General features: G+C 39.1%; 5 protein-coding genes and 1 long non-coding RNA gene across 11 annotated transcripts; 2 read left to right on the top strand and 4 right to left on the bottom strand.

Moving 5' to 3' along the window:
- Positions 1 to 9,325: 9,325 nt before the first annotated feature.
- On the bottom strand, positions 9,326 to 12,381 carry LOC133708001 (DNA-directed RNA polymerases II and IV subunit 5A-like). 2 transcript variants are annotated; one of them, XR_009845491.1, is made up of 4 exons: positions 12,058 to 12,381; positions 11,522 to 11,853; positions 10,381 to 10,494; positions 9,326 to 9,577 (listed from the first exon to the last, which is right to left on the bottom strand). XR_009845491.1 is itself a non-coding variant. In XM_062133454.1 (3 exons), exons 1-3 carry the CDS (start codon positions 12,169 to 12,171, stop codon positions 9,527 to 9,529), a joined length of 279 nt encoding a protein of 92 aa, XP_061989438.1. In that variant the 5' UTR covers positions 12,172 to 12,376; the 3' UTR covers positions 9,326 to 9,526. The 2 variants fall into 2 exon arrangements, 1 of the variants encoding a protein (XP_061989438.1); XM_062133454.1 differs by lacking the exon at positions 11,522 to 11,853 and having other exon boundaries at positions 12,058 to 12,376.
- Positions 12,382 to 13,209: 828 nt separating this feature from the next.
- Positions 13,210 to 14,988, bottom strand: LOC133708085 (uncharacterized). Its single transcript, XR_009845560.1, has 5 exons — positions 14,707 to 14,988; positions 14,549 to 14,573; positions 14,190 to 14,297; positions 14,019 to 14,104; positions 13,210 to 13,896 (listed from the first exon to the last, which is right to left on the bottom strand). It is a non-coding gene; the product is annotated as an uncharacterized LOC133708085 (long non-coding RNA).
- Positions 14,989 to 16,297: 1,309 nt separating this feature from the next.
- On the bottom strand, positions 16,298 to 24,826 carry LOC133708179 (uncharacterized). Its single transcript, XM_062133635.1, has 15 exons — positions 24,241 to 24,826; positions 23,763 to 23,921; positions 23,519 to 23,635; positions 23,336 to 23,420; positions 22,165 to 22,273; positions 21,991 to 22,058; positions 21,786 to 21,911; positions 20,762 to 21,708; positions 20,078 to 20,281; positions 19,915 to 19,975; positions 19,270 to 19,383; positions 17,859 to 17,972; positions 17,681 to 17,767; positions 16,896 to 16,971; positions 16,298 to 16,603 (listed from the first exon to the last, which is right to left on the bottom strand). The coding sequence occupies exons 1-14, from the start codon at positions 24,327 to 24,329 to the stop codon at positions 16,945 to 16,947; spliced, it is 2,307 nt and encodes a 768-aa protein (XP_061989619.1). The 5' UTR covers positions 24,330 to 24,826; the 3' UTR covers positions 16,298 to 16,603; positions 16,896 to 16,944.
- A 6,455-nt stretch (positions 24,827 to 31,281) lies between these two features.
- LOC133709148 (beta-amylase 1, chloroplastic) lies at positions 31,282 to 35,030 on the top strand. Its single transcript, XM_062134785.1, has 4 exons — positions 31,282 to 32,108; positions 32,711 to 32,921; positions 33,678 to 33,788; positions 33,871 to 35,030. The coding sequence occupies exons 1-4, from the start codon at positions 31,504 to 31,506 to the stop codon at positions 34,675 to 34,677; spliced, it is 1,734 nt and encodes a 577-aa protein (XP_061990769.1). The 5' UTR covers positions 31,282 to 31,503; the 3' UTR covers positions 34,678 to 35,030.
- Positions 35,031 to 36,041: 1,011 nt separating this feature from the next.
- On the top strand, positions 36,042 to 46,595 carry LOC133709147 (uncharacterized). Of its 5 annotated transcripts, XM_062134781.1 has the most exons (18): positions 36,050 to 36,554; positions 36,787 to 36,845; positions 37,058 to 37,139; positions 37,311 to 37,378; positions 37,630 to 37,699; positions 38,042 to 38,123; positions 38,436 to 38,500; positions 39,513 to 40,517; positions 40,671 to 40,733; positions 40,843 to 40,889; positions 41,544 to 41,589; positions 41,681 to 41,760; positions 43,535 to 43,648; positions 43,932 to 44,013; positions 44,387 to 44,512; positions 45,263 to 45,343; positions 46,059 to 46,184; positions 46,346 to 46,595. In XM_062134781.1, exons 1-18 carry the CDS (start codon positions 36,243 to 36,245, stop codon positions 46,415 to 46,417), a joined length of 2,580 nt encoding a protein of 859 aa, XP_061990765.1. In that variant the 5' UTR covers positions 36,050 to 36,242; the 3' UTR covers positions 46,418 to 46,595. The 5 variants fall into 5 exon arrangements, 4 of the variants coding, with proteins under 4 accessions (XP_061990766.1, XP_061990765.1, XP_061990768.1 ...); XM_062134784.1 differs by lacking the exons at positions 36,050 to 36,554; positions 36,787 to 36,845 and having other exon boundaries at positions 37,058 to 37,143; XM_062134783.1 differs by lacking the exons at positions 36,050 to 36,554; positions 36,787 to 36,845 and having other exon boundaries at positions 37,085 to 37,224.
- A 731-nt stretch (positions 46,596 to 47,326) lies between these two features.
- LOC133710621 (uncharacterized) lies at positions 47,327 to 48,536 on the bottom strand. Its single transcript, XM_062136735.1, has 2 exons — positions 47,906 to 48,536; positions 47,327 to 47,628 (listed from the first exon to the last, which is right to left on the bottom strand). The coding sequence occupies exons 1-2, from the start codon at positions 48,378 to 48,380 to the stop codon at positions 47,366 to 47,368; spliced, it is 738 nt and encodes a 245-aa protein (XP_061992719.1). The 5' UTR covers positions 48,381 to 48,536; the 3' UTR covers positions 47,327 to 47,365.
- Positions 48,537 to 62,612: the final 14,076 nt, after the last annotated feature.

Below are 62,612 nucleotides of genomic sequence, written 5' to 3'. Positions count from 1 at the left end.
CACTCCATTCAGACTTTTTTATCTCGGGTTGTGAGCATTTGAAGAAGGAATGGTGAATGACGAAAATTTCTGATCTCGTTATTTCTTGTCTAGGATGATTTGGAAAGATTTTTGCGCCTTAACTGCTTAGTATTTTTTTATATAGTCTTCAATTCCACCTGATTAATCCTCTCGTCACCATATATAACCACAGCATAAATATGGAGAGAGCTGACCACCAGAATGCCAATGGAAGACTACAGAGGTCAGTACAAATTAATCTTTAATTCGATCGTTTTCAATTTTCTGTAGTCCAAGTTCAATTCATTAGTGTCTTGTTAAGCTTTCATCAAGTTAGATTCATCAAATACTCTAGACAGCCTGGTCAGATACTAATAAGGATCTCAGTTTTTGTTATTGTAGTCACTTATATTTTTTGCTGAAGCTTAAGAAATAGGGAAGAAAAATGGACTGGTTCTCGGAATCTCGGGAGATGTCAAAAAGTCTTTTTTATCAACTGTTTTTGGTATTATATTATATTTTTGGAAGCAAAGATCGTACGTAAAATCCAATATTCTCTTCTTGATGTCTCATAATCTAACAGTTATGATTGATTTTTCATCTCTTAATGATATTGAAGACCATGGGAAGTCCCATCTAGTTGGGACAGGGGGCCTCTGTTTCTAACATTATTCTTCTAACTTTCTAAGTTTCTTTTTATCGATCTTCAACTTACTGATACCCAGTCTTTAACTAGTTTAATTGATATAGTTATAAATAAAATTCTAAATTAATTTCTCTTTCATAAAACCAGCACAACGAGGGAGAGTGCTCCTCCGGGATATTCTATAGTGACATTGCTGCCATTGCATACATTCATTTTTGCTCTCATCGGAGTCCTAGGCTTCTGCCTCCAACTCAAGTTTCCAGATGCGTCTCCATTTGCGACCGCCTACGGCATTGTGATGATGAACTTCTTCATTATTGAGACATGCTTTTATATCGGCTCTTTAGTTGTGGTGGGAATCATGGCCACTCGCAATAATACAGATTTCGAAGATCTGATGAACAAAATTAGCCTCTTACTTGGAAGTCTGTCCCTGATTTTAGAGTTGCTCGTCCTTATTCCACCTTTCGGATGGATCGCACTTTTCTTCTGGAGCATCTGGCTCTTATGCTTCCTGATTAAGTATTACTCTTGACGCAGACGGATTTGATCGGATTGATAAATTAGGTTTACCAGCAATAAACCTAAGCAAAGATTCTGGAGTCCACCAGAGATAAAAAGAGAATAATCTCAAATTTATTGATAAAAGATAAAATGATAGGTTTGCCGTCGCTTAAGGCGGCTTAAATAAGAGAAAATAAACCCTAGGGCGACTAACAATGAAACCCTAAAGCCCATGGGTAAAAACGAAAACAACCCGAAAATAACTAGGAAAACCAAAACGGGTAAAAATAGAAAAACGCATTTTTGAGGCCCTAAACGACCCCGAAAGCCCGAAAAAGGTCACACGTCGTGGCATAGCGACGAGTTTGATTTCTGGCGCGATTCCCTTTCCGGAAAGGTATGGTGCGTCCCAATCGGACTCCGAGAAGCTGTTTCGCGTCTACTAGTCACTTTTCGTTTTCTTCCTTTAACACGATCTAACTGCTCTTCAAATTTAGTTGCCATCTGTTCTGCATCAGTCTCCTCCACTTCCGAAGAACTCGACCCCGAGTTCTCTTCAGGATAAAGAGCCTCATCTTCACGAAACTCATGCAGATCAGCAACATTGAAAGTGTTAGAGATGCCCATCGAATCTGGAAGTGCAACAACATAAGCATTATCATTGATCTTCTTCACCACTTTAAAAGGACCATATTTTCTGGGCTTCAGCTTGTTATAGGTACCAACAGGAAATCTCTCCTTCCTCAGAAACACCATCACGTCATCACTTTCCTGGAACACTTTAACTCGTCTATGCTTGTCAGCTGCAGCTTTATACTTTGCATTAGTTTGTTCCAGCTTGGCCTTAACTGATTCTCTAACAAACTGCACATCCTTAGCCATGCTCTCAGCAGCAACACTAACACCAGGAACTTTAGGAAGCTGTACCAAATCCACCACATGTCGAGGAACAGCAGTATAAACTAAGGAGAATGGGGACTTCCCTGTTGCACTATGCACAGCACTATTATAAGCAAACTCCACCTGTGGCAAAGCATAATCCCACTGCTTGGGTCTATCTCCACAAACACTCCGAACCATGTTACCCAAAGTTCTATTAGTGACCTCTGTCTGTCCATCAGTTTGAGGATGAGCTGTGCTGCTACGGTTTAAGGCTGTTCCAAACATCCTCCACAACGTAAGCCAAAAATGACTAAGGAATTTCGTGTCTCTATCAGAGGTGATGGACTTGGGCACTCCATGCAAACGGACCACCTCCCTGAAGAACAATTTGGCTATATTGGACGCATCAGCAGTCTTCTTACAAGCAATAAAGTGCGCCATCTTGGAGAACCTGTCAACTACCACAAACACAGAATCCACACCTCTTTGGGTACGGGGTAATCCCAGCACAAAATCCATAGCAAGATCCTGCCAAATATCATCAGGAACAGGTAAAGGAAGATAAAGTCCTGTGTTTTGGGACTGACCCTTAGAAACCTGGCAGGTGTAGCACTTCCTCACGATAGTTCCTGCATCCTTTTTCAACTGTGGCCAGAAATACCTCTCCTCAAGGCTAGCAATAGTTTTGTCTCGGCCCAAGTGTCCGCTCAATCCCCCTCCATGCAGATCTCTGATCAGTTTCTCCCTCAAAGAAGAACTAGGAATACATAGCCGATTGCCTTTGAATAAATATCCGTCGTTCACATAAAAATCTGCAACTGCATTATTGCTACTGCACTTGGTCCAGATCTCCTTAAAATCAGTATCTTCCTCATATAACTCCTTCAAGAGCTCAAACCCTACAATCTCCTGAGCTAAAGTGACCAGCAAGGAAGCCCTCCTACTGAAAGCATCTGCAACCCGGTTAAGAGTACCAGATTTATGCTGAATCACAAAAGGGAATTTCTGCAGAAAACTCACCCACCTTGCATGCATCTTATTCACAGTTTTCTGGCTATTAAGGTACTTCAAGGCTTGATGATCAGTGAACAGTACAAACTCCCTCTGAATCAGGTAGTGCTCCCATTGTCTCAATGCCCGGAACACTGCATAAAATTCTTGGTCATAAGTACTCCACTTCTGACGAGCTTCACTCAGCTTTTCACTAAAGAATGCTACTGGTTTCTTCTCCTGTGACAACACAGCACCTACTCCCACACCACTAGCATCACATTCAATCTCAAAGACCTTGTCAAAATTAGGAAGAGCAAGAACTGGTGCAGTGCAAAGTTTCTCCTTGATTAAGGCAAAACTCTTCTCTTGTTCATCTCCCCACTGGAATTTGCCTTTCTATAAACATTCAGTAATAGGGGCAGTAATAGTACTAAAATTCTTCACAAACCTCCTGTAGAAGGTAGCTAACCCATGGAAGCTCCGCACCTCAGAAACTGTTTTTGGAGCTGGCCATTCTCTTATTGCTCGCACCTTCTCTTCATCAACCTGAATGCCTTCTTCTCCAACCACAAATCCCAGAAATAGCAGTTTGTTGGTACAGAAAGTACACTTCTTCAGGTTAATGTACAGCTTATTTTCCTGTAAAGCTCTCAAAACCTGTTTCAACTGTACCAGATGTTCTTCTTTGGTCCTGCTATAGATCAATATGTCATCAAAATACACTACGACAAAGGAACCAATAAAAGGACGAAGAACCTGGTTCATAAGCCTCATAAAAGTGCTGGGTGCATTAGACAACCCGAATGGCATAACCATCCACTCGAACAAACCATCCTTGCTCTTAAAAGCTGTCTTCCACTCATCTCCTGGTTTGATTCGAATCTGGTGGTAACCACTTCGAAGATCTATCTTGGTAAACACTTTGGAACCCTCCAGCTCATCAAGCATGTCCTCCAAACGAGGAATAGGAAACATGTACTTCACAGTTATCTTATTTATGGCCCTGCTATCAACACACATCCGCCATTGATTGCCCTTCTTAGGAACAAGAAGGACTGGAACTGCACAAGGACTCATACTCTCACGAATGAACCCTTTTTTCAACAAGTCTTCAATCTGCTCCCTCAAAATCTCATTCTCCTTGGGACTCATTCGGTAATGTGGCAGATTTGGCAAACTAGCTCCAGGAACCAAATCAATCTGATGTTGAATGTCTCTCATAGGTGGTAGTTCATTGGGCAACTCATCTGAAATCAACTCTTCAAACTCTCCCAACATATTCTGCACTTCCTTAGGGATTACCACATCTTCCTTTTCTGCAGCCAACAACCCCTTTATCACCACTGGACAGAAAACTTCAGATTCTTTAAAGGCCCTCTCCATCTCAAATTCACTGCTAGACAAGGTCAGGAAACTCTCCCCTTTCTTTCCATCAGATTTCTCAAATTGACACACAGGAGCCATAGCAATTTTATGACTATTCCACATAAACATCATCACATTATCTTTGCCTTTATAAATCACATCCACATCATATTGCCAAGGTCATCCAAATAAAATATGACAAGCATCCATATCAATAATATCACATAGAACTTCATCTTTATAATGCTTACCAATGGATACCGGTACTTTGCAGGAATCAGTAACTCGAACTTGTGGACCTTTCTTGACCCAACCAAGAGAATAAGGTGCTTCATGAGGCTGCGTAGGTAACTGCAAGTATTCCACCAGCTTCTTGGCTACAAAGTTTTCACAGCTCCCATTATCCACAATTAAATTGCACACTTTGTTATTGATGGAACAAAATGACCTGAAAATATTGCGTCGCTGCCCATCTTCTTTAGGACATAATAAGACCCGCTGCAACACAATATTAACCTTTTCAGGAGACTCCTCCTCCGCAAACTCAGCCCCATCATAATCATCATCTCTCCCAACTTCTTCTTCATCCTCATCATAATCATCTATAAGGGCAGTTTGTCTCCTCTCAGGACACACATTAGATCTATGCCCAGGCTTGTTGCATCGATAACAGACATCTGTTGTAGGTCTAGCGTAAGGATTATTAAGCCTTTGGTTCGGTGCCCTGGTTTGAACACCACTAGAACTGTTAGAACTGCCAGCCCCTTTAAAAGGAGGATTGGAAGCCCTAAAAGCGTTTTCTGATCTCTGCAGTGTGGTTTTACTCTTGTCAGTTGAGGAGTTTACCAAATCTGTGCTCCTTGGTAATTATATCTCTGGAAAGAAGAAGCTCGTGAAGGCTTCTCTAACAACTCTGCCTTCAATGCTAGGTTTGAAGCTTCGGCCATAGTATGAACAGTTTGTAACCCAATTTTCTCCTGAATGGAAGGCTTCAGCCCACTGACATAACGAGCCACCTTCTGGCCTTCAGTTTCCCCTAGTTCATTACGCTCTGAATAGCGTACGAACTCAGCCGTGTAATCAGCCACTGGCCTAGTTCCCTGGACACATTCAATATACAACCTGTATAAAATCTGCTCATAATCATCTGGCAAGAATCTCTCCATCATCAGCTGCTTCATTCTTCGCCATGTTCTAACACCCTGCTTCCTCTGCTTCTTTCGAGTGTTCTGCAACTTATCCCACCATACTGCAGCAGTACTCTTCAACCTCCATGCAACATGCTTAACCTGCTTGTGTTCAGGCACTTCCATAATTTCAAAGAATCTGTCCACCTGAAGCTGCCAATCCAGGTAATCTTCTACACCCAAGTTGCCCGAAAAGAAAGGAATTTCGGCCTTGACTTTGTAATCCTGGTCAGCTTGCACCTGTTGTTCATGTTGCACAATTTCTTCTTCAGACTCCTCATCTGAAGTATTAACAACAACTTCGCCACGCGGAGCCCTAACTCGCTGGCCTCCTTCCCCGCCTCTATGCCGATTATTGTTGTTGTTGTTGTTCCTCTCACCCAACAATCCACGAATATCTCCGATCTGGTTATTCAAGGAATTGATGGCAGCGGTAAACGCTGTTGTAAGAGCTTCGATATCTGCTTTTGTAACTTCCCCCATTGCTACCAAGGTAAATAGGAGAGACAGGGAAGACCTGCTCTGATACCACCTGACGCAGACGGATTTGATCGGATTGATAAATTAGGTTTACCAGCAATAAACCTAAGCAAAGATTCTGGAGTCCACCAGAGATAAAAAGAGAATAATCTCAAATTTATTGATAAAAGATAAAATGATAGGTTTGTCGTCGCTTAAGGCGGCTTAAATAAGAGAAAATAAACCCTAGGGCGACTAACAATGAAACCCTAAAGCCCATGGGTAAAAACGAAAACAACCCGAAAATAACTAGGAAAACCAAAACGGGTAAAAATAGAAAAACGCATTTTTGAGGCCCTAAACGACCCCGAAAGCCCGAAAAAGGTCACACGTCGTGGCATAGCGACGAGTTTGATTTCTGGCACGATTCCCTTTCCGGAAAGGTATGGTGCGTCCCAATCGGACTCCGAGAAGCTGTTTTGCGTCTACTAGTCACTTTTCGTTTTCCTCCTTTAACACGATCTAACTGCTCTTCAAATTTAGTTGCCATCTGTTCTGCATCAACTCTTCTCTGAACACACTCTACCAAAGTGCAGTTGCACTTCTTGTTGAAGACTATGGAGAATTGAAACAGAAGCTGGTTGATTTGAATCGTCGCTTGATGGACAGTGATGCAGTTGCACCACTTGGTCGTGCCTATCAGACATTGAAGGACCTGATCATCAGGAATGACGGGCGCATGACAGGGCATGAAGCCCAGAACCACACCACTGAGCTACGGCCACCTGTTTAATTTCTATAGCTGCCACGTTCTCTTGATACAGAAAAAGGAAATTGGACGTCTTATTCTGCGATTGAAGGCTGTTGTTGTAATAATTTTGACAAATTTTCAAGCTTAATCTGCTGGATTGAGTTTGTAGTACATTAATTTTGATTTGGGATTTGTGGTTTTAAAACAGAGACATCACTTTCGCAGAAAATAGCGCGAGCAATACTATTTGACTCTGTTAATTGTCGTATTATGATTACAATAGCTCAAGGGATGACGGTAATTTTCGATTCAGAACAGTTCTATAGGGGCTTTGATACAACTGATTTTAGTAGACCTCAGAGCGCATATCGAAATTTAAGCCCAAGTTCTAGGTGTGAGTTTCCCTTGAAGCCTATAGATATATAGCTATTGTTGTAGCAGCCACTAGGTGATAGCTCCTGCTAAATCATCTCAGATCCCAAAAGCTCAAACCCAACTATATAGCTTGTAAACCTGAATCTTTTCGCTCGCTCGTGATGATGAGGGAAATCAACTATTGATATTAGCTTGTATGAACTAATAAAGAATAAATTCTACCCCTTTAGCTCTTCATCGGTAGCTCTTGGATTGATTGCCCTCCTCTTCTTCGGTAGCATCTGTTTTCTGAGAGTTGTGATTAAATCGTACAAGTAGTTTGAGGAGAGTCATCAACGGCCGGTTGAAGCACTTCTTGAAAACAGAGACGTGAGTTGGCGGGAAATAGCGGGAGAAGGATGACAATCTGCATCAAAACCGGTGAGTTTTTCAACTGGACCGAGCCGACCTGGCCCAATCAAGCATTAACTGCCTGAATCGGCCCACTACCAAAATTCATGCCAATCCTTAAATAATAATAATAAAAAAGAAAAAATAAAAACTTCATTAGTTTCATTCTTTTTTATCTCCAACCCTACTCATTCCATCATAAATCGGCCTACCCATTATCCCAATGAAATTTAAGCCCCTGATCTCCACGGTATCAGTTATTTCAAATAACCAATTGACCACAATTTATCAATGAATCCATGTCAATCATGTTTAATTAGCAATTACTAGCTAGCTAGTTGCTACCGAAAAATATCTCATGCAGGAGAAATTTTGTAACAACATACGGATGTCTGCTGTTTTCTATTTTTTTATTTTATTTTATTTGTGGTTCACTAATACTCAATAGTGGACTGGTTACTAATGGGTAATTGCTAATTAATTGACTGAGGTCCTATGCATAAAATTTTAATTAACTTTCCCATCAATCTAACAGCAGCAGAATGGAGGAGGATACACCTGGCAGAATTCTAGAGTGGCATTACACATGCAAAAGCACTGTTTCTCTAATCACCATTTTAGGTTTTTGCCTCCGACTGAAGTTTGCAAATTCGCCTCTAGACAGCAGCAGCACACTACTGATCGATGAGGCTGTTTGCTATTGACATATTGGCTTACTTCAGTTCAATAGGTGTCATGATTCTCCAAACTGATCATAGTAATACAAAATTTGATGAATTCATGAATAGGATTAGCATCTTGTTTGAGAACTTTTGCTTTCATTAATTTTAGAAATGCTCATCTTCATTCCGCCTTTTGAATGGATGCGGGAGTTTGCCGGAGGTTGCCGGAGACCTCGCCGGAAAGGAGAGAGAGAGAATGATTGTTGACTTTTTACTCTAGTGGCATCACGTAAACATATTGGTTTTTATATCCAAAATTTAACACAATTTTTAATTTAATGACCTTATGAAGAAAAAAATATTAATTAGTGGCCCTATAGCTAAAAAAAATCAAAAATGACCTTATATATAATTGGCCCATCTTTATACTCGAGGTGTTAGTGAGCTTTCAACAATTTAATCTTCCTACAGGAGTTTGCTTAATTAAGAAAGACTAGTGTCATACCCTTGAGGATTGTTCAAAAGAGGACAACGCACTATGCCAAAAAATGAATCAGACGACAGTTTTTCACTGTCGTCTGATAAGGCACGTTGCTGTTGTCTATCTCAATGCCGTCTGATGGGTGAATCAGACAATAGGACGTAACTGTCGTCTGAGGAAATTTTGCACAACAGCAACGACTTACATGACTATTGTCTGAACACCAGAAAGAACAACAGCGACGAGTATCTTAACTCTTGTGCAAATCAATTTCAGACAACAGCTGCTAGAAGAGAGAAACTTGTGAAGAACAATCAGAAAACATTGGTTTGTAAATAAACTGTTGTCTGAATGAAGGTTGTACATCATCTGACTAGTTGTTTTCTATGGACTGGATTTAAACAAGACAACAGAAAATTGAAGAAAGCATTGTCTGTTTGTATTTGATACTGCATGTTTCTGAAAAAAAACTGTTGTTTGAGTTTTTATTAGACAATGGTTTCGATGTAGAGTCTTATTGTGCTGTAATGGCTCCAACAACAGTTTATGCTATCCATTTAGTTGTGTTAGCTCCCTTGGACAATTGTTTTTACTTAATTGAGAGTGATATGAAAGTGACTCTAGCTAATATTTTACTAAAAGCAACTTTCATAATAAATTCCAATAGATCCAACAAAGGCAATTTCATAAAGCATTAATCCATTTCATTAGCTTAACAAGCTTTCTAATTTCATAAGGTTTACATGATGATAAATAATAATACAACTTGCTGGTGTTCCAAGCTTGATCTCCCAATGACTGCACATTGCCTTTCATTTCCATCATCTCAGTTCAAAGCCTTGAGCAGTTTGATACAAAATTTCTCATAAGTGGTTGCTCGATCTGCAAACGATAGCAAAGATGTTGCAATTAAAGACTAACGATAAAGGAGAATCCATATACCAGCTGCAAGTATTTCCAACATTTTGTCAGCAATATGACCATGCATGCTTTCTCTGTAAGCTTTTTTAACTGGCTTTTTCTTGCTTTTAGTACACCATGACATGAAAAAATTAAGAACAGAGATTTTGATCATCAACGAATCTCACAGAAAAATTTGCAAAAAGTATGAGAATTTTCGTAGGTTTACTAGTGACCAGTACCTAAAGTTGCTTTAGGATTGGATGGACTTCCAAAAGAGAAATAAACTTTTCCATGCTACAAACATAGTCTGTGAGAAAAAAGAGATCATCTAATTGAATTCTATACTCCTAACAAATAGAGTAAAGCACTTCTAAAGAAACAACAATCAAGGATGAAGATGTCACATGAACTCACTTGCCTCCTTTTGTTTTACTCATTCAAGACTAAACATTAATAGATTATGGCATAGAAGTTTGAAACACTGAGATTCTGAGAATATATGGCAAGCCTAAAATATCCCTTGCTGCCCCACCATCAGTTGAAGTAGTGACTGCCCCCTCATATGACATGGAATTTTAGATTTGTTCGACCTTTTAGGTTAGGAAAATATTTCCATTCCCCATTAAATATCATTCTTTATGGGCCAGAAGGAAAGACAGTCCACATTTTCGTACCAAACATGTGCATTAGTGTCCAAGAGACCTCCATACTCAATCAAGACAAACTTAACAATTTAAAGATTATCCTTGAACTTAGAAATGATAATATCAGCAAATAGTTACCTTCTTGTCTTCCAACTTGTACTTCCTTAGCAGATGTTTCTTTTCTTCAGCCGTAAGTATCTCATACTTTGGCTGTAAAACATGCTTTGTAACATTGACCAGCAGTTCAGAAATCTGAAACAAATTCACAAGTGTTGCGGTTAAATGGAAACTCTTCATCTAAACAAACAAAAAGAACGACAATAGAGGAAAGAAATCATAGACAGCTGCATTGCTTGTATAAGTTCAAACACTAAACTTCCATCTAAATTGAAACACCATGAAACTCACGTTGAAGACAATCAATTTAAATAAAACTTTAACTCTTGAAATCTTTATAATTTTCCACGAGAGGAGGAAAAAAAAAAACTTACTAGCTAAAACAGTATATTAATCTTCTTTATTTTCAAGTCATATTTCTAAGTAACTAATGATGTTCTGGTAGTTAACCTATCTAGCTAGTAATGTATCTGCATAGTGCTGACATGAAAAGGGATTCAATGAAAGATAGAGAAAAGGGAAAACAAAAAATGAAAGATAGTTTGGTATGTGGGTATTAAATTGGTTTCATTCAATTATTGATTACTTGTACTGTGCTGACATGAGGGATAGGCCGCAGCTTTATCAATTCATGGTGAACAACAACAATATATGAAAATCTCTCTCTCTCTCTCTCTCACTCTCAAAGAGGCTCTTCTTCTCCCACAGAAACTACTTTCTATTCCCACTCTTTCAATTTCTTCACAAACAGAGGACTACTTGCACACTTTCTCACCCATACTCAAAACAGAGAGAGATTGTGATGGATATGATAAGGGGGTGGCAGTGAGATTAACACCAGTACAAAAACCTCATTATCAAATCAGTATATCTCTGAGAGGAGAGTGAGAGTAACAAAAACTAAGACCCTGCTATCGGTACATACCATTAAAAATATGCCAACCCATTTCTAAATCATAGTCAAACTATTTAAATTATACCAACTATCAATCTAATCAACAATCACAAACTAAATCCCTGAAAACCCAATCACCAAACACCAATGTTTTCAACTCAAACAACCAAAGACCCAGAAATCTGAAGACTTGAAGACATAAAACTGAATACCCAGAAACCAAGATACTTGAATGATTGATGAATCAAAACAGAAATCTAGACTTACCAATGCGGCCGTGTCGGAGAAAGAGAGAACAGAGAACAGGGATAATTGTATGCATTCCTTTGTTTTAGGAAGTAGTGATTCAATTAACAAGAAATACCAAATGAGACAAATTAAATTGTTAAAATAATGGTCCTATGGGATGCAAATCATGCAATCCGAACCAAGCTTGAAGAAAGCCGAACCAAGCAAGTTACCCAGAAATTCGAAATCGAACCCAGCTTGAAGAATCTGAAATCAAAAACTGGAATCGAAGTATCGAATCCAGAAATCTACTTGAGCTTTAAGGACATCTGCTTTGCTACTTGAGTTTGAGGCGATTGAAGAATTGAAGACTGAAAATTGAAAGTCCAGAAAGTATTCAAAGTAAGAAACCGATCGATTGATGGATTGAAGAGTGAAAAACAAAAACCCATAAACTCAAACTTTTCCATTGAAGACCCACAGGACCTCCAAATTCAGAAAAAAATGCAAATCAGAATTCATAATCTGTAGAACTGAAGCTTCGATTTTGACAAAAAGGAGAGTTCAAAGCTTACTGAATCAAAGCGGTGGTGGAGGTGTTGCGAGATGGCGGCCAAAAATCGACGAAGGTAAGGGAGCAGCAGCATCGTGGATTGGAGGGTCGCGTGCAGAGGCAAGAGTCGGTGCATGGCGATGCTGGGCTTGGGTTTTGATCGTATTGAGGTGCTGGTTCGATTGGTGGTGGCGGTGTCGTGAATTGATAGCCAGAAATGGTGGCCTCCAGCGATGGCAGGGAGAAATGGAAGGGAGAGATAACAAAGAATTGGGCGTGCGGCTAAGAAAGAGAGAGAGTGTGTGTGTTGTGTTTCTAGGGTTAGTCGACATCAAAGTAAAATTTTGTCGAACTAATGGAGGGAAAGAATGAAAATTAAAATTTTGGCCAAGTGTTTAGTGTAACTAGGGCGCGCAAATCATTTGAGCCCTAAAACTCACACAACATCAATTTCAGTACATTGTCTGAAAGAGAGTGGCACAATAGACAACTAAAAAACTGTTGTCTGAATCAAAACAATCAGACGACATCTTTTTCAACCATTGTATTAATGGTAATTGCACAACAGAAAAGTAATAACTGTTGGGTGATTAAAAACAATCAGACAACATCTTTTATCAACCATTGTATATATGAACCTTGGACAACATCACATAATAACTGTTGTCTGAATTAACTCATTCAGACAACATCAAAAAAATCAGCCATTGTCTAAAAAGCTATTGCACAAGAGCTAAGAAAAAACTGTTGTCCCATTTGAAAACTTAGACGACAGAATATTTCTTGCTGTCGTCTGATTATTTCAGACGACAGTTAAAATGTTTGCTGTCGTCTGATATGTGTTGTCTGATTCCGAAATTGGTGTAGTGACGTGAAAGTTTTATTCTCAGTTTCTCACACACTTTCTCAATTTTATGTTTTTTGTGTTTTATTTTGTTTACTATAATAACATTTTTAGATAATTTCATTATGAGTTTTATTTATAATAAATGGTATTTTGAACATTCTAAATTTGGCTTCCATTTATAGTAGTAGAGATATGCAATAACAATATGATTTTATTTATCCTCCAAAACTAGAATAACTACAAATACGTACAACACACATATTTTTTTCAATCAATAGGTTTATGTAACCTGCCGTAATAACTAATTGGTTAAGGTCACAAATTTAAATTTTTATTGCCATCGTAAAATTTGTCAAGTACATAGGAGTGGAGATATGAAAAAAGACATAAATACAAATAAATAAACAAACAAGTTTCTGTAACTAGTTTTGAGTTGCAAATCATGGCAGCAAAAAAGACCAAAGGCCTCCAAAAGCTGGAACTACTGAAGATGACAAATGAAACCAGACTCCAGGTTAATTATCTTCTTGAAGATTACAAATGACAAAAACTGGAATTAATGACACAATTTTCCCATGTCAAGATGGTCCGAATTACGTACCAAAGGAACTCTGTCAACTAATCCTATCAACATCCACCCTCAAAAGCATCATGCTATTTAAAGCAGTTAATCCCTCTTGGTCTGCTGCAGTTGATGAAATTACCAAGTCACCATCTTTCACTTCGCTACCCGAAACAATGTGGCTCGTTCTTCCCCGAGATCTGAACAACGAGGAGGCAATTGATGGGTCTAGGTTTTACAGTCTTGAAGGTTGTAGCTCGAACATCAACATGCCCGAGGAGTCAAGAGATGCAAGTTGGATCCTCTCACGGTTGGCTAGTTTGGTCGAACAACCGGCTCGAGTTTATGCTCTCAACTGCATTCTTATCTGGCCATCTGGGATTCAGCTTCCCCTCCCACCACTCAAGACCTCTTCCAGATATACTTGGCATTACATATCAGACAGGTACTACCTATGCATACAATATTGTTATCACTTCAGATTGATATGCAAAACAGTTGACGAGACTAAAAAGCCTTCGAGTGATAAAAGAAGAAACATTATTGTATTTCACTTCTGTGAAAGATATAATACCTACTGAAGATCTCAACATGCTACAGCTGCAGTAGTTGAACTCACTGGAACTCTGGAAGAGCTGAAGATCAAAGTGGCTGAGGAGGCTATAATACAAAAGAATATTGCAGATCAAGAAGATGCAGAACGCTTTATCTTGCATAAATTGCAGCCAAGGGAAAATGTCCATACCTCGCCGTTTATTGTTGGCTGTTCCTCTGACCAGTGAGGAGTGCAGATTATATCTCCTCCTCCTACTACTACTGGTGCTTCCCATCACCCACCAGGACTCTCTTTGAGCTATACAATTAAGAGTTGATGTCAGAGAAAGAAACCAAATATATCAGCTGTTCAAAGATACAAAAGATAATTTTCTTGTTCAATACTGGGATCATTCCAAAAACAAATACCAAATAAAGATAAAAAAATATTATAATCCTCCAAAAAACATCAAAGGTCATTGACGAGGTGTTTAATTTTTGAAGAAAATTCGATTTCAATTAATAAATCAAGCCATAACTCAGATCGTGTGAAATAGATCGATAGAGTACCTTGTCATGCTCTTGGTTTCCTCTTCTGATATAAACCAAGCCAGAGTAACAAGAAAACGAGGAATTGTTAGTTACAGTACTATCAGATCGATCCAGTAACAAAATTAATGGTGATGAATAAAACCCTAACGACACCGAGTAAAGAAATGGTTAGAGACCTGGTACATCATGGATTCGATGAAGATTGCTTGAAAGCCCTAGCCTCCTCCCAGATCTTGGTCTTCGTCGTCCTCTTCACCCTGGGATTCTGTTGGTAACCAGGTATTCACTCTCTCACCGGTAACCATCAATCTTCTTGGTTTGTTTTGTAAAACTTGTTCTCCGTGGCTCTATTTAAACACGATGGGAAGGTTCGAGAAAAAGCGGTTTTGAAAAAAACCTGTGGGCAATTTATAGAAGGAATGTTCTGTGTGTCCCTGTTTTTTCTTTTTTCCTCTCTTGTGATTTGTGTGTCTTATTAATCAGCTAATTCTCAGATTTTTTGCTTTAGGGTTGGCATTTCGTTCATGAGTAAACCATATTTCCGTTCTCAATACGGACTGTACAGTGCATATTGTGGTGAAAATTGATGAGAAAACTTAGGATTGTTCGCCAAGTATTAATATATTGAGTTATTATTATGCTAGATTGCATACACGGTTTTTCCTATTTAAACAATAATACACGATTACGTGCATTAAAAAAAAATTTGTCAACAAGCAAGTTAACTTATTATTTTTACTTAAATGTAATTTTTATTACGATATAATTTTGTATCTCACATTTATTAATAAATGCTTCTTAAAAGGAAAATAACAAAAACTCTAAAACATTTATGTAGATATGGTAAGTGAAATTTTTCATGTTTGTGCTCAATATACTACTAGAAAAACCCCTTTTAGAGACGAAATCTTAGGAGACTAGATATATGGTTGTTTTGGTGGGATTATTGTATGGATTGTGCGTTGGTTTGTAATCTTAGGGACACTCCCTCTTCGTAAGGGTTCCTATAGCAACATAAATAAATTAATGTTAGTTTTTGAGTTTGCTCGGAGCCTTCCATAATAGTGTCAGGTTACTAGTTACTTTGACCTCAAACTTATGGTAAGGTTATGTGCCTTCCATAATAGTGTCAGGTTACTAGTTACTTTGACCTCAAATGTTATATCTCTCTAGTGTTTTTCTAGTAATGGCTCAATCTTGTCGTAGCCCGCTTGTGGGCAAGTCATTGTGTAACGTCATCTACACTTGCTTCTTAATGGTAAGACACCCACATTTGACTCAATCTTGTCGTAGCCCGCTTGTGGGTGAGTCATTATGTAACGTCATCTACACTTGCTTCTTAATGGTAAGACACCCACATCCTTTCCAAAAGAAGGAACATATCTATATATAGTTATATCATTGATATTTAAAACCCGAGCATTTTCCACCAATCTTTAGTTCTTGATGAACGGGCATTTTGTGACTGATTGTTAAGCTGAAATAAAGCAAAAGACTGGAAAATCGAAACATTGCCACATGGCCACAATCAAAGTTACAGTTTAGCTCGAACAACTATAATTGACAAGTCCAAAGTAAAACTGTTAAACATATAATTTCTCTAAAGCAGAAATACAAATTGGTAATCTTCTCATTTGATATGCTGTGGCGCTGTAGTTAGTAACAAGTGTTTCTTTAAGGAGAGAGTAACAGGAAACATGAAAAAGCAAATATCTTTACAATGAAGGCATTGGGCCAGGAAAAAACAAAAACAAAAAACATAATGCCTTGTTCAAGATAGAAAAAATCAATTACATTTCTAACAATAATGTTCAATGGAACATGAACCAGCATATACAAACATCGTCCTTGACGTGTTTAGCTTCATCTAACTTATCAGTTTACTCGTCAAATTAAATATCCTAGTGTGTAGACAACAATATACTCTAAAAGAAAAAAAGAAACAATAAAGAAAAATTACAGTTGTATTTTGATGCCGAATTGGGGACTTCAAATAGTACAGGGGTTAACTTCTATAGGTATAAATACGATGTAATTCTGCGACAAGCTTCATGAGTACACCATGATTTGATCCTGAAATATAACAGATGGAGCAACATAAGTTTTTCTACCTAACCCAAGAACAGAGCCATGAAAATGTAAACTTAGATGAATTCGAATTATCTTTTATGTTTCTGTACATTCTTTATTCTATCAAAAGGCAGAAGGCAGTACAGGTAAGCATAATTTCTGGATGCCACCATCTGTTGTCCTCCACAACATGAATACTTAAGCCAAGCTAACCAAGTTTGAAATGGAGAGAATTGTAGAAAGGTGAAGCATTAACAAAATCTAAAATAATAGATATTTAAAAAGAGAAACAAACCAGCTAAGCTGAGCGGTACATCCCACAAGTGGATAACGGCAGCCAGTCCCTAGCATTCTAAAGCATAAGTTGGGACCTACAATAAAAAGATCAGTACAATCATAACCAAAGCATTACTACAAAATTAAATTATCACAAGAGATGTAACAATGACAAGCATCCACTTATTTTGACACATCAGATAAAACTTATTTGATGCAACAAATGCATACCATGCAAATGTAGCACTCAAATTCACTTTGATTTTCTTTCTCCTTTTGTTTTTTGAAATGATCCAAAGACATTGTTTATTCAAACAACTGGGCCTTAGTTTGCTTTTGCTTCATTGAAAATAATCAAAATATTATGTTTTCCAGGTAATATTTTCCGGGTATACATTCTCCTCGGAAAAGACTTCAGTGACAAATGTTTCCTATATTTCAATTTGTTACTACTTGGACTTGCAGAATATAATGGAGACAACCGATTTTGAAAAACAGATCAGGTACTTTGAAAGTTTTTGCTTCCAAATATAAAGGTAAACACCAAGAGATTATCCCGTATACAGATATCTACCAAAAAATTACAAGAATAGACAGCAAGCATTAAAATTGAAATAATAAAATATAGAACCACCCTTCAAAAATCAGGAGACTGTGTAGTTAGGCAAACTAATTGAAGGTGTAAAAAGGAAATACTTTACTTTGATGTGTGTTGAGCAAATTTTGCAGAGAAAATAAGAGTGAAGCCATAATTTTATCACATTAACAGAAACAAACAAATGAACTACTAGGGCCTTGTTGTACCTCTAGCATGTTTTCATCAAGAAAACTGGAAGTTGTATGACCCACGGCATGAGAACTATCATATTGGAGGATCCTTAACTTCCCTTCCTACATCACATAACAGGAACCATTGTAAGTTCAGAAAACTGGCCGAGGAACAGAAAACCAAAAGAGGATGATACCAAATCCAGTTGCTTACCTTAGTTCCATAAACAAGGCCACCTCCGACAGAAGGATGAAAACAAGCTACGTTGACCTCATCTTCTGCACTAGGGAGAATTCTCACAAGTTCCATATCAGAAACTCTATATACCTGAATAATAACTATAAGTCAATAAAATTATACCAAAATTCACCTGGTACCTACTTATACAGCTGTTCAACCATAGTAGAGGTAAATAGAAACAACTAACATATTATTAGTATCTAACTAGTGTATACCATATATAAATCCCATTTAGTACACATAAAATTATTCGAGTCCGAATGACTTCTACTTTAATGTACTTTATCCCACTTTATAACTAATGTTCTTAGGTTACATATAGAGTGGTTCTATTCATACCTCCTAATATAGTATTTAGACCTCTAATCACAAGTTTTTGCCATAAACTTCCTATTTTATCCCTTAATCATCCATTTACACCTGTTTTTCTCTTTCATTTTTTCCTAGGCTCCTCCATTTCCCATCTCCATAGTATGAGCTTTCAGCAGAAAGTGTTGGGCTCACCTTCATGTTTTCCCAGTTCTAGTCTCATATTTATTTTATTTTATTTTATTTTTTTGGTAACATGAACTTACTGTTGAGAGTATGAATCCCACATGGGAAATTGGGGACCTTGCATATGGATTTATAAGGGTTTGAGCCACTCCATCCATTGCCAATTGGTTTTGGATGTGAACCCCAGATTACTTTATCATGGTATCAGAGCGGGTTATCTCACGTGTGCATGTCTCACGGCCACACGAGCTCCACGTCACCCAATATAAGTTGTCCACGTGTATGGCTTGAAAATTCGCCACACGTGCGAGGGCGTGTTGAGAGTATGAATCCCACATAGGAAATTGGGGACCTTGCATATGGATTTATAAGGGTTTGGGCCACTCCATCCATTGCCAATTGGTTTTGGATGTGAACCCCAGATTACTTTATCACTTACCACCGAGAAAGATAAAAAAAATTAAAGGAAAAGAGTAATGGGGGTCCTAAGTGAGAAAAGACGAACACAGAAACGTATGAAATTGAGATGAGTGACTGGTTTTTTTTTTTTTGTTGGGAGGGTATAACAGGGTTTAAAAGTGTGCATTAATTTGAGGAGGTCCAATTCCAAAATTAGGAGGTATGAATAGAACCACCCTTACATAAAATTAACCTCAAACATATTCAATGATTATCCCATCTCCCATCTCCCTGCCATTACTCATTATTTAATAATTGTAGATTATTTCAAATTCGTAAGAGTTTCTACATGTCCTGATTCCATATTGACAGAAGCAACCTGAATCTAGTCAATTTCCAGCATATATTGATCATCTGAAGTGTAGTAAATCCAAGAGCAAAGATGATAAAAATCATATTGATCTATATTAAAAGAAGTACAACATCTTACCTCCAGAATGGTGTAAATAGGCACTGTTGTCTCTCCGTCAATGACAACACTCTTAAGAAGTGAACTGTGACGCCGGCCATACGCAAGTAATATGTGTTCTGACGTAGGAGAGAACTGCCATGGTAAAGTACAACACTTTGTTCGATTAACAAAAGATTTATTGTTACAGAGTTCATGAATCTTTTAAATATACATAAGACAACTCTTAGAGTTCTATCGTATGTTGAGCCCAACATATAGGCTCTATAGAAATGACGTATGAAAAAATTGTGGGAAAATAGGAGATTGATGGCAGGTCATTCAAAGCCTAGAGAATATGAAATGAGACTATTTTGCAGACTTATGCAACAGAGGCAAATTTTAATTGAGAGTTCATGCTCATCATTCACGATCAAAATGACGTGAGTCATGACTAATAGCAAAAGTTATATAGACAATGGAGCTGATGCCAGATTAACAATGGGTACCAAACTACATCGATAACTTGGTAAATGTCCATATAAGAAATTAAAAGATCGGCTATAATGTCATTATCGTTTGTTCAAAAGAAATGTAGTAATAATTTATAAATTAAATCTTATGTATACTACACGCAAGATAGTTAAGAGGGAGGGAACCAAAACAGCGTCTTCAAATGTAGCTGACCTGAATAGATGTCAAGCAATGGGCAGCTCGTATTGCCCGGGATGCAAGAACCATGCCAAACCTAGATAGATTAAAATAACATCAAACCGTATAAAGAAAAACTTCACACTGAACTAACGAGGTAAGAAAGTAAGAACACAGTTATAGGGAGCTTATGCCTTACGTTGCCTCCTCGAGGGAATATATCCGGAGCTCATACACAACATGGTGAGCTGAAATTGGGTGACGAGTTGGGGAGGTTGCTGCCCCTGTGATATCATGGTTGGCCTGGCCCTGTAATCCAGGATCACCTTCCAAATGAGGCAACATACATGCAACACAGGCTGCTAAAAACCTTCCACAAGGTGAAAAATGGGCTCCCATTTCACTGCAACAAATTCTCGAGTGAAGATCCAGAAAGTATATAGCCATTAATAATATTGAATTCTAAACTATCATGTAATGCTGAAAAAAAAATAGCCATATAGTTTTATTTTCTTTAATACCCAGAAATCCCCCAAAATCAATTTGCAATAGAAACTGAGCCACCTGTCTAACCCTACAGTCTTTAGGAGACCGGAAACTCCAGCACATATCTAGGTAGACACCTTGAGGATGATCAAACCTCAGACCACATGGGAGCAAACCATGGGCCTGACGGTTCCTACTAGCCACTTGCTGAAAAAGGTATTCAGATACCTCATACGGATCAACTAATCAAGCTGCTAAATATGTTGGCATAAAGATATAAATCCAGCACAACAAGCAACCAACTCACAACTGATTTCATAAAATGGTATTTATTATTTTATTTAAAGGAACTGAGAATAAGATAAAAGCAGTGTCCAGGTCAATCACAGGAAATTACCTACAAAGTACGGCATGCGGAATAGTTAAGTAACATCTTTCAGCATCAAGGGGAGCACACGGATTTTTCACATCATGTGGCCAAACTCTGAGCTTCACAGTACAAGGTAACTCTGCCGCCGCTGCTGCAGCAAGGGAGTTAGCAAGCTCAGATTGGATTCTGCTGACAACAGGTTGAGGCTCACTTTCACCATGAGCGATATTATTGAATCCAGCACCCTCATTAGACCCAATTGCTGACAACATATGAGAACGTGAAGTACGGTGCCGGGAACTAGATCTTCCAGTAACCCTAGGTTGGTTTACACCGGTCGGTATTACTGAGGAAGTGATAGGAGCTGGGCTGTCCATCTCACCATTTGTAGATGGATTGTCATGGGCAGAATCACTTACCAGCCGCATATTCCGTTGGCTAGCTTGGGTCTGACCAATTAGCCACCCTTGCAAGAAAGGAAGTTCCCAATATGTTGAGTCACCAAAAGGGAAAATATGATTACTTCTGCTTTCTGGTTGCACTTCCATAGGCTCTAAAGTACCCATAGCAGATTGAGAAACTTCAGTTTCCATTTCACTCAAAAACGGACTATTTCCCGTGTCTTCTGGCGCTGGAGAAGAGCTATTTGGTTCAATATGGGACAACAGAAGTTCATACTGCCCTGATGGAGTTGAATATGTAAGGAGCCGCACAGAAGCAGAAGGATCAACTCTCTGTTGTGCACTACTTGAACCAATATCCACATCACTACGCTGCATAGATATTCTCCCACTATCTCTAGCAAATGAAGGCCATATCAGGAATGGTAAAGACATAAGAGGTAGTCCATCTGCCAAACTAGTACGATCACTGGAATGAGCATCTGCCAAATACACAGTAGGTGGGGGATAGCGCAAGTAACCCGGAGAAGTTGCGAGTGTCATCGAGGAATCTGACGAGTCAAGGTCATTGACCTATAAAACAGCAAAATGCTAGAATTAAAAGACAATTAATCAATGAAGCATGATAATGTGACTACACAGATATTCACCTCAGCAGTTAAAAGGAAAGGAGCAGCATGAGGATGAAAATGCACAGCCCGAAGCGAACGTCGTGTCTTCAGTACTATTGTTGGTGAGGATGACTCTCCTCTTCTATTGTAGTGCCATATGTATAACTGACAGAAAAATTCAAGGTTAATGCTGCTAATGAAGAATGCAAACTGATTGTGTAAATACCCAACTATAATATAGTACCTTGTGACCTGATGCAACAGCAAGAAGATCGCCTTGGGCATGGAAAGCTATGGAAGCAATGGGGCGTACTGTTTGGAGGAAAAGAACACTATAAATCACATACACTACAAAAATTTCATCTTCTAAGAATTAATTGCTTGCAAAGATTATGTATGATAATCCACAAATGATTACAGAAATCACGCGATCCTATACACTCTGCCGTGTTTGAATCCCACAACCTCACTTCATGATCCAGACTTCCACTAGCCAGTATATCTGGATGCAAAGGATGAAACCTGACCTGCAAAAGCACAATCAGCTAATGAGATGAATCCAGTAGCTATGCAGTGTCAGATCTGCCAACCACTAAATTGGCTGACAAATTAAACGACTACATTTAAGTCTACACACTCAAAACTGATTCCAACAATAGCACATTGAGATAACCCGCTCAGAAAGATTCGATTTTCTAGTGCCTCGTGATAGAGAACTATAGCATGCCTCTTAGATACTTGTGACCCAGTGAGGTCTTGTTAGATCCAAATGATGGGTCAGAGATCAAGAAGAACATGACCAGGTGTAAGGAAGCAGGTAACACTTTAGGGGAAATCTGGAGTCTCAGGTTGAAATAGGTAACACTTTTCTGGTCTACTAAGTGTCACTTGTCTCAGGCTGTGATCTAAAGAAAGTATTTAGGGGAAAGTGAAATCAATAAAAATAGGGTAGACTGAGGATATCTTATTCCAAACCTTGTCCCCTTTGTTATCCTGAAATGAGCCCTATTTGTGGCAATTTATAACTAGAAGTATTTATATGTAGATATTGGAAATTTGGAATGCACAAGTTACAATAAATACACAATAATAACGATGGGGTATTCTTCTTCATCCTCTACGATGAGTACGTATGTCATCTACTTATTTTGATATTAAAACTGGCTTTGTCATGCATGATGCATCTCAGCTTAGAAGCACTTTAGGAAAATAAAATAAAAGATTTTAACAGAAGCATGAATTACACTAACTTCCCACTTGACTTCTGCTCTGATCATTAGTCATGTCTGGCATAAAATGTTCAGGACTTTGTTACTACCAATAAAGCAGAATTCCCAAATACCCAGCCCACTTTTAAAAACAAAGTAGAATCTGGCAACTGCTCACATCAAGCCTTATTTACAGGTTACAAGTCATAAGATCCGGAATTATGCATAACAAGAAAGTGCTTTACTATGTTTTACAGTGAAATTACTCCCTGCAATCAAGTAAGAGTTAGCAATCATTCAATCTCCACCTAATCAAAACAATAGTGCACACATCTTGCAGGAGCTAACAACAAATCAAAGTGTGAAGAGTTTTAGGCTTACCACCCAAGGTGTCCTGCGGTGACCACTCAACACCTTTAAGCATCTTCCAGTTCGGCAATCAATGATCTTTACAGTATGATCTCCACTGCAGTTACAGTAGCATACACAAATTAGAAAAAATTGACTCGACACTAAGCATTGGCCTAACGCCAAGAGATATATATCATACAAAGCAGAACTTACTGAGTGGAAGCAAGTGTCTTTCCATCAGGGCTGAAGGCTGCTGCAATAGTTGACCGTGGAGGAGGCACAAGCGGGCAATATTTTGCAGATAAATGCTGGAGCGACTCTGCCTCCACCCTGAATCAGTCCAGTTTCAAGACAAACCGACAACAGAAAAGATTAAACTAGTGCAAACCAACCAGACAACAAAAAGAAAGTATGCTTTTGAAAACTAGAAAGAGAAACTACAAGATTGAGGCATTACCATGACACAAGGCCATTTCTAGCATCTCTAGCTGCTTCACACCTTGGGCCAATGTTATCAGATTGACTCTTGGAAGCTTTCCCCCATAACTTCTTTGCCGAATGTTTTGTTTGAGGAGAGACCTCTCTCCGTGCTAACAAGCTAAACACATTGCTAACACTGCCAGTAACATCAAAGACACTGCAAATCAGTTCATACTCCAGATTGCCTTAAAAGCATCACTACCTATTTAATATTCGAACCACCATATCCACCAAAACCAGCACGAAATCTACTTCGACAAACAGTGCCTCAATTTCGAACAATTTTCGCTTCACTAACTAATTTGGCATCAAAAGCTAATTAATTGAAATACACAATTTAGATTGGAGCACATTTAATAACTATAATTGAGATGCCCTCGACAATCTCTTTCACCTAATTCTGCAATTGAATTATACGAAACGATCAAAGTCGAAAACAAAAGTCCGACTCTGACCTGTGCTTGGAGGGATTAGGCTGGGGAACGCGGGGCACGGAGGTAGAAGGAGAATTGGGCTCGTCGGCCCACAACGAACCTGCCCTCATAATTTCCCCTGAAAAATGTCATAATCTCAGCTTTTCCGGCATTCTATCGGAAAATTCCGAATGCTTTACGACACAGAGCGATGAACTACGCATGCAAAATCAAAAGGTCGCGAGATCGAGTGAAAATTGAAGAGGGGGAGGGCGGTGATTCTGTGAGCGCGAGTATTTGATTGCGGTTGGAGAATCGGAGATCTTCGTGGACGAGAATGGAAAATTGGGTGGCCGTTGGAATTTGGATTTGGAAAGAAGGGTTGGCCGAGGAGGTTAGGGAAATTCTTCTTCCTTCTTGGGTTTCAGTGATGGGCGTTGCAGGGAGGGACCTAAGCGTCTAGGGCCCCCGTGGAGGGAGGTTGACTATAATGCCCTTGACCTTTGGGTTGGGGAGAGGGGCTTTGTGTAATTGTGTGGGTTTTGTTGTCCGGCTAGTCGCCTTGTATATATGAAGAGGAAAAATGCTATTTGTTCTCTGTTGTGTTGGGAGTTGTTTTGACTTTCAAGATGTGATACTCTTTGAGTACCTTTTATATGTCATTCTCAGACACATACACGTTTGAGAAATCTCTCGAGATTTGTTTTTGGATCTAGAGATAACTAGATAAGAGATGTTAAATTTGTGATCTCACTATTTAAATTGTTTGAATTGTAATTTCGTTTTCTTAAAAAGAGTTTAGTTAATCAATAACGATTACATTCATTTAAAATGACATATTGAAATGTTCTAGAAACAAATACAAGTTTAGTATGGTTTAAAACAAACACTGAATAAGGTAAATTAAAATGTGTATTGTGCACCAACCCGTTTTCAAAAAATAAGAATAAAAAAGTTATAAAAAAAAAGTGTACTACTCCAATAGTATATGTTTTAACAACAATGCGCAGTGGTTAAACTTGAAAAAACAATATTGATCTGGAGGATTGGGTATATTCTGAATTGAGGAAATTGATATGCAGGTATGAATCTTAAAATCTTTTCTACACACCATATTGGTTTGGAGATAGGAGGTGCGCCAAGGGATCCGCGCTAGAGACTAACAGGTTTTTACAGGTATGCTCGTACCCCTAATAGAGATCATTCTTGGCAACTGTTGAGAGAAGTACATGATCTTGATGTGCTGCCATGGATCATTATCGGGCATTTTAACGAAATCCTTAATAATGGAGAAAATATCAATGGTCATGTCAAGGCAGAGAGACAAATGTGTGATTTTCGTGAAGCCATAGGATAGTTTGTACACCTTTCTTAGTTTGACATCTTTGGATCATGTTCCGATATTACTGCATGCTAGCTCTGCTCCCCTGCCAAAGAGGTCGCACCACCATTGCTTCAAATTCAAAGCCTTCTGGCTACAACATGAGGAATGTGACAGTATAATGAAAGAGGCATGAGCTACTAATGTTACCGGACAACCTATGTATCGTGTTGCTAAAAAGATTGAACTTGTTATACTGAAACTAGATAACTAGCAGAAATAGACTTTCAAAGTTAGGCAGCAGCATATGATGAGAGTCAGAACTCATCTTGAAGAGCTCCTGGATTCTTCTATTTCAGATCAGTTCAAATTGAGAAGAAAAGCTTGATGGACCGGCTTCAATCACTCTCATCTCAAGATGAGTCATTTTGGAGACAACGGTCTAAATACTTGGTTGAAGGAGAGAGACAAAAATACATGTATTTTCTTTAAATAGGCAGCAAACGGGAAGAGGAAGAATTTGACTCAGGGTCTTTATGATGAAAATGGGGTTTGGCATCGCGTGAGGAGGACAAGGAATTGGAAAAGGTTGTCTCTTCTTAATTTAAGAACATGTTTACAGCTTCTGACATTGACTCTGAGGCAGTGGAGACCCCTCTTGCAGCCATACAACCTAGTGTAGCGCAAAAGATGAATATGAACAGTTTTGTGCACAATATGTTCATGAAGAAGTTCAGATTGGTTGTTTCAGATGTATCCTCCGAAGTACCCTGGGCCTGATGACATGCCTCCACTTTTTTTCCAACATTATTGGGAAACTATTAGAGGTAGTACATAACTTTTTCCATTCAGGTCAGCTATTCGACAAATCAGCTTTACTCACATTTCTCTTATCCCTAAGGTGAGTAATCCATAACGTATGTCTGAGTTATGACCTATTGCATTATTTAATGTGATTTACAAGATTTTTTGCAAAGTTATTGCCAATAGATTGAAGCTTCTATCGCCTTCATTGATTTTCCCTTTCCAAAGTGCTTTCGTGCCAGAACGATTGATCATTGATAATTTCCTTGTTGCTAATGAGATTGCTCACTTTGTTTACAACAAAACAGACGGAGGTGAAGGTTTTATGGCGCTAAAAATTGACCTCAGTAAAGCATATGACTGTACGGAGTGGCTTTTTCTTAGGAAAGTTCTAGACATATTTGGTTATACATGTGTTTGGAGTGATATGGTGATGTAGTGTATGAGTTTAGTGAGATACTCATTTCTCGTACGTGGGAAACCTCAGGGTTTTGTTGTGCCTAGTAGAGGTTTGAAACAAGGGGACTCTTTGTCCCCCTATCTGTTCTTGCTTGGAGCTGTAGGTTCCCATGCCTTGATGCGTAAAAAACAAGTCTCCTGGCATTGAGGTATGTTCTGGAGCCCCTTTTGTGAACCATCTCTTATTTGCAGATGATAGCATGCTCTATGCTAATGCCTTATTGGAAGAATGTTACCAAATTCATAACGTAATTGAGACTTATGGGAAAGCTTCTGGACAATTGGTCCATTTTAATAAGAGCTAAGTTTTTTTTATAGCAAAAATGCTTCGATTCTTATGCAAGATGAGGTTTCTAGCTTGTTGGGAGTTGAGACAGTTGAATCCCATGAGCGCCACTTAGGGATGCCAAGTTATGTGGGGAGGAAGAAAACGGTCACCTTTCAGTATATTAAAAAAAAAAATTAACCAAGAAGCTAACTTACACTCCTCAGAGGTTCATGGAAGGACATTTTTATTAGAGTTGTTGCTCAAACTTTACCTACTTATGCCATGAGTGTGTTTTAGTTGACAAATAATTTTTTGTGAGGAGTTGCAACATATGTGCACGCTTTTGGTGATGGAGTACGCTTGATAAAAGAAAAATACATTGGAAAATTTTGAATGTTTTATGTAATCTGAAGGAGAAAGATAGCAGCATGGCCCAAATTAACTCTTTGAAAAATTTGGAAAATTTTGCATGTTTTATGTTGTAGATCTAACTGAGGTATGTGATTTACTGCATGATCGAAGACTTAAGATAGCAACATGGCCCAAATTAACTCTTTGATTTAGATGCATTTTAGGAATTTGGGTAAAAGGTTTATAACATTTATATGGTTTGTTGACTTTGCTGGTTGGAGATTGATGGAAAGGTAGGAATAGATGGAGATAGATTGTTTACATGGAGAGGTGAATAATAATTTAGGAATTGAATAATTATTTCATCTTCACATTTTGAATATGTAAATTATTTAACTTCTCTAATTCATGATTGCAGCTTTATGGATTGAATAAAAATAATCATTTTTCATGTTGATGTTTCTTTAAGCATATACAAATATAGCAGGAGGTTTATGACCGTGAGTTTCATGTGTTGCAAAGTTGATGTTGGGAAGACAAATACAAAGATATACATAAAGAAGAGATAGCGTAATTCAATTGAAATTTTTTTCTTCTAAGATTCTAATATAGATGTCTCTTTTAGTTATTTTATCTACCCATGAAATTTGATTTGAACTGTTAAAAATAAGGATGTGTATTAAGTAGTTAGGAATGTGTATATAAAATTGGGTGTTTCTATTTGTACCCATCAAATTTCTAAATATACCCAGCAATTTTCTATTTGCCAATATTAGTCTTGTTAAAAAAAAAACTGCACATTAATCTTCATTCGGCTTCCTCAGATTTCGCCACCGTACAATTCACCCATTCTCCTTAGATCATCCGTCCTCATCAACTAAATAATCCAAGGTAAGAACTTTTATCTTCTCCAAAACGGTAGAGAAGTACTTGAACTCTGGTTCTTTCTCTTAAATAATGGAAACATCTAATAAAATACCATATCATTCACGAATGATTGTGGAGATCATGATAAAATGCAGAATTAAAAAATATATATTTTATACGATATGAATCAACATATGGAAGGGAAGGTGAAGGTAGATTTAGATTACTCAAGGTGCTTCGGCTAAGAGATTATATTGCTAGTTCAAAATCTTGGAATTTTTCTTTTTTTATTTGGGTAACCTCCAAAGGAAGACCAAAAAGAAAGAGAGGAAGCCAAGATATGGAAGAGAGATCAACAGTTATCAATGGCAGAGTGAAGAAGCCCATAAAACCATTGTCACAAAGAAAGGAAATTTTTTATTATTTAAAAAAAAAAAGATTGTTTCTTGTGTTTTTCAATTTATTAAAACAAGGGTAACATCGAAAATTATAGTCAAAATTTATTTTGTTGGGTCTATTTAGATGTTTGCTGAGTACAAATAGTTAGAACCTAAAAAATTTCTCTTTGGGTAAAAGGTTTATAACATTTGTATGGTTTGTTAACTTTCCTGGTTGGAGATTGATGGAAAGGTAGGATTAGATTGAAGGAGATAGATATTTTTTTTTTGTTTAGGGCAACGGAAGACTAATCCATTGATAGAAATCATGACGACCTCTCTCGGTCAAGCATGAAGGGTACAAGCACCCCTCATATTACAATGCAAGCTCAAAGAGTACTGAAATCCAAAACAGAAAATCTAAAAAACTAAAATCCTAAAGGAACTACTGAAAACAAATACAGAATTGAAAAAACTCCCTAACCCTACACTGTCCTAGGATGGAACCACTGGTCTGAACATCTTGACGCCTAAGACCCTCTTGGTGTACGTCGCAACACTCAACCCAGCCATAGCAACATCGTAGGAACAAGTACGGGGTAAAAGAGCAAGACATGCTACCTCCCAAAAAGTCCAACCCCGAGCCCAACCCAAGTGTAAAAGAAAAGGGGAACTGAACCACAGGCCCAGTTTTCCAGACTGCATAGTAGCCCAGATCGGCAGAGGCCCAAAAGCCCACTGCCCAACCTATCGTCTCCCACACCCAAGTTGACCGGGAGTTGACCTGTCCGAGCGGCAGCCTCCGCCCATCACCGCTCAGGCGGCCGCCAGCGACCCTCCCCCATCATGAGAGTTGGAAAAGACCTTGCCTTTGGTCTAAGCTGGAGAAAGAGACACCGCTGCTAAAACACGACCCTCTTCAAAGTTCGAAGCCGGACGACCCGCTTCAAAGTCTGAAGCCGGATGCCAGCGGCCCAAAGATCGGCGCCGATTCACTCCGAGTGGAAAACCGATTATGCAGGAAGAGCCTCCCCCGCAAGAATGATGCCGACCACGGCCATCGACCACAACTCAGCCCGAAAGAACCAAAACCGGACTCGACCACAACTCAACCCGAGATCGAAGTCTCGTCCTCCTTTGTTTGGAAAACGACGCCGGAGCGCCCTGCTGCAGATCGGAGCCAAGGGACGCGGCCGCACTGCTCACGAAACCTAGGTTTAGGTTTCGGAATCGCTCCGACTTTTTTGGAACTCCCTTTGAAACTACTCGTCTAGTCAATCTGGTGATTGAAGGAGATAGATTGTTTACATGGTAGAGGTGAATAATAATTTAGGAATTGAATAATTATTTCATCTTCACATTTTGAACATGTAAATTATTTAACTTTTCTAATTCATGATTGCAGCTTTATGAATTGAATAAAAATAATCATTTCATGTTGATCTTTTCTTTAGGCATAGGTTTATGACGGTGAGGTTCATGTGTTGCAAAGTTAATGTTGGGAAGACAAATGCAAAGATATACATAAAAAAGAGATGGCATAATTCAATTGATTAATTGATTTTTTTCTAACTTTCTAACATAAATGTCTCTTTTAGTCATTTTATCTACCCATGAAATTTGATTTGAACTGTATCTACCCATGAAATTTGATTTGAACTGTTAAAAAGAAGAATGTATATTAAGCAGTTAGGGATGTGTATATAAAATTTCTCTAATGAAGTTCTCTTTTAATAAAAAAAAAAAAAATACATTTGTGATTGAGAGATTTTGCGATGACACATCCAATAATTTTCTATTATGGTAATCTATTTGGTTGGCGGATAATTATCCAATTTTGTTGTCGTAAGATCTAATGACACATCAAACCTTTCGATTTCGATCGAGAATGTTCAAAAAATGTCGTAGGTCGTAATCGGAAATTTTGAGCCTTAAATGAAACCTAGACCCAACTTATCCCTAAGTAGGCCTCGTGTTCGGATTTGATCTGTCGCAGTCCTAACCACATAGCTGCTGTTCGTCCTGTATTACTGTATAGACTGCAATTGTTTTGTAATCTGTTATGTCGACAGAAATCAGAGTCCAATAAACAATCCCAAACACATATATCAATATCATACGCCACCATGTGCCACCTTCCCACATCTTTTCCAGCTCGCCAACCGTCCCAGCCATCACCACCTGGCCATGCATTATATTCCTCCATTATTGGCTGCCTGAATTCTGAAATCCATTCTCAAATTTTCAATGGAGGGAATGCATGGCCCACCACCCCAATCCAGCCTTATCCCACGGCCGACACTTACCGGAAACCTTACGTGTCACTTCCCTCCGTGGACGCCGAAGCTGCCTCAGAAAGCAAACAAACAAAAACCATCACGAGCCGGACGTCCCCCACCTTTTACATGTCTTTGAGCCGAAAGACAGGACTACAAAACCCAGTCCCTCCCCTCCACGTGCCGGCCAAACGCGCTCTCCCGGGACTTCCAGATCCCACCGTCCGCCGGTCACGTGCGTCGAGCAATCGTAGCCGTCGCATGATCATCCGCATTGAGCGACGCCACGTGGATCGACACGTGTCGTGAAAGTATCGGTGTGAAAAGGATTATTTAATCCTTATCGCGGACCCAGGTTCAAACCCAAGCTTCGTATTGTTCTCTCTATAAATCCAGGAGCTTCACAAGCCTCTCTTTTCCCACACAATCTTCAAAGCTCTATACTCAACTGTCAATCTGAGAATCTCCAGAAAGAGCGAAAGAGACTAGAGGAAAAGGCAGGAGGCTACCAGAACTTTTTTTTGTTTTTCTCATTTTCGAGTTTTCTCTCTTCAGTTTGTTCTTGATTTCGGAATTCGGAAAATGGCGTTCAGCATCACACACCAGATCGGAGCACTGGCGGGCACGCCGATATCGGTGACGGAGCCGACCACGGCCTCCGGCGAATCGACGGCGAGCGTGAGCGCGTCCGCGGTGAGGAAGTCACCGGCGACGACGAGCCTGACGTGCAAAATTCAGAAGCCGGAGGTGAAGGACGGGATGCTAACCCCGCCGTTGAGCCCGTGCCGGTCGCCGGTTCTCGGGGCGACCCGGCCGGATCTGTCGGTGGCGTGCCAGGCGTACGCGGCGGAGGCGGAGGCTCCGGTTTTGGAGCACGAGGCGAGGGCCGCCGGGGAGAGGATAAACGGCGTGCCGGTTTTTGTAATGATGCCGTTGGACAGCGTGACGATGAACCACACGGTGAATCGGAAGAAGGCGATGAACGCGAGTCTTCAGGCGTTGAAGAGCGCAGGGGTGGAGGGGATCATGATGGACGTGTGGTGGGGGTTGGTGGAGAGGGACGCGCCCGGCGCGTACAATTGGGGCGGTTACGCCGAGCTCTTGGAGATGGCCAAGAAACACGGCCTCAAAGTTCAGGCCGTCATGTCGTACCACCAGTGTGGCGGTAACGTCGGGGACTCTTGCACGTGAGTCTTGTTTTCTCATCTCCACTATTTTTTTATGAAAGAATTATCTCCACTATTTATGATCTTCACGTCTTTCTTGATTTGTTTTTTTTATTTGCGACTCTCACGCGCGATATTGACACGCTCCCGCCCCCTATGACTTTAAAAACAAACTGCTTCTGCTGGGGAGCCTGGGACTGACAGTTACCCATATTTTTTAATTAAAGCTGTTTTTTTATTTTTTATTTTTTTACCGACCATCTTAAAACCTAAAGCAAAGCAATTCCAAACTAGGCTTTCATGTTGTAGCAGTACATCTTTGGAAAAAAAATGGGATGCTAAAAAGATCAGTGATTTGCGTCATTGCTTGTAGTGTAGTCTTTGCATATTAAATTCTGCCTACCAGTACCTGTCACTTTCAGATATTCTCATGATTAGGTACTAATTCTGGAAAAGAAAAGAGACAAATTTGGGAAGTTTTTGATTTGAATTGATGCATAGTTTTAGTTACCGATGAATTGTAATGCATTAATTGGATGTGGATACATTTTTTTTTTTTTTTTTTTGAATATTGGGTGTTAATACGGTATTTTAATTTTTTTTTTTTTGGTTCTTGAATGCAGTATTCCTTTACCCAGTTGGGTTGTGGAGGAGGTTAACAACGATCCAGACCTTACATACACTGATCAATGGGGAAATAGGAACCACGAGTATCTTTCACTTGGCGCTGATACACTTCCGGTCCTTAAAGGCCGCACGCCAGTGCAATGTTACGCTGACTTCATGCGTGCCTTCAGAGATAACTTCAAACACCTTCTTGGTGACACCATTGTGGTAATACTTCAGTCCTTTACCTTACTAATTGAATTTTGCATTGGTACTTGTTGCTATTTTCTCAGAAAGGGTCTTCTTTGTGATTAAAAGTCTTAATCAGTGCAACGTTAGTGGTCCTTGAACTCAATTCACTCGAACGATGTTGTTGATAGAAACTGACTAGATTTTGAAGTATTTCTCTTTGTCCTTATTGGCTTTGTTGCAATTTGAACTCTGAAGAGCTCGTTATGGATTAGGTTTTGCATTAACAATTTCTTTTTTGAGGTCATTTAATTTCAAATGCCTGAATAATTTGTTTCTTTCTAGAAGATGGTACCTACTATTTTGTTGGTAACATGGTCTACTCATTATTGAGCCAGCCTGACTCGTTAGTCCTTACATGATCCACCCTAAAAAATAATGCTAAAGACATTGATAATTTAGGATCTCTGTGATTGATGAGTGTCTGTTCTTTCAATATGATTATAGCATGTTTTCTGCAATCTCAGATTTCAAATGCCTGAATAATTTGTTTCTTTCTAGAAGATGGTACCTACTATTTTGTTGGTAACATGGTCTACTCATTATTGAGCCAGCCTGACTCGTTAGTCCTTACATGATCCACCCTAAAAAATAATGCTAAAGACATTGATAATTTAGGATCTCTGTGATTGATGAGTGTCTGTTCTTTCAATATGATTATAGCATGTTTTCTGCAATCTCAGATTATAACTAATATATCACTGACTTTGAGCTAATCGTTCCATTTTCCATCAGGAAATCCAAGTTGGAATGGGTCCAGCAGGTGAGCTCCGTTACCCTTCATATCCAGAGGGGGATGGGAGATGGTCATTTCCTGGAATTGGTGGCTTCCAATGTTTTGACAAGGTATCCATCTACTCCCTCTCTTTCCCTGCCAGCAGGTTTTATTTTCTTGAATTTGACTAATATATTATGTAAAATCATGCAGTATATGCTGAGTAGCTTAAAAGCTTATTGTGAATCTAAGGGTAAGCCAGAATGGGGTAGCACAGGCCCCACTGATGCCGGTCACTACAATAACTGGCCGGAAGATACCCCCTTCTTCAGAAGAGAAGGTGGAGGCTGGAATAGTAGTTACGGTGAATTCTTCCTCGGCTGGTACTCCCAGTTGCTCATGGACCATGGTGAGAGGATCCTTTCCTCAGCCAAGTCTATCTATGAGAATGAGGGCGTGAAAATCTCAGTAAAGATTGCAGGCATCCATTGGCATTATGGAACCCGGTCCCACGCCCCCGAGCTCACAGCAGGGTACTACAACACACGATTCCGGGATGGTTACCTACCCATTGCTCAGATGTTAGCTCGCCATGGTGCCATTTTCAATTTCACTTGCATCGAGATGCACGACCACGAGCAGCCACAGGACGCCCAATGTTCCCCTGAAAAGCTTGTTAGGCAAGTGGCCTTGGCCACTCAGAAGGCAGGGGTACCACTTGCAGGTGAAAATGCATTGCCAAGGTATGATGACTATGCACACGAGCAGATCTTGCAAGCATCAGCGTTGAACATTGAGGGCAACACTGAAGGCAAGCAGATGTGCGCGTTCACATACTTGAGGATGAACCCGCAACTATTCCAGGCCGACAACTGGAGGCGTTTTGTGTCATTTGTGAAGAAAATGAAGGAAGGAAAGAACACTCAAAAGTGTAGGGAACAGGTGGAGAGGGAAGCCGAGCATTTCTTGCACATTACAACACCTTTGGTGCAGGAGGCTGCTGTTGCTCTGACCCACTGAAAATGCAGGATTAGGGTAGCTAGTTTGCTTGTACGGTTCTACCACTTCAAAACTAGTGTCTTATATTGCATATTCATATTCATATACGAGGTCACATAATGACAGTGACAGTGGCTCCATGCCCTGGTCCTTTCTCCACAGCCCTTTTATTTATTCGGAGGCTGTGGAAATCGGGTAATGGAGTGTAGTAGTGTGTTCCATAAGATGGGCAGATACAAATCCAGGGAGGGTTGTGTCAATAGACTCAAAATACTTTATTGTCATTTCTTTTCTCTTGATAAGATACATGATTGTAATCTTCACATGTAATCTCCTGTACAATGCGATCAATGAAATAATTTGTTCAGTTAGTATTTGTGTTGTCTTGGTTAAATGACATGTAGTAATCCAGGCTCATTGAATGGGTTCATGTGACAAACATTTGGTAGCATAGTTCTGTTTCTTTTCCTCTTGTATTGATCCTTGCCCATTTGTAAATTTTTATTGACCGAGCAATGAGGACTAGAATTAACGCAAATGTCTTTCGAACATGGGATCCCTCTCTAGCTTCTGATCCTGACCGGAAGATGAAATAAATGTCTCCCCAGCTATTCAAGTTGCAGCCTTTGGTGGTAGTGTTGCCTTGCGTTGTCTGGAAAAGACAGACCCTATTTTTTCTGGCATTGCAATTGACAAATCTTATGCATTGGTAGCTAAAATTGAAAATGAGACACACATGGTACACACACCTGCGAATTGTTCTTACCCTTCTCAACGTTGGGCCAGCTTGGTTCACTGTGGGTCATACCTTCTAGTGGCTTCTACTTGGTTTAACATTGTGGAGTAAACCACTGCAAATGGTCTAGTGGTTCTTGCTTAGTTGGGTGTGCTCCCCAACCTAGGTTCGAATTCCGAAACTGTCAAAGTTGCCAGGCACTGTGCTGCAATGCACAGTTGGAGCATTTCACATGCGCCGAAGGGGTTTATCTTGGGTCTAGGAAGCCTTTGGGTTCCCCTTGACAAAGTAAAAAAAAAACATTGTGGAGTAGGGGTGGGTTTCCATTTTTTGGTTTGGTTTTTTAGCCTCAACCGAGAATTGAACCGAACTTCAACTCCGATTCGGTCTGGTTCGGCTTGATTTTTGACACACCAAAATCAAACACCAAACCAAATCGGTTATTTTCGATATTTTTTCTAGTTCGGCTTTTGGGTCCATTTTTTTTCGGTTTGCTTTTAGTACGTTTTTTTTTTTTTTTTAATCTGGACCTTTTAGTACGTTTAATTATTTGTAATTAATGCAGGTGTTTTCTCTGAAAAGGAAAAAGAAAAAGGGGCTATTGTAGATGAGAAAATCAATTCACATATAGCCGGGAAAAAAAAAAAAATTAGAAGAGTGCGCAGTATTTCTACGAATATCGAAGTAGAATCCTTAGTATTGTTGGTTAGTCCATGACGGCATGACAGGACAGCGTAACGACACAAACGGCTAAGCCTTACTACTTTCTTGTGGAACTCTCCAGCTTTCTCCTTTCCTTTCCTTTCCTGTCCACAAAAATTACACAAACTGCCACTCCGCAACTCCACCCATGGCGGCTTCTCTCCACACCCACCACTACCATCTTCATCTCCGCCGCTCTACCGCCTCCAAACTCCACACCCATCAAGCCCCCATATTCTCACGGCGCTTCCCGACCGGAAAACAAAGGGCTCTTACTCGTAGACAGAACCGCAAGGGTGGTAGAGATGGAACAACTGACTCATTCTGCTGGGTGTGCAGAGCTGGTTTGGAGATTGATAAGGTCTCGCCTGATGATGAACGAAGTGAAAGGCCTCCTTTCGATATCAATTTGGCCGTCATTCTCGCCGGTTTTGCATTCGAGGCCTATTCTAGCCCACCTGTAAGTCTCTCCTCCTTTTTAGACCCGTGCTGGTGAGAGTGTTAGTTAGGCACGCTAACCAAGGATACAGCTTTGCTTTAGTTGTTACTTTGCATTAGTGAAAGTTATTCTATTTTTTTTTTTTTGTTGGAGTAGTCCATTGCTTGTGCCAGTGAGATTTGAACTCGTAACCTCCACGGTGTTAGTTAGGCAAGCTAACCAAGTAAGAAGTGACTGAATTTAATGTTTTCAGGCTAATGTTGGAAGGCGTGAAATTGATGCTGCAGATTGTAAGACAGTGTACCTTTCAGAGTATGCAATCGTTCCCTTATCTAAAGACTTATTCCTACATTGTTCTATCAGTTGTACACATTGATCTCGAATCACACACTTTTATGTTAAATGCGAATGAGGTAATTCGTGCCCGAGTCAGACTGCATCATGTTTCGAGGAGCAAATTCCGAAATAGGTGATGGAGTTAGAACTTCTATGACTTGCTTACAGTGTGCTTTTTGTGAATGCAGGTCATTTGTGCGTGAGATATACGATGGCCAACTATCTGTGAAATTGAAAAAAGGCGTCAATCTTCCTGCCATGGATCCATGGGTTGGTTGTCCTTTTCAACCCCTGCTGCATTAGGGATTACAATGATTAATTACTGTCATGAGTTGTTCTATGCGTACTTATTCTTGTATGCCTATACTGTATGGTTTCTAATATCTTTCTCCTTTCCTTTTAGCTTTTGCTGATCTGTTTTAAAATTTGGTGTGCTTTTAGGGAACAAGTGATCCATATGTGATCATGCAATTAGATGGTCAAGTTAATAAAAGCAAGATTAAATGGGGGTAAGCTTTCTAAGATATGATGATATAACTTCACATACTCTTTGCTGATTGTGAAAATTTTTGTTTTTGGATGCTACTTTATTTGGGAAAAGTATCATAGAATCTTGGAAATGTGAGACTTTTCAGTTGCATTTCATGTTTTGCTGCATAACTATCATCGGTCACAAATTTTTTGAATCCATAACTTCATGGACGTGTTCCTCAATTCAACATAAGTAATTTTTTGTTTACTAATAGTTAATTGCTGGCAGGACAAAAGAACCAACTTGGAACGAGGACTTCAATTTTAATATCAAGCAGCCTCCAACCAAAAATCTTCAGGTTAACATGTACTAAATGTATACTAGTTTATTTCCTTACAAAATGCTCTTGCATACTATATTCGTTTTTCTGTTTGTAATCTTGAAAGTTGAGGACCATGTTTATGTGTGAAAAGACTCCTTCCTGAAAATTGCTTTGTTCACTGCACATCACAAGTTTGAAGGCATATGGATATTTTGTTACAGTAAAGAGTATTATTATTGTTTCTAGGATTCTATGAATGAAACCGTACTTTAGATTTCAACTTCAAATTTTGTAAAATGATGTGTTATTCCATAGTTGTTGGAGTAATTTTTAACTGGTCATACAGCTCCTAATTTGCTAATATCCTTCACATTTTAGGTTGCTGCTTGGGATGCAAACCTTGTAACTCCACATAAGCGCATGGGGAATGCAGGCATCAATCTAGAATGCCTTTGTGATGGTAAAAATTGAGTCACTTACTTGTATCTCTGCATGTTTTGAAATAATAGATCATTACCTTGCCAGACTTGTTGAAGTGGGTTGATTTTATTAGTAAATTATGCTTGTTATACTACTAGAATAAATCCTTTATGTGATTTTGTTGTTACTGACCAGTTGCCACTAGTACGGAATTATACATCTTGTTGTAGTAAAAGTCATGGTTGTAGGATCTGCAGTAGCAACAATATTAGTAATGTTAGCAGATCTAGTCTTGGAGTGATGCTTTTCAAAATTTTCTTTTCCAGCTAATAACATATATGTGCTTTTATAGGGAATTTGCATGAAATACTGGTGGAATTGGAAGGTATGGGAGGTGGTGGGAAATTACTTATAGAGGTGAGTTTCCTAGTGAAATGAAATTTTGATTAAGGTGGACGGTGCACCATAGAAGTCAAGCTTGAAATTGTACCTCTGGTAACCATGAACCTTTTCAGATTTAAGATCTCGTAGAAAAATAATGTAGTTGATGATATTTCGATATATGCGCCATTTGCCAATACAAGTCTAAAACATGAACTAAGTGCCATTGATACCCCTAAAATTTTATTGCCGAATCATCTTAGATGTGTACTGGGGTTTCTGGGAAGGAAAAAGATTGTTCCTTAAAAAAAAAAAAAATTGTTCCTCATCTTGAAATGCCTTCATTTGGAACCTAGTCCCTTTATTCCTCGTCTTATTTTGACTCTCGCGAAATATAAGCTTAAGTAACCTCTTCCCTTTTGAGAGCAAATGAAAAGCTGAAAGAAATAAAAAATCTCCATAGATTTGGTCTGTTATACTCTCCCTATTCAATGCAGTTGCCACAATTTGTAGGTGTGTACTGGGGTTTCTGGGAAGGAAAAAGATTGTTCCTTAAAAAAAAAAAAAATTGTTCCTCATCTTGAAATGCCTTCATTTGGAACCTAGTCCCTTTATTCCTCGTCTTATTTTGACTCTCGCGAAATATAAGCTTAAGTAACCTCTTCCCTTTTGAGAGCAAATGAAAAGCTGAAAGAAATAAAAAATCTCCATAGATTTGGTCTGTTATACTCTCCCTATTCAATGCAGTTGCCACAATTTGTAGGTTTTTATACTCTCCCCATTCTTTTATGCTGTATGGTTCTTTTTTGTTTAACTGCTTATGCTGCCCTGCTTGTGATGCAAATCTTTGTACATTTATTTATGTTTAGTTCACTGGGAAACTTCTTTGATATGAAAATTTTGTTGTTTTAACTACTGATCTATTGTTTAAACATTTTAGTCTTTACATATCTACCGTTGTGGTCTTTCTATTCTATATTTTCACCGAGATTTTTTCTTTTGGCTTAGTGTTCCATTTGAGTTATAATTGCTGGTGTTGAACTTTCAGGTCAGATATGAAACTTTTGAAGAAATTGATGAGGGGAAAAAGTGGTGGATGAGGGTCCCCATTGTTTCTGAATTTCTCCGTAATAAGGGTTTTGAACCTGCTCTGAAAAAGTTTGTTGGCTCTGACACTGTGCAAGCACGTCAGTTTGCAGAATATGCTTTTGGGCAGTTAAAGTCATTCAATAATAATGCTTACCTTTGGAAGAATCTGATTTCAAGTAATGATGAAAGTGATAGGAAGGGCCCTGGGAAACCTAATAATTCTGCTGTTGTGTCAGGCGTGCCTTCCCAGATGGAGGGTATTGCAGAGGGTTCTTTAGATAATGCAGACTGCAATGAAGTGAGCAATTTAGAGGAGTCTAACAGAGATAATGGTGGTGTGGAGAATGGAAATGCCTCTCAGCCAGTGAAAAAACTCGATGATGAAATGCAGTCAGATAAGAACTTTTGGAAGAACTTTGCTAATGAGATCAATCAAAATGTTGTAGAGAAATTTGGATTGCCAGTGCCAGGAAAATTAAAGTGGGATGGGTTTGATTTATTAGACAGAGTTGGTTTGCAGTCACAAAAGATAGCAGAAGCAACTTATGTTGAATCAGGGCTTGCAACTCCAGAAGTGTTAGATGTTGATAACGATAAAACAACAGCCCCACTTCCCATTAGCATTATGCAGTCTTCATTTCCAGATATAAAGGAAGCAACAAGGGAACTATTAAAGCAAACCGATTCTGTTTTAGGAATATTAATGGTTCTAACTGCAACAGTATCTCAAGCAAAGAAGGAAGAAAATATTGTAGGAGGGAGTGCAACTAAGGAAGAGGATGATGTCGTAACTGAGAAGCTTGCTAACTCACAGGGAGCTGAGGAGATGAAAGCACTGTTCTCAACTGCAGAAACTGCCATGGAGGCTTGGGCGATGCTCGCTACTTCTTTAGGACATCCAAGTTTTATAAAGTCTGAATTTGAGAAACTATGTTTCTTAGATAATGAGACGACAGACACACAGGTAATTAGTTCTCCTTTCAGAGGACTAAGGAGCTTCATTTCCATTTTCCAGTTAGGAACCATCTCCAAGATAAAATTAAAAAAAAACCTATGTATCACAAAATGATGTCAATTAATACTGAGATATAGTAGTTGGCCTAAAATGGAGCTGCAGGTTGCAATTTGGCGTGATTCTGCACGGAAAAGATTAGTGATCGCTTTCAGGGGAACAGAGCAGGTATTGTATATAGTAATTAATACACACACACACACACATAAATATTGTTTTTTTCTCTATGGAGGATTGGGTTCTGTAACTTTTGGTTCAAAAATCTACACTTTTGCAGGCAAGATGGAAGGACTTGCGAACGGATTTGATGCTAGCTCCTGCTGGGTAATAGCTATTTACATATTATTAATTATTAAGTTATAGCCTATAAAGTGGTCATAGTGGTGTGATCATTTTCCTAATTTAGCTTTCAATCATAATGCAACTTCCCAGTGTTCTAAACCGAACTGGATGACCCAGATGGACCATGAATTATCAGGTTTCCTGTCCGGATTAGTCAGGAAACCATTTTTACGATTAACCTTCAACCTGCTGGTTTGAGCAGCGAACCTTTTAACTGGTCATGTATGAGGAAAATGGTTTACTTGTGAACTAAGAAAAAAGTATGTTTTAAAAGTTAAATCCTGGATTTGAAGTACAGTTCTTAAGATTAAAGAACAATGAATTAATGGTTTGGCTTGCAACTCTCTCTGTTTCTTTTATAATAGCCTTAACAGTTAAACTTCAAAACAATCTTGTGTTACTAGTAGTTAAATGTTTAATTGCAATCATGTTATGGTCCGACCAATTATGCCTATGGCCTAGACACTTTTCTAGATAGCCAAAAATTTCAGGTTTTAAATAATTTTCTATGCGATGAGTTTGTGAGCAGTGTTTGATTAATTCGTCTCAGCTAATCTCCCTCATATTGAGACATGTAATATCTATTAAAAGTCCATACATTAAATATTATATTAATGTTAATTTTTGTCCCTTTAGGCTGAATCCAGAAAGGATAGGAGGAGACTTTAAGCAAGAAATTCAAGTAAGTAACTTATTTATGGATCAGATGGAGAGATTATATGATAAAAGCCAATCTCACTTTTATATGTAATGATGGTGACTAATTATTTCAGGTTCATAGTGGCTTCTTAGGTGCATATGATTCTGTCAGAATAAGGATCATCTCTCTAATTAAATTGGCAATCGGTTATATGTAAGTTTTGCTTATTCTTACAATTTTTATCTTACTTCTAGTGTGTACCAGTGTCTGGATTACAAATGTGACGAGTGACAACTGTCATAGGACGGCAATACTGAATCTAAAAGAATCTTGCTGAAGTGGGTTGTTGTTCATTTACGTAGCCTGGATCCGTTTTATAGGCATCGAAGTCATTTTGACGATAACCCTGGAAATTTTTTGAATAAATTAGATGCTAATTCCGTGTTGGCTTATTGGCATGGGTTTTTCCTATATGCTTTATGTTCCTCATTGGCATAAGCCATGCTGATTCTACCATTTGATCAACTTATAATATCATAGTAGTAAATGCATGTCTTAACAGTTAATATTTGGTATTACATCCCGTTAAAGACCTTTTAGTTTAATTGGTTATTATATACTTTATGTTCCTCAGTGGCATATGCTATCAATTGATTAACGTATAATATCATAGTAGCGCCTTAACAGTTAATATTCAGTCTGACATCTCATTAGATTAGGGCTTTTAGTTTAAGGGCAATGCTATTTTCAGACATACCCTTTGTCTGAACAAACTCAGACTCACTCCTTTATCTGACACGTGGTTTGGAATTTCATGGAAATCTCAAAATATTTTCTTAAAATATTGATTCCCCCTGTGCCTTCTCGATAACCCAATAACACTTCACATTGTTTTCTCTTTCATCTGCAAAAACTGATTGCAGAGACATTTCCTCTCTCTCTCTCTCCAGGCCATTTCTCTCTTTATTCCTCTGTCAATTAAAAAATTTCTACTAACCATCTAGGAAAATTTCTAAATCAAACATCATAATTTATATTCTCCAGAATTCCTCTAGTTTCTGTTTATTTTTCTTTTTTTGAAGGCAACTTCATAAAAGCTCAAATTTACCGATAAAAGAAGCAAGGGAGGGATGGTATCAGAACCAACTAATCCAATGACATTGGGGAAAAAAGTCTAAACTTCCTCTTAATTTTGGAATTAATTCTATCTTTTTCTAGATTTTTCTAAGGAGAAAGGGTTGAAAAGAGAGGGAAGAGGATGAAGTAAGAAATAAAATTGGGTCCAACGGTGGTGGGGGGTTAGAATTTGCAACGCATATTGAAGTGACATGGTGGTCTGGAAAGAAAGAGAAAGATCTGTGAGTTTATAGCTATGAGAGTCTCTGCATTATATGCAGATGAGAGAGAAAACATGAAGATGGTGTTAGTGGTGTCATTGAGAAGGGATAAGGGCAAATGTGGAAATTAATATTTTAATAAAAATTCGGATTCCTTGAAGTTCAAAGCCACGATAGAGGTTGAGAACTGAGTTTGAGTTTGTTCAGACGCAGGGCTAGCTGCCCATAGTTTAATTGTCTGTTGAATCTTGTTCCAATTATTGGTTGCTAATGATTATCCCTATATCTATAGTTATCTTCCTTGTAGTGGGAAAAAGGTCAGAAGAAGGGTTATCTTGTAGGGTGTATAAGTTGAAATCACCAACAATTTTATTATTTTTATGTAAAGTATCTAATAATTGGTTTTCATTGATCAATAACACTGAGAATAATTGCATTATCTCAGTACGACTCTTGTTATCTTCTCCCTCTAAAAGGTTCTCGTGCAAGCATAGTATTAGCTCTAGTCTTATTGGGATTAAAGGAAGTATTTTTTTGCATAACTAGGACATTCCATTCGAGTAGCTTAACCTTTTGGTGCAAATATTGCGTTTGCATCATGGAATTTGATTAATCATATCTTCAAGATGAAAATTGTTTCTTTGTGACAGTGATGATCTTGCTGAGCCGCTGCACAGATGGCATGTTTATGTAACTGGTCATAGTCTTGGTGGTGCATTAGCTACTCTCCTAGCTCTCGAACTTGCATCAAGTCAATTAGCAAAGTAAGTTCTTGTATTCTAGTCAATGAACATATTATTCTTTTTATTGGATTATAACAAATGTGGACTAAGATGTATTTGTCTGAGTACACATGCTCATTCTTAATATCAAGTTCCTTGAAAGTTGGTAAAACTGTAAAAACCAGTTGCTGAATGTGACATTATTTATTAACAACCAGATATTCTTGAAAATCTTAACATCGCACTAACAGAAAACCTAATGTCCTTGAGGGTTTAAACATCTGTTCATATTGTAAATTGAAAATTCTGTTTTTCTCTGTACTAGGCATGGAGTGATCAGTATAAGCATGTATAATTTTGGATCTCCTAGGGTTGGGAACAAAAGATTTGCTGATGTTTATAATGAGGTAAAAGTTCTATAGTTGTTGCTCTTCAATCTGCTTCTAATTTGTGGTTGAAGCATTGGCTCCATTTATATGTTCTTCAGTCATCTCAATTTGGAACAACTCGTCTTTTATGAATAAACTGATACAACAGGCTAATTTTGGTTACATGATCATCTTGTTTGAGACTTGCAGAAAATAATTTCTAAATCTAGGATTGTGCTACAATACAGAAATAAGTTTAAAATATCTAGAGGACTCTCTCTCTCTCTCTCTCTCTACACACACACACACACACACACACACACATGTATATATCAGATCACTATGATATTCAAACTTTTGGAAAAGTTTCTTTGTTGGAAGCTACATATTTATTTTGGGAATATTTTTGCAGAAAGTCAAAGATAGTTGGAGAGTTGTAAATCACAGAGACATTATACCAACTGTTCCCCGCTTGATGGGTTACTGCCATGTAGCTCAACCTGTTTATCTAGCAACAAGAGACCTAACAAATGCCTTGGTGAGTAGTTCATTGGGTTAATATCTTTTTAATTTCAGCGTGCAGGAACTTACTCCTGGCTTACTTATTTATATTCATATCATTTGTATGCCATATACTTTTTAATTTTTTTTTCTTAAGACATAGATAGCGTCTCACCAGATCTATAATTACACTGCCAGTAGAGCTAAATTTTCCCAGCTAATTAATATGATCGGTATTGGCCAGATTTTTGGATGTTGAATTGTCTTCTTTGCTTGAAATTATAATCTCCTTGCCATTGTCACTTATCTTGAAAGCTGTTTAAACTTCTTTTGCTGTACTTGTTTTATGGTCAAAAGGCACCCTCTTTGCAGGTAGACGGTAAACGTCTTCCCTCAGTAATATCCACTGTGAAAAATTCCTTCTCACCTATACCCTGTATTCAGAATTTAGGCTATGCGAAAGAGTCATTTATAGGAGTTTGCAACCAATTGTCAAATAAATTCAATTTCAGTTGACCTCTTTGATAACCATATGTTTGAATACCATCTCCCGAGTATTTTTGTCTACTTCATTGAACTCACTGATTAATTATTTAATGAGCTTTCAGCAATTTGGAATCCTACCCAAATTCTCAGCACTTGAGATGCATTTCTGGAAAGAGATTGATTAATATGACTTGCAACAAATTGTAATTTCAAGTTGAATATTCTAGAGGATGATTTAAAGTATAGTACATAGTACTCTGTACATACAGCTGACCTAGTGAATGCCGTACCATCTATCCAGGAAAATATGGAGCTCTCTGGAGATGGTTACCAAGCTGATATGATCGGGGAGTCCACACCCGATGTTCTCGTCAGTGAATTCGTACGTATTTCATTTATTCTTCTTCATTTGGTAGCGTGTTTACTTATGGATGTCAACATAATATTTAGATATGCTGATATCAATACAAGTGGCATTCACTTTCCAGTATGGATGTTAACATGTTTCACTTAGTTGGGAGGGAGATACAGCATATATCTAGTTGACAGAACATCAGTTCTTGTGCCTTTTCCAATTATAATGTAGCATCATCATTTTGGGATGCAACTGTTGTTGAGTGCAGTGATGCTAATTATAAACTGAAGCTATACAGTTACTGCTCGTAAAAGATAGTTTGACAAGATCGGAAAAGAATCTTTCATTTAGTCCCAAGCAACTAAAATGAACTGGGCTCGGTCCCTTCGCTATGTTCATGATGTAACACTCCAGTTGCATCTAGCGAATTTCTCATTCCGGATAAAATCAATTAAATAATCGGAAAATTGTTCTGCTGTATGCATTTTCACCATATCTTACCAGGAGTCTATTGCTTTGTTGGCCATATTTCTTATTCAAGATTTCAATCTCTATAGTAACTTCAAGGGTCAAATAGGGTTACTGCTGTCATAATTGCAGTCTTGTAACTTATCCAGCATAACTATTTGCATTTAGATATCATGATTGTGCACTACTTACTGCTTAGCACATGAGGTGTGAGTCCAGACGAAGCTTTTCTGAATTTTTGCGAGTAAGTTTAACCAAGTTGTTTTTCCTGCAGATGAAGGGTGAGAAGGAACTTATACAGAAAATTTTACAGACTGAAATAAATATATTCCGTTCAATCAGAGATGGAACTGCACTTATGCAACATATGGAAGATTTTTACTACATCACGTTGCTAGAGGTACTTATATCTAGTTGAATTCATCGCTACCTTTGTTGACTTCTTAAATTTGGTGGTCTTGTTCGATATTTAAGTCTAGTAGCAAACAGGGACTTAGATAACTATTTGTTTTAATAACTGTTAGCCTCGTTGTGATGGTTAATCTCATTTTTCCTTTCCAGAATGTGAGATCAAATTACCAACCTGTTGCCAAGTCGTTATCCGACGAACAAGAAAACAAAACAATCAGCTGAGGATGGCATGTGTACATGTATTCATAATTAGTTAATAGCAATTCTTTCAAGGATTATACCTGCAACACGTCACCATTAGGAAGGTGCCATATATTTTCCCAAATTGTACATATGTAACTAATTTCAGTAATTTGTATTAGTTTTCTTTGAATATTACTAGTTCATAATCATTATTTTACTGTTGTCACTCACTTTCTATTGCCTTACCATCTCTGTATATATTACTGTTTGCCTTTTATAAAGCGACTTCAATCCTTTGGAGCGACTGGCCGTAAGGCTATGGCGATAACGGCCAGTCTTGGACAGTTCATTGGGCTCTGAACTTGAGGTGATCGCTGTGGTCGTTCCAAATTCCAATGACTAGTCGCAGTTCCAATTGGAGAAATTCTAAAGAGAGCAAGACTCCAATGCTACCCCTTAAAGGGTTGTCTTTTAGTTACAAGTCCTCACAAAAGTAAAACCTCCCTGTACAGTTGTAGATGACATAATTTGGAGCCTAGTAAGAAGTTGCTAATAATTTGGAGCCTAGTAAAGAAGTTGCTAGTTACTGAGATCCCTCTAGGCCATAGTTAAGGGATTCGAGGACGATAAGACGCTGGTAAGGTTGTGGACAAAAATCACAGCAATATTCTCTGCGGTGCCTCATCATTTGTCCATCACATTTTAGTTTAACCAGGTTGTGGTCCAGCTATCTATCATTGCTTCTCGTTAGGATCTATAATACATCAGAATATCACATGCATTAGAATGAACAGGTTATTCCTGTTGATGTTCTCCTAAAAGTAAAACCTTTCTCCAAATTTGAGTATTTCGTAACCTTTTTGTTCCGCCCGAGATTTCTGTTATTGTTGAGCTAATTTCCACAAAACTATTTGCACTTCTTAATATGTAACATTAATGCGCTTGATACATCAGAAGACTAAAGATTGATTGTACTGAAAATATCTATTACAATTTCCTAGCGTGCTTTTTCACAAGCTGTGAATCCTTGGAGACATTCTTGGCGACCTGCACTACTGTCTTCTTGGAGCTCATGATTCTCAAGCTCTGCCTCAATATGTCAATCTCTCGCTCCATCTTGTATTGCTCTTTCTCCATTGCAACTATCTTAGAGTTTAGGCCTGTAATGATCTCTTCTTTGGCTTTCAGTTGTCTCTTTAGCTCTTCCACAATAATGTCTTCTTCTTCTGCCCTCCAATACAGTCCAGTTCCTGTAGCAATTGCCATTGCTCAATTATATTGAATTTACATGAACATTTTACTCGAAACATAATCTTTCGTGCAAGAAAAACAGATCAGATCAAACATTTAACAATTGGATCTGGTAATCATAGTTCCAAGTAATTGAGAACAGAGAGATATGCCTCAGATGCAGAACTAAATGAGAATGAAAGATTGCATCATAGTAGATACGATAATATATACTTGTGTGGATTATAACAATGCATGTTAGAGAGTGAGTGAGAGAGAGAGAGAGGGAGCTATTACCACAATGAGTCCTCTGGATGAGATCATCAAGCTCCATCTTGATAGCCAGATAAAGCTGCTTCCACTTCTCCACAGTCTCATCTCTCCTTGCTCTCTCCTCCTTCATTTGCTCAACCAACAAATTAGCAGCAGCACTACTCTCCAACACCACTTCCCAGTCTTCAGCATTCTCATGACCACTACTCTTCTTACTACCTTCAATTACCCTAATCCTCTCCTCTTTTTGTTCCACCATGTTCCTCAGCATCTTCACCTCCTCCCTCATCTTCTTCTTCTCTTGCTTCCATTCAGCCTCCTTGAACGCAAACACCATCATGTCCCTCTCATATGCTGCACTCTCTTTCTTTCTCTCACACACCATCTCACTCATTTCCTCTTGGATTTGCCTCACCTTGCCTCTCAATACTATCCCTCTTCCACAATCTCTCTCTCTTGAACTACTCCTCTTCTTATTCTTGCTTTCAGTTCCACCCATCTTAGAAATTCAATACCCTGAAATGAAGAGCCTATATGACATAAATTCTAGCTTCTTCACTGACTTAATGAAGAGCTGGATGTGATATATGGTCTATTTTATAGAGGAGCCCTGGTAGCTAGGCTCTCTCTCTCTCTTTCTCTGTCCCCAAATTAATAATTAATGGAAGCTATAAATGAGGCTCGTGAAGAAGACCAATGTCTATAGGATTTTTGTTTTGCATAAATATTATTGGGCACACATGACCTGTGTGCTTATAGAATTGGTGTAATTCCAAGTCACAATATCACATGCAATTTTGTTAATTAGGAGGAGCGTCGTGAGGTTCCAATCACCAACTTAATTTCAGACCTGCTTCTAATGCAATGACATTAGATTATTACCCCGTAAACATCGGCAATAGTTGTAGCCATTTTTACCGTCTAAACAGTAAAAACATGAAATGAGTAATTTTTTACTTTTACTTTTACTAAATTTGTATCACGAATGAGGTGGTGTCAGCCTCTTTATCTAATCGTAAGTTTAAGGGATTTAAGCATTTCAATTATTGATTCCAACACATAGTCTGAGGTACAAATTGAGACTGAGAAATTATCGAGACACTTGATAATCCAAAAGCACTCTATTATTGGACAATATCCGTATTAGCAATGGGTCCTAATACAGTCTGCACTTCAAAACATCAATAGATGGGACTGCTGCTGATTCCTTGGGCAAATGATTGCAACCACATAATGTTGAGTATAAACATATAACAGTAAATTTTTCTGTACACCTATCCCTTCAATGTGTCAAGTCCTAAATTATTTTAACTTTTTCTGAAATAATGCACTTGATAGTCCTTTATGGGAAAAATTCACCAACGGTGTCTGGACACTTAGGGGACTTTCAGAATGATACCTGAACTTACAAAGTTATCAATGTGATACCTGAACTCAATTTTTCGTATCAACATCGTACCTATGATCAATTTCCGTCACGGAGCAGTTACGGAAATTGGTCACAGGTACGATGTTGATACGAAAAAATGAGTCCAGGTATCACATTGATAACTTTGTAAGTTCAGGTATCATTCTGAAAGTCCCCTAAGTGTCCAGACACCGTTGGTGAATTTTTCCCTTTATATTACTTGTTCTCCTTTTGGATTACTCACATATAACCTAATGCATGTTTATTGAAGAATTCTACCATCATTTCTATTTTTGTTTTTGAATCCCAGACTATAAATGTATGATTCAAACAGATAATTTCCTATGTAAGATTGTAAAGACCATATTTGCAAGATGCAGTGAAATTTTTTAAGTCAAGTCTTCTAATTTGTTTTTGGATCGATTTCACACTGTAAATATATGATTCAACCTGGTAATTTTATAAAGACCGTATTTGTTATCAACTAATTAATCGTTACTTCATCATGGAATGTGATTTTTACCGAACTTTGTCTATTTATATAGCAGTAATCATTTGTCATCGATCTAATGCTTTTTCCATCTAAGCATCTACTCAATGAATCATGACATTTTGTGACCAAAAGTTTCCGAAAGAACAGATAATAATTCACGTACCCAGTTTGTAGATATGAGTTACTATTACAACCAAGCAAAACGTTAATATAGCTGATATGTGAATATGCTCACACCCTCTATGAACAAAGTACATTTATTATCCTCTCTTTGGATTCCCTGCAAGAAAGGGACCCTGCAAGAAAGGGACTTCAGAATTCTAGTTGTGTGGGATTTATGAGCCCTTGTACACTATTGTGTGCCTTTACCAATTACCATACTGATGTTGATGGTAGTGGTAATGCCGTAATGGTGATGTTGGTGTGCATGAGCACGAGGATGAGCATAACTTTCTTTCTAGTGTTTTAGAGCATCAACATTCCTCTTGCTACCGGTCTAAAGACTCGAGTCGAATCACTTGGTATTATAGGACATTGTCATTGGATCATTTGTCTAGCTCAAGCCACATGTGGTGATTTTATGCAACCCAGCAATTAAGGAATTCAAGTTAGCTTCTTCCTTTCCTCTCCCTACCCTTCAGGTTTCAATTGGTGGCAATTCAAATACACTTTCATACATGGTTTGAGATTTGGATATGATCCAAATTTGAATGAATCGATCATACAAAGTTGTTAACCTTGGTTTCAATGCTCGAGACTATTTGGATGATGAACATAAAATCTATTTTCCTCCCAAAGCAGCAGTCTACACCTTGGCTAGCTAGTGATACATGGAGAGTGATTAAAACTGATTCTTTAGAAACAGAAACGACTACACTACTAGAAAATTGGCTAGCTACTAGCCACCCTCTTATTAGACACACTTGTAACAATATCGTTTGATAGAGCAAATGACACCCTCTGTTATTTTCTGTTTCATTTTTTAATAGATACATGTAACCGTGACAAATCCAAATATTGGGACTTATTAGATACCAATATCAGTATGTATCTAAGAAAATATAATAGTAAATAAAATATTAAAATAAGAATATATAAAATTGATAAATTACACCCGTATCCATGTGTTTTGTTTGCACACTGTTATTATAACCGTGACTTTCAATTTCTTCCACTGAAATCCGTATCAATATTTTTGTCTAATATACTTTCTTTTATATAGAAACATATTTAATATGCTGGCAGAAGTCTAATATAAATGGATGTTATCTCAACCAAACTATACTAGTAAGTACTTACTTCCAGTTGTAACACAAGTCTAATATATGGCCTTCTGGTCAAGTACATTTCTCTATGAAACATATGGATTTTCTACTCTCTCATAATTCCATTACATAATAGAATATTCACTAACCTTAGAGTTTTCACTAGCGGTAAAGGCAATATCAGAAAGACCTTTCTGAGTATTAGACCCAAGGATGGCAGGATGGGGTTTTGTTCTTAGAACCTGAATCAAAAAGTGAGGAAAAATTATCAACATATACAATGAGAATTCATACAAATATATACCTACTATATGACATAGAATATTGACCCAATGTGTAGCAAACTTACTAGTCAAAGAGGACAAAAAATGGTAAGATAAATTTGAAAAGTTCTAACTTGACTAGAACTGCAAATCCGGGAATTGGGTTCCCTCATTCAAATCTTGTATAATTTTTGTGTATGTTGGCCCATGTGTCTGGAGTGCATGTGTGGGTTATACAGTCAAGTTCCTGTAAGTACAATGAATGCCTAAGAAAGCATCATTGTGTTGTTAGAAAAGTTGACTCAATGGCGTAATGAATGCCCAGTGGAGGTAATTACTGCATAAATTTTAATAAAGTGCAACAGTACTAAAGCCTTGTTTGTTTCGCGGATTTGAGGACTTGGGAAAGGAAAGTTATTCATTTCCTTTGTTTGGTAACCACAAAGTCCGGAAATGCTTTCCTGACATAGGGGAAAGTTGGGGGTAAACTCATTCCACTCCAACTTCATGGGATTGAGTTTCCCATCCCATTTCCCAGCATTAATTGCAATAATTTTGGACAATAATACCCCAGCATTAATTGCTTGAGTACTCTTGGTAGTGTTGAAAATTCATTCTAGGTTGTTTTTATTTTAAAATAGAAGGGTATTATTGAAACATTGATATATTTTTACTTTCCTTTCCTGCACCAACCAAACATCGGAAGGGAAATCAAATGGTCTTTCCTGGATGTTTTCCCTGCTTTACCAAACACAGGAAAGGAAATCTGACAGGAACTTTAGTTTCCCTTCCCCACGGGAAAGACAAGGGAATTGATTTCCCTTCCGTGAACCAAACGAGGCCTAAAAGAACACACATGATAACAGAAGAGAAACTTACTTCGAAGAACAGATATAACTAATGTCAAATATAAGTACTTCATTCCTTTTCATAGATGTGCAAACAACCTAATTTGAACAAATAAGACAAATTGGTGTTAGACATCAGATAAAAAGAGAGCTAAACCAAATATACAGACTAATATTAACAATACTGAATTAACCAACACGATTTTAAAGGGTTTCTACAATTTAAACTAGAAGAAAACAAAATTACAAGAGCACTCTTTTGTGGTCAAAATAGCTTTTTCCAATCAAGAATGTAAACAGATATACAGTGGTATTAAGTATTAACCACATTGATCATTAATTAAGTTAATTGATAGCATGAAAGTTATGCATGCTTAAGCATGAGAACACAAATTATAGAAATAGGAGTAGCAAAAAAGAATATTCAGCCGGGTTTTATATCTGTACATTTCACAATTGCCAATAATTAAGCACACTTCAGCAGCCCTGCGTATTACATCAACTATATCTGTAACAAACGGAAAAACTTGTATTGAACACAGACCTCATCTTGTTGGCACGATTCCACCTGACAAAGTCTAGTTGTTGATGTAAAGAAAGGTGCAGCACATGTTTTGCTTCATCTTCTTCCAAGCCTAACAGGATATGTAGGGCAAAACGAAGATATAAAAGATGTTTCAATGAGCAAATGCAATATGGACTTGCATCTACCAGAAATCAAATGGTAACCAAATACGCTATTAGAGGAAATCCAAGCACCATTCTATTTCACAAATCAAAATGGAACTGTTTTCCTTCCTTTGTTGAACAACATATGTAAGCTTCAAGTTTGGTTTGAGTAAGTTATTAGAGAAAGTTAATGAACAACCCGCAAAACACAAATCCGCGTGTTATGCATTTAAATTGCAAACCTTAGTTTTTGTGTTGTACAATGTTTAGCAGACTAAATCCACATCATCCTAGTAATAGGCTCTGAACATGTAGCAAGGCCTAAATGACGTTATATAGGACTGTCTTTACAAAGGTATATGCCAAAAGAAAATATAATTTGTAATGAAGGAACTTACGTAGCAACGGTTCATTAGTCTGGCAATAAAGAGTTTCAAAATCATGCACTGTTAAGCACCCCGATTTTGTCATAGATGACAGGTATATCACCTAGTGTGAAGTTTATAAAGGAGAAAAAGACAAAATGTTGAAGTTAGAATACAAGATAAAAAAATGAAGAGTACAAAACGCAGAGAATAGTAATAGTAGAATGAGTGCTATAAAGGCTGTTCTCTCTAAGTTTCATTTGGATCACAGGAAATTAAGGTTTTAGAAAGGATATAAATTGCTTCTCAGTTAAGGGTGAATTAACCATCTTTCTCAAAACAGCCCAAATAACAACAGAGTAACAGTAATTTTTTGACCGTATGTCAATGTTAAAGAAGTCATGAAAATCAGTGGCACTTTATAATAGAATGCTCGACGTTTGGAGGTAAAGATAGGCTGGAAATTATGAGTAACTAATACTACAATCTATAATCCCTCGAAATGAATAGTACAAGCTCCGGTTGTAAGGGACACCATGCACTTTCAAATGCATAACTATTTCTAAGAAAGCTAAAGGGAAAAAGTCAGGAATGGTCACTGAGTTTTGACATATTCGACACTTAACTCACTGTATTTTCAACAATATCACATAACTCACTCAATTTTAAAACCGTCTATCATATAACTCACTACCGTCTACATGGTCATATTTTAAAGGGTATTTTCGTCTCTTCACTATCTTAAACCTTTATCTTATTTTTTTCTTTAAACATTTTTTTCTTTTCTCTCTCTTTTCTTTCTTATCTTCTTCTTCCCTCTCTCTCCTCCCACCTTTTCTCTCTCTAAAACTCATCCTCACTCTCCGGAAGGTTCTACACCTCCCACTCCTCCTCCACCGACTTCGCCTCCTCCACTTCCAGCTTCTCCACCCCCTCCGCCGACGATTTCTTCACACGCGTCGCCTCTCCCCCGCACGTGAGCCTCGCCAGATCCTCCCCGTCGGCTCAGTCCGTCCGGCTCTCTCTCCACGACCGCCCTACCTCCCCCAGCCGCTCCATCTCCGTCTTGCCCCACACCCACAACAATACTTGTCTAATGAATCTGTTGTAATTTGGTGCACAACAACCAAACCCAGAAAGCATGAATAAGGGAGGGGGAAAGAAAGAAGCCAAAGGAAAAAAAAAAACCAAATAGTGATTTAACGGAAAATTAACCCCCAAAAAAAAAAAAAAACTGAGAACACAACACCCAAACAGTGATTTAACGGATAATAAACGTTGTTAGACGATAGTGAGTTATGTGATAGACGGTTTCAAAATTGAGTGAGTTACGTGATATTGTTGAAAATACAGTGAGTTAAGTGTCGAATATGTCAAAACTCAGTGACCATTCTTGATATTTTCCCAAAGCTAAAACCAGCAGGGACAAGATCGATATAAACTATTTCTCATGTTATGTCACCTGAATCCGCTGGCTTTGGAAACACATTTGGGTCACAATACTATTCTGACAGATGGACAATCACACACAAATCTAACAATCAAACTTGTTGGTTTTGATTCTTAAACTTAGGTTGTTAAGTGGGAGATTCTAATGGACAAGAAAGAGAGTATATAAGCAATGATTCCAATGCTTGGACAGTAAGTACACTACATTTATAAGGAACTAGAAGAACAATGAATAGTTACAAAAGAAAACTACAGATGGAATGAATTCAAAGCAAGCCTAAGAAATAAACCAGCCATCCTTGTAATGACCAAATGGGGAAATGCAAGAGTAAGTACAAGCAGCCTGAGGATGTAATAAGCGACGCTGCTGAAGACAAGAGGGGGAAGTTGCAAAGCAAAAACAAGCGCTCGGATGCCTTAAGTAGTAGTAGTAAAGACAGGAAGGGGAACTTGAGAAACCAAAACAAGCCAGAGGATGAAATAAGTAGCACTAGCAAAGACCAGAGGGGGAACTTGAGAGCACAGAATGTAAATAGGAGTGCCCAGGAGGTGACAACCCAAATGGAGTCGAGTGGCGGGGGTTTAGAGCAGCTTTCTAGCAGTGCTTGGTGGTCGCCGAAAGTTTGGTCTGCTCTGTGTTGTTCCAATAAGGCATGCTTGGCCAGAAACACATCCTCACACCATTGCCCAACAGCATCATCTTCATTAGGTAAATCGATTATGTCGTGCCGCTTAATGTGCATATGCACAACATAAGATGGTCGTTTCCTCAGGAGTAGTCTTGCCAATGAGGGTGGTTGATCCGAATTACAAGCTATTGTTACATCATATACGGCTGGAGTAAAAGGCCGCATGCGTTTCACGGCAGAGACAAAAACCTCAGTTGACATCTTTTCCTCACCTATTCCTGATGGAAAAAGAGTCAACCAAATGGGGAGAGGGAAGTCCTTGAGGCCACAAAGAGCCGATGTATCTTGGTCTGGACCCAAACCATTGATTCTCTCCAGGAATATATTATCAGAAAACCACAGCCACCAACCAATGGTAGGAACGAATTTCACCAATTTACTGCTCACCACCTTGCCGACGGAACCAGAGCGGTGAGCGAGAACAGACATAAGAATTTGATCGATAATGTTGGTTGTGTAATTGGATATGACAATAGCATTTTCTTTACCCATGAAGCGGGTCATCGCTTCTGGGTCGTCTGTGTGTACTTGGATCTTAACACCTGCCCACCAATCGACTAGCCACACCACCTCCAGCCATAACAATTTTGCCACCACTTGGTTGATCCGTCTGTGTATATTCTTGGATAGAGGCCGAATCAGAACGAAACAAATCGCTTGAACTAGATTCACTATAAAACCCGAGATGACGAACAAGATGCCAAACGAGAAACTAACCGCCTCTGCCAATGTAGTATTAGCCATCTCTCTCTCGATCGATTCAGAGGTAATCAAAATACTCAACTTTGTTTTCCTTTGGCACGTTTACTTACTTGGAAGGAAAGGGAATGATTACGGAGTAAAAACATTCCTGCGTTTACTAACACATAAAGGAATCGGAATGATTCCGGGTAAAAGAATTCATGCGTTTACTAACACATGAATGAATCAGAATGGATGTAGGTCCCACCTCCTTATCAGGAATCGATTCCTGAATACTCAGGAATTCGATTACGAAGGGGGGAGATGAGTTTAGGAATCATTCCTCCGGAATCAATACCGATTCTTTTCTTCTCCCATTCCACTTGTCTCCGATTCATGATTATTTTCCATTCCAAGTAAGTAAACGTGCCATAAGTTTGAGAATCGGGAAGGGTCCTTTTATAATCTATTCCTATTCCTAAAAGGACCTGAATTCCTATTTCAAACTGAAACAGGTTTACCCGGTCCTACAAGGACTTGGATACGTGACTTGACCAGAAACAAAATAAAAAACTAATAAAAGAAAGGGACTAGTTTTAACCTAAAAGGAGTATTTAGTTATTGTTTTAGGGAATCAGAAACAGAGAGAAATTCGCTGTGTATTCTCATTGATAATAGGGGCCTCTTTATATAGAGGATTACAATGCATAGAGTTAGAATCATACAAGGAAAGATAATCTCTAGATTCTTCTAATTAAACCCTATTACCACTAGGTCAAGTAACCTAGAGTTTGGGCCAAACACAAATAGAGATATCCTTAAACACTCCCCCTTGTGTTGTCCAAACGCGGTGCTTCTCTCGTTGCCTCGTTAAAAACCTTGCCGAGTAACAAAAACCCAGTGGGACAAAAATAACCTCGGTCGAAGGGGAAAAAGAGCACAACACACCCTTCACGTTTCGAGGTGAACATGTAGACATCTCCCCCTGATGACTACGATCATGGGAGTTCAGATAATTTCCACAAGCCAATTCTTGCCACATGTTTCTCGAACGTGGGTTTGGGCAATGACTTAGTAAACAAGTCTGCCTCACTATCCTCAGATTGAACCTAGTTCACTTTGATCTCGAGGAGAGTCTGTTGTTGCTGATTATGCTTGGTGTTATCACTTTTGATGTAGCTTTGCCTCATTTGTTCAAAATAAGCAGCATTATCCTAAATGCTCGTAGGTTCATCTGTGGTAGACTTCAAACCACAATTGTTCGAACATGCGTAATTATGGATCCAATCCATATACATTCACGAACCACTTCGTGAAGAGCAATGATCTCTGCATTGTTCGAAGATATAGCGACTAGGGTCTATTCTGTAGACCTCCAAGATGTCACGGCCTTTTCCCATGGTGAACACTTAACCGGATTGGGAATGACCTTTGTGTGGGTCAGAGAGATACCCAATATCAGCAAAACCTTCCAAAACACTTATGTCGTTTTGGGGAGGGGATAGAGAACGCAGGCCAGCGTTGGCGGCGTTTCTGGTGCGTGATGGGTCTGAATCCATCATCTTTCTGTAGGGATAGACCAAGCCCATATCAATCATACATCTCAAGTATCGAAAGATATCTTTTACACCAATCCAATGGTGTCGCGTTGGCGCAGAGCTATATCTAGCTAACAAGTTCATTGTAAACGAGATGTCCGGTCTTGTGCATTTAGCTAAGTACAATAATGCGCCTATTGTACTCAAGTAAGGCACTCTTGCCTCTAGCACATCTTCATTATCATCCTTCGAACGAAGAGGATCCTTTTCAGGATCAAGACTACGAACGATCATGGGGGTGCTTGAAGGTTTGACTTTGTCAAAATGCCTAAGCATCTATCAACATGATGCTCAAGTTCCAAACCGAGACATAATCGTGTTCTCCTAAAATCCTTCATCTCAAACTCGGATTTCAAGTGTTCAGTGGTTTCCCTTAACTCCTTAAGGGCTTCCAATGAAGATCATGTCCAACATGAACCGCAATAGAATCCGAAACTTGTTATAGAAACGCGTGGGCATATCCCTTCCCAATCAAGTAGTCACTTTAGTGAGTGTTTCAATCTTATTGTAAACGCGCTCCATGGTCTAGAGCCTCTTGACTTGGGTAAATGAAGTTCACCATGAACCTTCATGTATATTCCGTATCTAGATCCCCATAGAGATACGTAGTGACCACCTTTATAAGCTGCATGTTCAGTTATTCGGAAACTACCAAACTGACAAGGTAGTGGGGTACAATGACATCCATTACGAGAGAATATGTCTCATCGTAGTCGATTCCAGGGCGTTTTGTGAGAAGCCTTGCGCCATAAGGCGAGATTGCCATCTCTTTTTCTCATCACGCTTTCTAACGAAGACCCATTAGTCAATAGGTTTTATGTTAGGAGGTGTTGGCATCACTAGCTCGAAAACCTTCCTCTTCGTTAGAGAATCCATCTTAACCTGGATCGCATCTTTCCATTTAGGCCAAATTTCTCTACGTTGGCATTCATTCATCAACGGAGCGTGGTTCGATATCATTAGACTCAACAAACTCATGCGCAACGAAATGCGCAACTACATCATCAATTATGATGGAGTTTCTATCCCACGTTTCATGTACACTAGTGTAAGTTTCATAGAGCTCTATATTCTCAGGAATAGGTTCTGACGTTGAGGCGTCCCCCAACGATAACCGTAACCCGGAAGATACTCATGAGACGGATTTTGAGTGTCGATGATCCAAGGATTGGTTTGTGCCAAGGTATCCTTCGAACCCACGGGCCTCCCACGCATCCTAGCTGGGGCCATGGCCTGTAACGCCAGAGTGCCACTCTGTTTGGCGTTGGCGCCATGCCTACCTCCGTGTAGGGTGGCGCTACGTCCTCTCGTAGGGACGTCCTTCCTTGCGTGCATGTTTGCAGCATATTTGTGTGATCTCGTCACTTTAATAGGGATCAAGATGAAACATAGTGGGGACAGACCAGGACAATTCCTGTCGTTCCTGCTGAACATCTGTGTTCTTATCTCCCCCCAACGACGGGAAGACTGTTTCATCAAAGTGACATCCGCAAATCTAGCGGTAAGGAGATCGCCTTGCAAGGGCATTAAGTGGCGGGCGATTGTTGGAGTCTCAAATCCAACTGAGTTGCCCATTCGTCTGTGAGGACCCATCATAGAGCGCTGTGGCGGCGTAATTGGCACATAAATGGTTTACTCAAATGTGCGTAAGTACAAAATACTTGTACCCAGTCACTAGCTGTAACGCAGATGTACATTGAGTGGCGGTAGGTCGTAGACGAATTAGCATAGCTGCATGCGATATTGCATCACCTCAAGCGGATATAAGGAGAGTGGTGCGCATTACCAATGTCCGGACTATCATCGTAGTCGTTTCCGCGAGACCAATTGGGTGTGTACATGGGAATGTGATGTCCAACATCAGTCCCAATGCAATAACCATCGAAAGTCTTCGATGTAAACTCTCCAGCATAGTCAAATCCAATTGACTGAAGATGATGATTCGGGGAGTGAGCCCGTTGTCATATGATATGTGGTAGGAGTGTAGCATAAGCAGCATTACACGTGGACAATGGCACAACACGTGACCAGCGTGTTTGCGTGTCAACCAACATCATGAGATATTTAAACGTCCGCAAGTTGGTTGAATCAGTCCATAGAATCCCCATGGATTTGATGTAAGAACAAAATGAGTATTTTCATATCCTTTGCGTAGGACTGTCTCAGTCCTAATTTCCCGAAGGAACTAGCTTTGCAAATTGAGCGAGGGGCCTTAGAAGCAACCAATGAGGATTTTGGTTGGGCCTGAGCGTCTGTAGCGCTATTAGAAGCAAAATGTGTGACTACATCTCCCATCATGGCGTCATGGCCACTAGGAGGAACAACCATGGCGTTATGCTCATGGTTGGCGCCATTTATGGCGTCATCAGATTCTTGCTTCGTTTTGCTCAAAAGGATGGATGTCTGTGTGAAGTCTTTAGTAGACGGATCATCATATCATGACCAGGATGACCTATTCTGTCGTGACAAAGCCAATATGTGTCAAAATCCAAGAGATCTTTTCTCATAACTTTATTGGATTTAATAGCTCAAATAGTGACATAGAGTCCACTAGAGAGACACATAAACCTCTCTAAGATGCGCCTTTGTTCGCAATCGTTAGAGGTATTGCAAAGGAATTCATCTCCGTTCTCTACATGCGTTTTCGCATGGAATCCATTGGCTATTCATAGGGCAATTTGCCCTAGGAGCGTAGAGAGTTTTGCGACAGTAATCAAGGTGCCTTTTGACAAGGGGAACTTGAGCTATTCCATGTCCTTGAATTAATACTGATGGCCCAGCCATCGTAGTCACAAAGTAATATGCTCGGAATCAAAATTGAGTCATAATGAAAAGAACTCGAAATTTTATTCATAAGCCAACGGAGTACATCATTGTTTCTTTGATCAAAGAAAAACTAATCCAATAAACTAGTTAATGCAAAACAATGGTAGTCGTCTAACTCCTTTCGGTAATTCCAATGGGAATGTGACCAGGTGAGTAGAGAGATGTCGGTGGAGCAAAGCTCGCTTAAGTACCACTTATCTCAAAACCTTCCTAGACATCACACTTACATTGAGTACGCCTACTTTGAAGAAAGACTAATATCATTGGCATCTACTACAAAAGTAATATGGCAATTGCCTACATCTCTTGGAAAATAAAAAGACTTAATCAAAATCGCCAGTTTCTGGGTCTTGATCCTGGTAGTCTTCCACCCTTAGATCGAGATCGCCATCTTGATCTTCTTGTTCCATGTAATTTGCTTCCCTTGCTTCATGATACGTCTTGTATGCGTTTGCAACATTCTGGGGTGCTGTACATGTTTTGGCCCAATGTTCAGTTGATCCACATCAAAAACAAACATCTTTATGGTCAGGCTCCCTTGATCGAGATGCTTTTGGTGCATGATTTGGACGACTATTACTCTTGGTGGCATCACCACCATAGCCGGAGGCTCCGCCTCTCTCTCTCTCTTCACACGTTGACCTCCACGGTTCCATGCACACCTCTCTTGGCGATTTCCTTCCTCTTTAGGGTGAGAATATGGACCAGAACGTCCAGAATTGTCCCTACTCTTAGGGTTTCGCTCCTTGCGTCCTCCCTTGGGGGCGCGGCTATAGTTAGACTCCGGAATAGACTTGGTTCCCACGGGTCTAGCGTTATAGTTCTTCACAAGAATGTTGTCGTACTTTTCAGCTACGTTCATGGCGCCAATGAGCTCATGAAATCTTGTGATACGTCCTGCTTTCACATCAATCCAATAATTCTTTGAAATCATCAGGGCAGAGACGGGGAAGGTAGAGAGTCTTCTCGATCAACATCGTATCAGTTATGGCTTGGCCACAAAACTCCATCAGAGACTTGATACGAAGAGCTTCCGAGTTATAATCAAGCACAGACTTGAAATCACAAAAGCGGAGGCTATGCCATCACACTTCTAAATCAGGAAGCAGGGAGTCACGAACGTTGCCAAATCGCTGCTCAAGTTCTACCTATAGCTTTCTTGGGTCTTCCTCATTGAGGTATTCACTTTGGAGCGCGTCATTCATGTGCCTTGTCATGAGAATTATGGCCTTAGCTTTATTTGCTTCTAAAGCACGAGCTTGCTCTATAGAGAGCACGTTCTGACTAGGCTCTTGGATGGTTTCCAGAAGTCCATCAGCCTTAAGATGTTGGTGCACATCTCGGACCCATCTATGGTATCCTGCGCCAGTTGTCTCTAGTGGAACAAAGTTCAACTTATTCAGGTAACTCATCCTGAAAAACAACACAAGATTAGGGTTAGTTTTGGAGCATAAAAGGCTACCACGAAAAACTATTAAATTTCTGAGCGTAGTCGCTTCCAAGAAAATCCGATTCCAAGAGGGGTTTTGGATTAGATCGAAACAACGATGTATGTGGTCGATCGTTTTCTTCTCAACAAACTTTAAGTTTGGATGACTCTACAAGCTCCAAGCTTGGAGTGAGCACGAACCCCCACAGTTTGGCTTTTGGTCTCCCCTATGAAGAAGAAAGGGGGGTAAAAGAAAGGATGCTGGAAATCCCCGAGAAAAGAAGAAGAAATCGAAAAACTTCAAAAACGGGAACTTTTAGAAAAGTTTACCTTGAAAAGATGCCGGAATTCTTGACCTGAAAAGATGATGGAGGTGGCCGGAAAAAGGATTACCGGGGGTCGCCGGAACATTGGCCGGAAGTTGATGGCCGGAGGTGGTGGCCGGAGCTAGGCAGGGCTTGTGCGCGGCTGCTGCAGGGGGCTTGCAGGAGCTGTGCAGGGGCTGTCGGCAGCTGCTGCGCAGGGCTCGGCAGATCTCGGCAGATGCAGGCACAGGGCTCGGCAGATCTCGGCAGCTGCTCGGCAGATGCTTGCAGGGCTGTCGGCAGATCTCGGCAGCAGCAGGCACAGGGCTCGGCAGATCTCGGCAGCTGCTCGGCAGGGTTCGCAGGGGCTTCCGGTAGCGAGGCTAGCAGAGCGAGGCTAACCCGAGCGGTTCAGCCTATTCCGGCGGCCGGTTCAGGCGGTT

This window comes from Rosa rugosa, chromosome 5, assembly GCF_958449725.1.
Source record: "Rosa rugosa chromosome 5, drRosRugo1.1, whole genome shotgun sequence".
Lineage (NCBI taxonomy): Eukaryota > Viridiplantae > Streptophyta > Magnoliopsida > Rosales > Rosaceae > Rosa > Rosa rugosa.
This window is presented reverse-complemented; position numbering and strand designations above follow the sequence as displayed.

Bases quoted from the DNA above. Each gene is read 5' to 3' on its own strand.
- LOC133708179 (XM_062133635.1), bottom strand. From the start codon at position 24,329: ATGAGGGCAGGTTCGTTGTGGGCCGACGAGCCCAATTCTCCTTCTACC. The intron at 20,282-20,761 runs GTAATTTCCTGT...AATTTGTTGCAG, and splicing joins CCGCATGCCGTACTTTGTAG to TGAAATGGGAGCCCATTTTT. The intron at 19,976-20,077 runs GTAAGGCATAAG...TAATCTATCTAG, and splicing joins TATTCCCTCGAGGAGGCAAC to GTTTGGCATGGTTCTTGCAT.
- LOC133709147 (XM_062134781.1), top strand. From the start codon at position 36,243: ATGGCGGCTTCTCTCCACACCCACCACTACCATCTTCATCTCCGCCGC. The intron at 37,140-37,310 runs GTTGGTTGTCCT...GTGTGCTTTTAG, and splicing joins TTCCTGCCATGGATCCATGG to GGAACAAGTGATCCATATGT. The intron at 40,890-41,543 runs GTAATAGCTATT...TTGTCCCTTTAG, and splicing joins TTGATGCTAGCTCCTGCTGG to GCTGAATCCAGAAAGGATAG.
- LOC133708001 (XM_062133454.1), bottom strand. From the start codon at position 12,171: ATGCACCGACTCTTGCCTCTGCACGCGACCCTCCAATCCACGATGCTG. The intron at 10,495-12,057 runs GTAAGCTTTGAA...AATTTGTTTCAG, and splicing joins TCCACCACCGCTTTGATTCA to ATTTCTGAACTGCTGGTCAA. The intron at 9,578-10,380 runs GTAACTATTTGC...TATCGTTTGCAG, and splicing joins ACAAGTTGGAAGACAAGAAG to ATCGAGCAACCACTTATGAG.
- LOC133709148 (XM_062134785.1), top strand. From the start codon at position 31,504: ATGGCGTTCAGCATCACACACCAGATCGGAGCACTGGCGGGCACGCCG. The intron at 32,109-32,710 runs GTGAGTCTTGTT...TCTTGAATGCAG, and splicing joins AACGTCGGGGACTCTTGCAC to TATTCCTTTACCCAGTTGGG. The intron at 33,789-33,870 runs GTATCCATCTAC...AAAATCATGCAG, and splicing joins GCTTCCAATGTTTTGACAAG to TATATGCTGAGTAGCTTAAA.
- LOC133710621 (XM_062136735.1), bottom strand. From the start codon at position 48,380: ATGGGTGGAACTGAAAGCAAGAATAAGAAGAGGAGTAGTTCAAGAGAG. The intron at 47,629-47,905 runs GTAATAGCTCCC...CAATTGCTACAG, and splicing joins CATCCAGAGGACTCATTGTG to GAACTGGACTGTATTGGAGG.